This window comes from Pseudochaenichthys georgianus, chromosome 11 (genome assembly GCF_902827115.2).
Source record: "Pseudochaenichthys georgianus chromosome 11, fPseGeo1.2, whole genome shotgun sequence".
NCBI classification, from domain to species: domain Eukaryota; kingdom Metazoa; phylum Chordata; class Actinopteri; order Perciformes; family Channichthyidae; genus Pseudochaenichthys; species Pseudochaenichthys georgianus.
In genome coordinates, this window is record NC_047513.1 from 18302982 (window position 1) to 18374368 (window position 71387).

Consider the following 71387-nt stretch of genomic DNA (forward strand, 5'->3'; position numbering starts at 1 on the left):
ATCACAATCGACTCGAAATGCGGTGCAGCTTTTGCGGGCTTCACGTAACGCCCATATTTGCCTATAAATAGTCAAAGAAACGCCCATTCATTCATTCACTAGAGGCTTCTCAATTCTTAAATTTCCCCTCCTCGACTCCCCTCCTCGAGACTTACCCCCTAAACGCACCAGGAGCGGCTCGGCGCAGCGCTTCTCTAAAATTAGGATGAATCCTATTTTTGCCGCGGCGCAGCCGTAAGGTCAGAGGCTTGTTTGAGACACATTGCGGCTCGCCTCGAAAGTAGACGATCGCAGCCGGGGGAGGTGTCAAAATGCTCGTCTTAAATCGGACAGCTCGGACTCGGAGTCGGCTTGACTGGCTAGGTTTGCAATGGCGGAAATTGCGTTGGCGTTTTTCGTTGCAGATGAAGTGGATGCAATAGAAATCCCACATGTATTGTATGGAGAATTACATGATCTAAAGGGACTGTGATTTAGAGAAAATTAAATATTTGTTTACAATAAACATGAATATGTCATTTGTTTGATTTGCATTAAAAGACAATACCATTTTTGATTTAAATGATAGATTACCTTGTGCATTTGTTGCAGCCCTTGCTTGCTGCATAAGTGCAGCTGCTAAACTGTTATCTGAAAAATAATTTACATAATTTAAAATCATATCCAGATTGTTGGAATGCAATTTAGTTGTTTACTCACCATTGTGTAGTCTTTGGGAAATGTCTTGTGAGACTCTTACAGTGATGTCTCCCTGTCCATCACGCAGTGGAAGCACCACACATTCCATGTTACCCAATGGAGACAGAGGTGATCTCCATTGCTTTATATAGGTGTGTTAATTCAGTCATGATGAGGAACCACACCAGTGACTGGGTTCCATCATTAGAAATGCTCCTCCCTCTTAATGTTTGCAAAACTGATAGGTGGACAGGCTACAAATGATCAGTCCCTTCAGATCCGCACACATGAAGCTTCATTAGCATGAATTGAACAGACCTGCTGCTGTGTTAATTCTTTAGCTGCCACTTTAAGCTTTATGATGTGTACAACATGGATGTAATTTGATTTAATCTTGCCATTTTAAATGATGTATTCAATAAATAAGGTTAAACCAAATCATTACATTACAATAGATTTTATTTTAATGATTTGGTTTAACTTAAAGAGAAACTTTATTGTTATTGCACATATTACAGGTACTGAGACAACGAAATGCAGTTTAGCTTCTAACCAGGTGCAACACGCAGTGAAGTGGAAAGTAATGTACACAATCTACAGAATAACCAACACACTCTCACTCCCTAAGCGTCCAATAGCGACGTTTGGTCAGTGTCCGTGGCGTCCAATTGTGACGCTCCTAGGCTCCTTCAGCGTCATAAAGGGACGCAAATAGCTTTCTACTGATTGCAATGTATTCCCATCTGCGTCGGGATTTGACGCTCATGGAAGCACGGCATTCGTTGCTCATGGAAGCACGGCAGACGGACAACTTCTCACTTCAAAAAAGAAGAAGAAATCTAGACCGCACAAATAATTAAACAAGCTAGTACCTGTTTTTCCTGGCCAAGGACAGGTTCATGAACACAACACGAGCGTAACGTGTCTTCACGTGGTATATGTCTCGTCTGAAAGGAGTGCTGACAGAGCTTTTCTACAACCAGGTGGAAGAGAGCTCTCTCCTGAGAGGCTCAATAACCTCAGCTCAGTGAGGTTAAGGCACACCTTGATATGATCATTATAGTTATTAATGAGACTAAATGAAAAACAGGTATAAAATACTATATGACAGTAACACAAAAGTTGTTAAAAATAACAAGAATAGAGTTTAAAAGGGGAGTGATTTGTAAAATATCCAAAAAGAAAAATATGCTACAGTTGTGTTTCATCTGGGTGTTGAGAGATGCATCCATAGATCTCTTCATGTTGCTCTCAAAGTGCACCAGATTGATGCATTTCACTTCAATATTAAAAAAAAAAAGAGGAGGTTAGGTTCCCCCCCCCACTTAAATCATGTTCACATGGATAGGATATAAATACATTTGCACACATCTTCATCGTCCATATCTTTCTGTGTTGGTGGTCATGCCACACCGTGCACGTGCATGCATGCGTGAGTCATGGTGAGATATCTGGATTGAGAGGTTGCTTGTTCTTTGCACAGCATGAAAGAAAGGCCGAATGAATGGGCTGTGATTTTAGTTTTTTTAAGCAGAGGTTGAGTTCAATCATTTGTACGGCCCTCGGAGGATGTTGTAAAGATTGAAAGGAAAAAGGTTCCCCACCCCTGCTGTAAATAATAATAAAAACCCTTGATTTATAACTTAACATCTGTCTCCTATTGATCTGAGTATAAAGAATAGCAGTTAATTGAAGCATTATAGCGCAGGCCTTTGCCAGATGGTAAATTACGCTGTTTTTTTCTGCTTCGAACAGTTCTCTCTTTTTTCACCATACCTGTGTTTCATCGCTGTAACCAATGAGCACCTGCATGTGTGTGACAAAGGCCCTGACTCCATGTCGGCCCAGATTTAAACTCCTGGCAGGACAAGCTCCAGCTCAATTCTCACTCTGAACAGAACAAAGTGAGAGAGGGACTGCAATGTAAGAGGGACAGAAAGAGAAACTTTGAAACTGTTCAGTCGTTATGATGTGTAAAGACTGATATTGTTCTATAGTCGGCTGAAACTGTTGAGTCATGATGTGAAACGGTTAACAGAGAGAAAGGGAAACTCAAGCTGCTGCTACACTTTATTTGATTTATCTAAAATTAAGCACTTTTAAGATGCTCATATTTTCAAAAGCTATTTTATTTATTTTCTCTATTTTATTTGTAAATGCAGCCCGAGAGGAACATTACACATATCCACAGTATTTAAGTAATGTTAATTGACAATAAATATTGTTGTTTTTGTACTTTCTTTATTTGATTGGCAGTCAGCTGTTGATGACATGCAGACGTTGATAAAGCTGCAGCTACTTCAATATATATCACACTAATTCATGAAGCAAGTTAGACATTTTGATGTTCCGGACCTTTGCATCGGGACATTTTCTCTAACTGGACCTCGTTGAATTTTAGTTGAAGACCCCTGGCCTACACCATGTGCTCTGTTTGACAAACCCCGTTTTTTTCACCATTCATTCCGATGGCTGGCGTCTATGTCAGGTGATCTTCAAATTTCTCCCTGCAGAAAAAGAAAACATGGCCGAAATTCGTTTTATTCTCGGTAGAAAATGCCTATTTTAAAGTTAATTTGGCCATTAAAATGCGTTTTGATGTCATTTGATGCGAGAAATATGAGTTGTTATTTCAGATGATGTGTGCAGTGGATGTACATGATCTTTAGTTTGCTAGTTATTACGAAGATTACTTCAGGAAATCGCGACGCTTTCATTGTTACCAAGGTGGTTGCTAGGGACGCTGCTATCGATATTATTTCTGTTATGTTGTGTAACTGTTTAATGGTGTTATCTTTATTGCTACCCCCTTCCCCGTCAATGTATAGTGTTGGTCCACAGCCTAAACATATTAGTTTAACAAAATCCGCATCTAAAGATAGCCTACGTTATTTCCCCCCTGTGCAATTCCAGTCTCACATCTCAGAGCACATCGTCATTAACAAATACCGGAAACAGACCAAAATAATAATAATACCTTATTCCGAGTGTGCTTGCTTTTCTCTTTGAAAGTCATCACATAACGGCATTGTAATATATCAGCCATTAAACAACATCTTACATTTCTTTTCACACAATACGTCTCCTTGCAGTATCAACACTAATTCAGCTCACTTTTATATTTGATCCAATTGGTAGATAGGCTGTATTTACACCATAAAGGTGCACAGCTGATATAAAGGGACACCTGGTGGTTAAAGCATGTTATTGAATTTAAATATTTTTATTATTAGATATTAATACGATCCCTATAAAGTATATTCATTACTCGTTATTCTCTACTAATTGTTAATTAAAGACTGTATGTAATGACTATTTTGCACATCCTTTTCAAGATTTCAAGATTTTCTAAGGTTTATTGACATATCATATAGGCCTACACAACTGTGGTGTAGTTCTGCACTGAATGAAAAACTTGCAGGTTCCTCAATAGTGCATTACAAGACATCTATCAATATTTGTGCATACCTCCAGCAATGTTAACTATGTTGAAGCACTTATTTTAACTGATATTATACATAATGTATTATACTCTTTTAAGATGTATGTAGATATTTCATCTCCGGCCTTGTCAGGTATTGAACAATCAATAAATAAAGAACACAGAATTGTTGAATATAAAACACAGAATTTATGTGATTATACTAAATGATTTACAAATAAACACAACTGCATATTTAACTGTTACACATGCTGATGTAACGCAAATGTTCCAACTTGGGATCAATAAAGTATATCTTATCTTAAAGGAATGGTCCACTCATTAGATAATTAATCAAAACTTCAGTATTTAGTGAAACATTATGTTTAAACCATACCCTGAAGAAATCAGCGATATTCCCCGGTAAATAATGATTTTATAGCTCTTTTTTATCAAAACCTTTATATTCCGTCTGGCCGCCGCCATTTTTGCCATTTTCAGTAGTCACGTCATCCATGCGTTCACTTTGTCAACACACGGAAACATGGCTGAATATTTGAGTTCGGACTCGTCAGCAGAGGAAGAAGTTTTGATGTTTTATCAGTATGACAATACGACACCCTCTGTCCGTAGACCCTCACATCGTACAAGGAAAAACTTCCGAAAGAAAACCCCCAGTTTAAAGGGAACATGGGAGAAACCTCAGGGAGAGCAACAGAGGAGGGATCCCTCTCCCAGGACGGACAGACGTGCAATAGATGCCGTGTGTAAATTGAAGAGATAATACATTTGCAATATAGGTAGTCCAGATGTTTGGAAATGCATGTGTGTATAATAGGAAGATGATATAAGATACTATATGTATGCATGTAGTACCACCCTTGCTAGCGATTCCCTCTCTAGTTTAGCATACTCAGCTTCGTTGTCCCTGGCCATAGAATCACGATTTTATGGGGCCGGAAAAAAATGGGGGAAAATACACACTAGTCGGTACTACGCTATATGGAAAGGCCACCAAAAACTGTCCTGGCCTGGACGCTAAAGGACGTTAAAACGGGACTAGCCGCTGCAATGGAAATGCGCTATAACATACCTTATTCTTACTCCGAGCACTACTTCTGCTCCTCCGTCGCTTCACACTTGCAGAGGGCGATTTCTCAACTGGCCGAACTGGTGTCCTGGTCGGTGATGACACCAGAAAGACCGATGGTACTGCATCTCCATTAAGTAATGGTTGTTCCATAAATCCCATGTTATGTTTTATCATACTCTCAGAGTAGTCGTCCGGAAATTTGAAATGTTCGCTGCATACATGAGCCTGTGAATCTTTCGGTTCGGGCCGGCCACATTTCGCTAGCCACTGCCTCTGAATGTACTTCTTACGCTTACCGTTTGGCAACAGATGGAACTAAGCATTCCGTGGATTGTTCCTATCAGAATTGTGGCAATATTTCGTGATACAGTGAGGCATATTTGAAGAGAGAAACTACAGTAAATAACATGGAGATCAACGTGTCCTCGAAAACCAAACGCATGGTTTACGTCACGTCCGGAAAATGGCGGCGCCCACAGTGTTGATGTTATTTCGGTATATAATCAGTTTAAAATCACTGATAATGTCATCGGATTAAAAAAAAAAGAAAGACTGGCAGAGACTGGTCTGTTTTATCGGATGATAATTATTTAAAAATGAGTGTCATGAGCATTCCATTCCTTTAAGCTGATCGATGGCTACTGCCATATTTGCAAAATGTGCCTCTGAACCTTGACAAGTGCATGTTTCAGGCTTATCAATTAATGTAATGTAATGTTATCACAGGGGTCACACACATAAGACCAGCTGTTAAATAAAGCTCTTCTGACCTTAGCTGGCATGTGGGTATATATATTAATACTGCCCATTATGGGCACAAGCAATTTTCACCCATTTATTAATTATATGTTTTAAATGTGAGTGTTTCCTGTCCCCTAAACCTCCAGGGATGTACACAGTTTAATACTGGCAACTTCTTATTATGGGAAATACGAAAACGTCTTTTAAAACTACAACTCCCAGTAGAGACGTGCCATAGAGAACATGTTGCGAAACAGAATAGCCAGCATGTGTAGTTCTGGGGACGGGGTGGGGGAGGGGGGACGCGGTGGACCAGTTCAAATCCAGTTTTGGACAGTCTGCCGTGGTTCCATCTCATTTCAAGTGCTGTTCGAGAATCGGCTTAACCCTCCGAGCACACTCTCCAATCACAGAGCTTGAGGACTATCACGGGGTTTGTCAAGAGCACATGGTGTAGTCCAAACGATAGCTGGGGATTCTGGGTAGTGTAGTGTCTTCTGCCATCCTTTACTCCTGGGAATGGACGGCTGCCATAAACGAATGCCGTGCTTCCATGAGCGTCAAATCCCGACGCAGATGGGAATACATTGCAATCAGTTGAAAGCTATTTGCGTCCCTTTATGACGCTGAAGGAGCCTAGGAGCGTCACAATTGGACGCCACGGACACTGACCAAACGTCGCTATTGGACGCTTAGGGAGTGAGAGTGTGTTGGAATAACATATAGAATGAATTGAATGATGAATAAACAGTGGGGTATGAATACACTAGATATCAGCCTGTGAGCAGTATGAACAGTGTGTATGAATATGCTAAGATATATAAAGTATGAAAACGGTAAGCAGTATAGAATAAAATATATAGATATTAATTTCATGATGATAAACATTGTGGAACAATGATGAAAAATGGGAATGGATGTGGCGACGTAAAACTGACACAAAACAACAACACACTTTTGCCAGCCAATTGGAGAGTTTCATCAGCAGCACGTGGTAAACACCACCAATAAGCGCTCAGCTCAAGATACCAGCGAGCCGTTTCCCATCAAGCATTTCGCTTCCGCAGCTCGTGGAGAGCAACTGCGCCAACTCGCCTCGCCTCGCTCTCAAGGCTGCGGGCGTCTTTGTCCCGCGAGATTTCAAAGTCTCATGTGGGCGAGCCTCCAGAGCAGGGGTCTCCAACCTTTCTCCACCTGAGAGCTACTTTGAAAAAATGAAAGTGCCCAAGAGCTACTTGCATCGCATCGCTTACATTTATTCACATAGCACTCATCAGTTGAATTAAGCTACTATTGTGTGAAATTGCAATACCTAAAGCTTATCTAAAATCTTAACTTCACATCAAGGTCCAAGAAAACGACAATTTCTAACATATTAATATGGACAACATAGTAAGTACTTCACTGAAGATTCACATGTCCAAGAGGAAAAATACAATGTTTTCACTTCTTAGTATGGCCCACATAGTAAATACATCGCCTTAATCACCACCTTGCAAGCATCTTATGGCACGTGTGTAAAATAAGTGCATTCACTCTTTTACAGTTAGTGAGATGACTGGCGCTGCATGGAGTCCACCATACAGGTGTATGCTGGACCCACTTAGGTTCACTAATAGAGTCATTTAATGTTCATCAGTCGGTCTTGTTCTGTATTTAGATTTCATTCATGCCAGAAAAAGCTGCTTCACAAAGGGATGTATACAGAACCAAATAAAGCAGACATGTTCAGTGCTGCTTGGTGAATGTTCTTATAGTTTTCTGGGCGTATACAAGGCTCCAGAAATGTTGTGAGTTTTGCTGAGACTTAAGCTGAACATGATTTTGGAGATGTATAACCTCCATCTCCACAGGATTGACACTGAACAGTGCAGCCATCTTTTCTTCTTCTTCGTGTTGACATGAAATTATAAACCATAATTAATCAATTGTATAGGTCTAGCCTCCCTATATCTGTGTGTGACATTTTTCCATCCTCAAAAACAAAAAACTAATACTGCTGCAGTCTAGCTGCAGCTTCTAGCAACGGTCTTCTGTTAAAAAAAGGACACTGAATGTCTTGAATGAGGCATCACACACATGACTTGAGTCTGAACACAGCAGACAACAGGAGTATTTACAACAGCATTATAAAAACAAAAATAGTGCATGTGGGTTAGTGCTGCGTACCTGGACTCACATTCAGGTTCAGGTCCGGACTCAAGTCCAGAGGTTCAGGTTCAGGTCCGGACTTATAAGTCCGGACCTGAACCCATGGCTTGTGTCAAGTTGTGTGAGTAACTAAAGTGAACTTATTGTGAGCTAATTATCAATTGAAAATTAACTCATAATCAACTCAAATTCAAACTCATCAGGTTTATTGTGCTCCCTTCCAACTTGTGTCTACATTTCTCTACAAAGTACAAATGTGCCACTTAGTCTACAAATGACTTATGACAGCAACTACAGTGAACTACTACAAAGTTCAAACATTTATTTCATTTACCAAACTAAAGTAACCAAACAGTCCCTGAGCTGACTGAGCCTAAATCCCTAAAACGTTGCTGAAAGGTAGAGTGTAGAGTAGACTATACGCATCACACTGTTACACACCTAATATACAGTATAGGCTACACTCTAGTGACTGTACAGTCAGAGTGTACTGTACTGTCTGTGCACCATGTATTTTCTACAACTCTACAATACATACTGTTAGAAATTAAAATCAATGTTGATATGGCGTAATTTTGAATTAAAAACACTAATTTAAATCACTTTTATTCTGAAAAAACCGAAAATTCACACTATTAACTTAAAACTTTTATTCTGAAAATTCTTCACTTCCGGTTAGCATTAGCATGTGGCGAAATTCTACGTTTTCAAACCGTAAATCGAAGGTGAAATGACATGTGATGTTGTACACTGAGCACACTGGGATTAGCACTCATTTATTGACGCTGAATAACGTTTATCAGGGAATGTTTAAATAACCACAGACACCAGAATATACGTAAGTGCTAGTTTTTTTGCGAGTCCAAGTACCGGTTCCTGACGTTCCGGTTTTAACCGGACTTGAACCGAAACTTTTTACAAGTCCAGTACCGGTTCGGCGTACCGGTACGCAGCACTAATGTGGGTGCACACTTACATTCTCTGTCTTACTGTTACATGAATCCCATGAATGTATGAGATTAAATTAGCTTCATTATATTTCAGTGATTAAGTGAATAATACATTTTCTATCGGGTCACTGTCAGCCTGTCACTCATTAGGCTTGTTTGAGACAAGCAAGACCTGCGCAGACCTGCGCAGTTGCGATCAACGTCTTGCTCGTGCGTTGCATGATGGTTAGTCATTTTGTCCGACTTGCTCTGGAGGCTCGCCCACATGAGACTTTGAAATCTCGCGGGACAAAGACGCCCGCAGCCTTGAGAGCGAGGCGAGGCGAGTTGGCGCACTTGCTCTCCACGAGCTGCGGAAGCGAAATGCTTGATGGGAAACGGCTCGCTGGTATCTCGAGCTGAGCACTTATTGGTGGTGTTTACCACGTGCTGCTGATGAAACTCTCCAATTGGCTGGCAAAAGTGTGTTGTTGTTTTGTGTCAGTTTTACGTCGCCACATCCATTCCCATTTTTCATCATTGTTCCACAATGTTTATCATCACGAAATTAATATCTATATATTTTATATTATACTGCTTACCGTTTTCATACTTTATATATCTTAGCATATTCATACACACTGTTCATACTGCTCACAGGCTGATATCTAGTGTATTCATACCCCTCACTGTTTATTCATCATTCAATTCATTCTATATTTTATTCTGTAGATTGTGTACATTACTTTTCACTTTACTGCTTGTTGCACCTGGTTAGAAGCTAAACTGCATTTCGTTGTCTCAGTACCTGTAATCTGTGCAATAACAATAAAGTTGAATCTAATCTTGAGCAGGAACAAATGTATTTACTTAGTACATATCTGACATTAACGATTAAACACATGTGTGCATTCTTTATAAATGCAAACCGAGTCAAGCCGACTCCGGAGGTGGCGGTATGCACCTTAAAGTTGTTTGCAATCCGCCAAAAAACCGAGAGAAGAAGAAGAAGAATGCGAAGAAGAAGATGAAGAAGAAGAAGCCGACTCGGAGCTGTCCGACTTCAGGCGAGCTTTTTGACACCTCCCCCGGCTGCGATCGGCTACTCTCGTCTACTTTCGAGGCGAGCCGCAATGTGTCTCAAACAAGCCTACTGCCTGAGGAAGGCAATAGAGGCTTCTCAATACTCAAATGTCCCCTCCTCAACTCCTCGACCCTCCGGTAGTGACCCGGAAATGAATTTCAGCAAGCCATTTTGAAGGACGTCTCATTTCTCTAAATGCACACCGAGGACCGAGGATCGAGCGTCGAGGAGGCTCTCTGGAGGAGCTATAACCGAGGATACACTGATGGTTCCTCCATGGCTCCTCCGCGGATGCATTTCCGGGAATGGTGGAGGCGTGACGCACGGCCGGACTTATCTCAGCCAATGACAGCTCTGCATGCACCCCCTGGATATTAGGCTTGTTTGAGACAAGCAAGACCTGCGCAGACCTGCATAGTTGCGATCAACGTCTTGCTAGTGCGTTGCATGATGGTTAGTCATTTTGTCCGACTTGCTCTGGAGCAGGGGTCTCCAACACGTCGATAGCGAGCTACCGGTAGCTCGCGGGCAGCTTTTCAGTAGCTCGTCGCTCGATTATCGATTATTGCGTAGTAACGTTGCTTCTTGATTTTTCGGCCGCGGCCGGACAATAAAGTTTTTTTATTTTAGAATTCTTTCTGTCACACGAATATAAAATTGGTCGGTGACGCAGAGATCAGGAACAGACGTGACAGCGGCACACCGACACCACACATGGAGCAGTCTGCTTTCTCCAGCAGCACCAGTCAGAACCAACAGCAGAATGACCCGCTCTGAATCAGGCCGCGTCGCTGCGGCTCAGAGACACAGAGGGAGGGATTTGTGTTTTTGAAAAACACTCGTTATCGTAATGTCAGGTTTTTGGTGGATTTAATCAAGTCTTGGATTGCAGAGTATGAATGTCCTCTTGCTATTTTCAGTTGATAAATACGCTTGGACAGTTTGTGAAGGCAGGAGGAAAGCTTCCGCGATCACCGTCTCCTCTCCGTTCCTCCAAGCCCCGCCCCCTCCTGAAAATACTAGGCTTGTTTGAGACACATTGCGGCTCGCCTCGAAAGTAGACGAGAGTAGCCGATCGCAGCCGGGGGAGGTGTCAAAAAGCTCGCCTGAAGTCGGACAGCTCCGAGTCGGCTTCTTCTTCTTCATCTTCTTCTTCGCATTCTTCTTCTTCTTCTCTCGGTTTTTTGGCGGATTGCAAACAACTTTAAGGTGCATATCGCCACCTCCGGAGTCGGCTTGACTCGGTTTGCATTTATAAAGAATGCACACATGTGTTTAATCGTTAATGTCAGATATGTACTAAGTAAATACATTTGTTCCTGCTCAAGATTAGATTCAACTTTATTGTTATTGCACAGATTACAGGTACTGAGACAACGAAATGCAGTTTAGCTTCTAACCAGGTGCAACAAGCAGTAAAGTGAAAAGTAATGTACACAATCTACAGAATAAAATATAGAATGAATTGAATGATGAATAAACAGTGAGGGGTATGAATACACTAGATATCAGCCTGTGAGCAGTATGAACAGTGTGTATGAATATGCTAAGATATATAAAGTATGAAAACGGTAAGCAGTATAATATAAAATATATAGATATTAATTTCGTGATGATAAACATTGTGGAACAATGATGAAAAATGGGAATGGATGTGGCGACGTAAAACTGACACAAAACAACAACACACTTTTGCCAGCCAATTGGAGAGTTTCATCAGCAGCACGTGGTAAACACCACCAATAAGCGCTCAGCTCGAGATACCAGCGAGCCGTTTCCCATCAAGCATTTCGCTTCCGCAGCTCGTGGAGAGCAGGGCCCTTTCTCATTTCATCAAATCCCCCTCCTCGACTCCTCGACTCCTCTGTCCTCCGGTAGTGACCCGGAAATTAATTTTAGCGCACCATGTTGAAGGACATCCCATTTCTCTAAATGCACGTCGAGGACCGAGCATCGAGCGTCGAGGAGTCTCTCTGGAGGAGCTCTAACCGAGGATACACTGATGGGTCCTCCACGGCTCCTTCGCGGATGCATTTCCGGGAACAGAGATGTTTCAAAAGAGGCTTCTCAATACTCAAATGTCCCCTCCTCGACTCCCCTCCTCGACTCCCCTCCTCGAGACTTAGTCCCGCCCACAGGAGATGCGAGCGGAGGACCGAGGAGGGGAACCGGGGAAAGAGGAGGGGAAGCAGCAGACGTTTAAAGAAATGAGAACTCCTCTCCTCTGAGCGGTCATATTAAAGCGACGTCCGTTCATTATTACGTGGCAACAGCTGCATCAGCTGTCGAGTGTTTTGTCATATTTTATAATCTCTGTTAGATCAGCTGAACATTGTTCCCCCACATATTTACCTTGAATTCATTGAGAGTGCGGTATAATGAGACAATAACAGGCTACAGATGCGGACACACACACACAAATATATTTATATAAATATATGCAATTTAAAGTATGAGAGCACTCTCATAATAACGTAACACAATCAGAGACTGGATATATCCCCCCCCCCCCCTCTCTCTCTGGTCGCTGAAATGGGGAATTGAAATTACGGGCCAAAAGTTGTATTTGCAAGTATTAAAAGTAAGCAGAGGACACCAAACCAACTGAGACCTGTCTGTCCGCCGCATCTGCGCACACACTGTACCACACACACACCTACACACTGTACAGGACATACCTACACACTGTACCACACACACACACACACACACACACACACACACACACACACACACACACACACACACACACACACACACACTAACACGCACACACACACACACACACACACACACACACACACACACACACACACACACACACACACACACACACACACACACACACACACACACACACACACACACACACACACACACACACACACACACACACACACACACACCTACACACTGTACCATACACACCTAAGCTCCTAAAGCATAATCAGGCTACAGCCGTTGTGTATTTTAGTATGTGAAGCACTAAATGTTCTTAGAAAAATATCGACTCTTTGTTTGTATATATCTACTAAACTAAAGCAAATAAAGAGAGTAGGTCTGTTATACTGAGTGATATTTATTTTACACACTGCTCTGCTTTCTGCAGGACCTCACAGCTGTTCTCACTGTAAACATCGCGTTGCGATGAGAGCAGTTTCTAAAATAATATCCAGGGGATGCATGCAGAGCTGTCATTGGCTGAGATAAGTCCGGCCGTGTGTCACGCCTCCACCGTTCCCGGAAATGCATCCGCGGAGGAGCCGTGGAGGAACCATCAGTGTATCCTCGGTTATAGCTCCTCCAGAGAGCCTCCTCGACGCTCGATCCTCGGTCCTCGGTGTGCATTTAGAGAAATGAGACGTCCTTCAAAATGGCGAGCTGAAATTCATTTCCGGGTCACTACCGGAGGACCGAGGAGTCGAGGAGTCGAGGAGGGGAAATTTGAGTATTGAGAAGCCTCTAAAGAGTCGTGACGCACGGCCGGACTTATCTCAGCCAATGACAGCTCTGCATGCATCCCCTGGATATTATTTTAGAAACTGCTTTCATCGCGACGCGATGTTTACAGTGAGAACAGCTGTGAGGTGCAGAAAGCAGAGCAGTGTGTACAATATATATCACTCAGTATAACAGGCCTACTCTCTTTATTTGCTTTAGTTTAGTAGATATCTACAAAGAGTCGATATTTTTCTAAAACCATTTAGTGCTTCACAATAAAATACACAACGGCTGTAGCCTGTTTTAGGAGCTGTATGTGCGTGTGTGTGTGTGGTACAGTGTGTAGGTGTGTGTGGTACAGTGTGTGCGTAGATGCAGCGGACAGACAGGTCTCAGTTGGTTTGGTGTCCTCTGCTTACTTGTAATACTTGTAAATACAACTTTTGGCCCGTAATTTATTTTCCTCATTGTAGCGACCAGAGGGGAGAGGGGGGGGGGGGGGATATATCCAGTCTCTGATAGTGTTACGAGTTATGAGAGTGCTCTGTTTGATTCTGAAATTGTATTTATTTATATAAATATATACACATATATGTGTGTGTGCGTGTCCGCATCTGTAGCCTGTTATTGTCTCATGACACCGTACTGTGAATGAATCAAAGTAAATATATAAGTGGTCTTGAACACATGTGTCCATCAGACAGAGGGCTGCTGTGCCTCCTGTCATCATTAATGGGCGTCTCTTTAAAATGACCGCTCAGAGGAGAGGAGTTCTCATTTCTCTAACCACCTGCTGCTTCCCCTCCTCTCTCCTCGGTTCCCCTCCTCGGCTCCTCCGCTCGCATCTCCTGTGGGCGGGACTAAGTATCGAGGATAGGAGTCGAGGAGGGGAGTCGAGGAGGGGAGTTCGAGAAATGAGAAAGGGCCCAAGTGCGCCAACTCGCCTCGCCTCGCTCTCAAGGCTGCGGGCGTCTTTGTCCCGCGAGATTTCAAAGTCTCATGTGGGCGGGCCTCCAGAGCAAGTCGGACAAAATGACTAACCATCATGCAACGCACGAGCAAGACGTTGATCGCAACTGCGCAGGTCTGCGCAGGTCTTGCTTGTCTCAAACAAGCCTACTGTGTTTGTACCGGGGACAGGAGACACCCCCCCTTGATGAGGAACTGTAAGAAATTATCGGGGAATCCCTCCGGAGTGGAGTCATGACGACTGGATCTGAATTATGTTTTTGTATTTGGTGGTTTGTGTTCCAGCTGTCGATCAGCTGTGCGCAGAGTCTCCACTGCAGCCTGTGCGTCTCAACCCCCCGCAGCAACACCAGTTAAAGGAAATACAACCAATGTGTTGTGTTATATTAGCTGTACAATTTAATTACCATATATGGTGTTCTTAGCATCCATACTCCTGTGTTTTACGAGCGAGTAAGTCTTGGCAAACGGCATAACACACGAATAAACATGATAAAACCATGCTCATATCTACAATCTATAGAAATGCAAAACGGCGTCAGTTTAGACGTAATTCTGTCCTCCTACTTACCGCATCATTCATGAGAAAACATTTCAACATTAACACAACATATTCGAGGTGGTTTTAAATAATAACCGTGTTTATTTATTTCTCCAAGTTATGTTTTTGTGTGCACTGAGGAATCGCAAACAGGCGTTTGTTTAATCATTTTAAGATTGGCTTTAATCAATGTTTGAAAATGAATTCTTCATATATGATAAATGAGAGGTAACATTTTGTTTCACTTTATTTCCACATATTTATCTCCATTCTTCCTTCTGCCAACGGTGTCGCAGTTTCTCGTCTCTCCCGTTTTTGTGCTTAGTGCGTACGCATGGGTTAGAGTTTGCGTGGAGGACCGCACATTTTCCCGTCAAATTAGTATTTTATAAATCGCAAACATTGCGTAGAAACTGGCGTAGGCCTACGCCATTTTTTGAGCGTATATCCCTTTATAAATGAGGCCCCTGGTCACCGCGGCTGAGCTGACCGCAGTGCAGAATCGCTGTATAGTTGAAATCTCCTAACAATGTTGTCCGTTTTAGAAATAGGCCTATTAGGCCTATATTTAGCCCTTAATAACATTCATTTTCTGGGCTCAAAGTGTGTCTTGGCCGTTTTCATTGTGATCGCTAAATTCCCCTTGTTTATAATAATCACAGTTCCTTCAACAGGATACTGTCGTGATTCAAAGTGTGATTTTAGCATAGCCTACGTGTGTTTTTGTTTTGAAATCACTTCCGTGAGTTTCGTCTGCGCTCTTATTTTGTAAGGTAACTTCCGGTAGCAGAATATGAAAAAACGGTAGTTTTTTTGTTTCTGTTTTCTAGTGATTTTATTTGTTGTTTTGAGAAGTAGAAAATGAAAATCATCCCGTTTTTTGAATTTAGTAAATCCCTTTTTGACCATGATAAAGAAAAACGCCTTGTATTTCAATTTTGGTTTTTCAATTTTAAAACGAAAATCAAATATCCAGTCGTTTTTTGTTTTTGAATTTCCATTTGTGAAAAGAAAATCCAATGACCAAAACATACACTGACCCCACGGTCAGTGTTTCCCCGTTTTTTCGTTTTAAATAAAAAACGGAAAAAGACTGGTATTTCCGTTTTTTGGCTTTTGGTTTAAACGAAAAATCAAACTGACAAAAAGTACACGGACCATAGAGCCCTGATGAGAAGACTTCTAGACAAACATGAGGAACTGCCGCCAACACTGAAAACGTGACATGGATCATAAATATATCAGCCATTAAACAACATCTTACATTTCTTTTCACACAATACGTCTCCTTGCAGTATCAACACTAATTCGGCTGACTTTTATATTTGATCCAATTGATAGATAGGCTGTATTTACACCATAAAGGTGCACAGCTGATATAAAGGGACACCTAGTGGTTAAAGCATGTTATTGAATTTCATAAAGTATATTCATTACTCGTTATTCTCTACTAATAGTTAAATGTGGGGTAGGTAAGTTTCAGAAACCGGCTCGAGATACACTTTTTGTTGTATTCATGGAATGCTCTTAACATCCCGATAGCAATGAATATCTTAAGTGCCTTGACAAAAAATCCATAAAAAAATTTCATCTGTAGAAGCCGTAATACTGTAAAAAGTACAACCAGGCAGGTTGGCCTACCTGCCTGTCAGCCTTCCATCGGGGCACAAACTTATCTCGTGCCCTCATTGGTCATGTGCGCGTTCGTGTGTGTTGGAGGAGGGGCTCTATAAGGAAGTGGCAGATTTTCTCCGGTTGTCTATTTTCAAATTCGAGCAATCTTGAGCCGGTTTCTCAAACTTACCTACCCCACCTTTAATTAAAGACTGTATATAATCACTATTTTGCACATCCCTTTCAAGATTTTCTAAGGTTTATTGACATATCATATACACAAACGGTGTAGTTATGCAGTGAATGGAAAACGTTGTGTATACCTCCAGCAATGTTAACTGTTGAAGCACTTATTTTAACTGATATTATACATATGTATTGTACTCTTATATAAGATGTATGTAGATAGTATAAGAAATGTGCAGAATACGACAGTTTAATGGTGGAGGTACACACATATTGATAGATGTCTTGTGATGCACTGTTGAGGAACCTGCGAACAAAGTTTTTCATCTCCGGCCTTGTCAGGTATTGAACAATCAATAAATAAAGAACACAGAATTATTAAATATAAAACATAGCATTTGTGTGATTATACTAAATGATTTACAAATAAACACCACTGCATATTTACAACTGTTACACATGCTGATGTAACGCAAATGTTTCCAACTTGGGATCAATAAAGTATATCTTATCTTAAGATGATCGACTGCCATATTTGCAAAATGTGCCCCTGAACCTTGACAAGTGCATGTTTCAGGCTCATCAATTAACAACAGGAGGGGTCACAGACATAAGACCAGCTGTTAAATAAAGCTCTTCTGACCTTAGCTGGCATGTGGGTACAGTGGCGCCTCCAGAAATGTATCATAGGGGTGGCCAAATGGGGCCACTGAAAATCTTGGGGTGGCCCACCAAAACCAAGAATTTAATTGCTGTAAAAGTATAGACTAGATTAAAACAATGGCAAAGAGAATCACCTACTGATATACTTTGGTTTCTTATTTTACATTTTCTGATACTATTCATCTGAAGTGAATATAATACGGATAGTTAACATTTTACTTCAAACAACATTTAAAAGAACCTTGTTTGGTTTATTGTTTTGGTTTTTATAAATGCTAGTTGTTCTTTCCTTTTTAAAAAGACAAATACAGCTTAATTTAAATAAGTTCCTTTATTGTAAGGCACAAAATGTTCAGCATTCTCAACACATACAATACACAACAGCAACACAACATGTTCTTCAGTTATATTCTGTCTCTAGGTTATAAATAGTTTTAGACTGAAAGCTGTTTGTGTCACACTGGGATCAAAGATGATGGACATGACTTTATTAAACCAAGTTTTAAAACATGACTATTTTATTTCAACAGGACCCAAAAACACAAGGGGTATAAAATGGTAAATACATACTGTGATTGAACACAAAAACACCATATATTATTGACCTTTATAGCAAATTCAAAACATTATAAATGATACAAAACACCACCTTTTAGTATTAGACAGAAAATAGGTGAAGAGACATATTTCTATTTTTTAGATTAGGCCACTGTGGTGAGAGTAATACATATAGCTTGTATTCCATTTGTTTTGAAAATGTATATTTATACTTTATAAACAAACTGGTTACCCTTTTTTTAATTAGCATACAGAACATTATGAAAACAAACTTGACTAATGGTCGGCTCATAACCTCAGAACACAGAAGAGGAACAACTGCATAGATTCTCGTTTCATTTTGAAGCAGCTGCAGACCTAAAGTGTGTAGAAGACTTAAATGATTAAAAAGGTCACAATCACATTAATAAAACTGTATTTAGGTTTTAGTTTCACTTTTACAAAACAGAGTTCCACATGTACTTTCTAGCATGTATGGCCATCTCCTCACTAGCCCTATGCTGCTGCTCCCCTGCCAGCTCTGTCTCTCCTTTACTCATCTTCTTCTTAAAATAAGAAGAAATGTCTGTTGACTTTCTCTTAATTTTCTGCAAGTTGACATTACACACAGCAGTGATTAATAGTAGCCTACGCATTACACCAGCCCAGCATACCGACATCAGCTAACGTTAGCTTAGCAAGCTAAACTAACACTAACGCTAACTAGGATAGCCGCCAAAGTGTGTTTACAGATGAATTATACCTGAAGTCAAGCCAGCCTTTACTGAGCCCCGAGCCTGTTTTCCAGGTCTTCCAGCGTTTTTCTCGTTTTAATGCCATTGAACACACATTTTGATCAGAATAGCAGTTAAAGGTTAGCATATCTCTGTTTTTTGCTACCTAAAGCTAACACACTAAAGCCTAAAGTGTTGTGGGGCTTAACAGGAAACGAACGTATTTGACTTACCTTCTAGAAGTCTGGTGGATTTGTGTCAAGTCAGTAGAAAAGTCAGTAGAAAGAAACGTTTTGCTGCAACCTGCTGCTGTCTGTGCGAATCTCAGAGTGATGCGCACGAGTATCAGAGTGGTGCGCACGAGTATCAGAGTGGTGCGCACGAGTATCAGAGTGGTGCGCTGTGTATCAGAGTGTTACCATGGTAGCAGAGGGAGAGGGAGGGGCTGCAGTATGAGCGTTGGAAGCTCAGATCAAGCGACTCGCTGGCTGTGTATTTGTTGTTAAATATCAGATAAACTACTATGCATACGTGACTGGCGAGGCGGTGTGTGTGGTGGGGGGGCCAGTGGGGGTCCAACAAATATATCAGGGTGGCCATGGCCCCCCCTGCCCCCCCCTGCTGGCGCCACTGTGTGGGTAATGCTGCCCATTATGGGCACAAGCAATTTTCATGCATTTATTAATTATATGTTTTACATTTGAGTATTTCCTATCCCCTAAACCTCCAGGGATGTACACAGTTTAATACTGGCCACTTCTTATTATGGGAAATACGAAAACGTCTTTTAAAACTACTACTCCCAGTAGAGGAGTGCCATAGAGCATGTTGCGAAACACAATAGCCAGCATGTGTAGTTCTGGGGACGGGGTGGGGGAGGGGGGGACGGGGTGGACCCATTCAAATCCAGTTTTGGACAGTCTGCCGTGGTTCCATCCCATTTCAAGTGCTGTTCGACGCTCGGCACACTCTTCAATCACAGAGCTTGAGGACTATCACGGGGGTTGCGTTCCAATGGTCCATTTAGCTTAGGAACCTTCCTAACCGAGTGAAATGACCCGGAAGTACGTCAGTGGCAGCCATGATAAGTGCCGTTCCAATTCTCCAAATGAAAGGAAAGGAGGTTTCAAACTTCCTTTATAACCTCCTTTAGCTTAGAAACCACTGGATCTCCCTAACCAAAAGGAGAGGAGAAAATGCTGCCCCACAATGCCTTGCAGCCGCAGCATTTGACGTCACACAACAGTCGGCCGTTCACGGACACAAACGATTATGATGGAGAAATGATATCATGAAAGTTACGGTGCTTATTACGCATTTTAAAATGTATGTGGTAAGTTGCCAAAGTGCTTTGTTTTGAACGTTCATCAGTATTATAATCAAAAAGAGAAATATGAACGTTAATTTTTACTGAAATGATCAAATAAAGTCAACATTTCAGTCTTTACTGAGCTGTGTGGGGTTTGTTCAACTTTTAAAAGATCTTTGAATGGTGATGTACACAGTGATAGGTGTTAAGGACTAACGTTTATAATAAATACATTTGTATTGATTTTAAGATATTTTCATAGTTCATACAATCATACGTATTGGGATCATTTGTATTAATGTGGACCGGAGAGAGAGGGTGATGAGCATAAGTTTCACTTTTTTATTTAAATTCCAACTTTGGTCATGAAGAATATGTTTCTCTGTTGTTCATAAAGCATAAAGCAACAGCATCAGAGCACGGTGCAGTCTCGAGATGAGTCCGTCGTTCTTATTAAACATCCATGTTGTAGTCCGCTGTATAGAAAACTGTAGTTTCCATAGTTTCCCCACATCAGCAGATGCACACAATGACGTCAGCTGGCGCATCATAAACACGTCGGATAGTGAAAGTGCATTTGGATTCTCTAAAGTACCGCAGTCTCTTCTCCTAATTCCTTTTGAATTCTCCTATCCACTATCCCTTAACCCCGTGACGTTTCACTCAGAGGTCAAGGAATAGGAGATAGGGTTAGAATTTAGGAGCTGATTTTTGGATTATCGGAACGCAACCGGGGTTTGTCAAGAGAAGACTTACTTCCGGTTGTAATATTCTGTAAAGGAAATGAGCTGCTCCGAACCTTGGGCTGCAGTCGGATAGTTTAAAAATCAGCTCCTAAATTCTAACCCTATCGTCTATTCCTTGACCTCTGAGTGAAACGTCACGGGGTTAAGGGATAGTGGATAGGAGAATTCAAAAGGACTTAGGAGAAGAGACTGCGGTACTTTAGAGAATCCGAATGCACTTTCACTATCCGACGTGTTTATGATGCGCCAGCGGACGTCATTGTGTGCGTCTGCTGCTGTGGGGAAACTATGGAAACCACAGTTTTCTATACAGCGGACTACAACATGGATGTTTAATAAGAACGAGGGACTGCTGTGAACTCATCTAGAGACTCTGCTCCGTGCTCTGATGCTGCTGCTTTGCTTTATGAACGTGGACAACAGAGAAACAGATTCTTCATGACCAAAGTTGGAATTGAAATAAAAAAGGAAAGTGAAACTTATGCTCGTCACCCTCTCCCTCCGGTCCACATTAATACAAATTATCCCAATACGTATGATTGTATGAACTAAAGATCTTAAAATCAATACAGATGTATTTATTATAAACATTAGTAGTCCTTAACATCTATCACTGTGTATATCACCATTCAAACATCTTTTAAAAGTTGAACAAACCCCACAGAGCTCAGTAAAGACTGAAATGTTGACTTTATTTGATAATTTCAGTGAAAACTAACGTTCATATTTCTCTTTTTGATTATAATACTGATGAACGTTCAAAACAAAGCACTTTGGCAACTTACCACCTATGTTTTAAAATGCTTAATAAGCACCGTAACTTTCATGATATCATTTCTCCGTCATAATCGGTTGTTTCCGTGAACGGCCGACTGTTGAGTGACGGCAAATGCTGCGGCTGCAAGGCATTGTGGGGCAGCATTTTCGCTTCTCCTGTCGGTTAGGGAGGTCCAGTGGTTCCTAAGCTAAAGGAGGTTATAAAGGAAGTTTGAAACCTCCTTTCCTATCATTCTCATCATTCTAGAGAATTCGAACGGCACTTATCATGGCTGCCACTGAGGGACTTCCGGGTCATTTCACTCCTTTAGGAAGGTTCCTAAGCTAAATGGACTATTCGACTTCAGCCCCGGTCCTGACGGACTCCAACGTGTGTTTATTAATCAAACAAATAAATAAACACAAGGATAATTATGTGTTATTGTTGAGTAAATGGAGAATTGCACAGGGGAAAATAACGTATGCCACCATTTTAGATGCGGATTTTGTTAAATGAATACGTTTGCGCTGTGGACCAACACTATACATTGACGGGGAAGGGGGTAGCAATAAAGATAACACCATTAAACAGTTACACAACATAACATAAATAATATCGATAGCAGCATCCCTAGCAACCACCTTGGTGACAATGAAAACGTTGTATAGACACAATTTCCTGAACTAATCTTCGTAATAACTAGCAAACTAAAGATCATGTGCATCCACTGCACACACATAATCTGAAATAACAACTCATATTTCTCGCATCAAATGACATCAAAAGGCATTTTAATGGCCAAACTAACTTTAAAATAGGCATTTTACACTGAGAATAAAACGAAGTTCGGCCATGTTTTTTTTCTGCAGGGAGAAATGTGAAGATCACGTGACATAGACGCCAGCCATTGGAATGAATGGTGAAAAAAAAACGTAGGGATCTTACAATTTCAGAGGCGTTTTTGTAGAAATACTACGTCCTACGTTGTGGACCAACGTAGTTATTACACGTTTTTTTGTGAGACTGGGTTGGTTTTGCCTAATCAGGCCTGTAAACCCCTTCTGATGAAACAGCATGAACTCAGACTCATATCCACATACGGCCCTTATGAGCAGACATTTAAATACTATAATGGGTCACATCACAACTCAAAAAGGTTTGCCTGCTGATTATTTGTCTATGGTCCTATAATTGGGAATAATTTGTGGTAGCTGGGGTCATCAACCCCACTCAAAAGTGCAGGCAACTAATGAATACCTCCGGCATCCATTCAAACACATGTGAAGCCACCATGCTGCCACACAGACACACGTTAATGTGTTACTGCCACCTAGTGGTTAGATGTTCAAATAACATGTATAAGGTAAAACATATTTAAAAGTTTTGACATTAGGTGAGATAATTGTAATCATTGAAATTATCTAGATACCTTATCAGCAGCAGCCCGCACAACCTCCACATATAAGGGATGCTGTAGTTTCTCTATAAAGTATGTCTGTATTTCCATACTGTTAAGAACGTTCGCAACATCCCCACACTGGACGCCTTCAAAAGGGCCCTCAAGTCCTATCTTTTCATCAAGGCTTTCGGCCCTTAAATCGATCTGTTGTTTTGTCTGTCTGACCTTTGTTTTGTTTTGTGTGTGCTCGCCCCAATTCCTGTAAAGCGACCTTGGGTCCCTTGAAAGGCGCTATAGAAATTATTATTATTATTATTATTAACATTGGCACTATACTGGTTTTAAAAGAGCTGCATGCACATATATGATTTCTTATTTGTGGTTGAGCAACTGTTTGCTGCACTGTGCAGTTTAACTGAGTCGCAAAACAGTTCAGAAAAACTGGAGGTGAGAACTCAACTAACATTAAGTACATGTTGATGCCATTTAAAACATTCAAACATCAAATATGTTTGTATAATTTCAAGCATTTCCTTTCTGAGAGCCCATATGTTTATTTGAGATTGTGTAGTTGACCCACAGGTTAATAATTTATTGAAAGCACTTTGACCTGCGCTTTAACTGCAAGCACATCTTTACATACAGGTTTTACATTATATTGAGGATTATTTTATGGATTGCATTGCAGGTCCTCCATCTTTAAAGATAATCATCAATCCTGTGTTTCATAATCTTCAAAGATAATCATCAATCCTGTGTTATATTATCCAGCTCTGTGATTTACTCGCCCTCCAGAATGCAAAGTGTCTGTGTGAGGAGACTGTGGGGATCAGCACGAGTGTCCCGGCTTCTTAAAGTGACAAACATAAACAGATCTGTGCGGCAACTGCAACACAAAAAGGTATTGTCATTTCCAATTTACATTTTTGGTATTAGCAGATGTCATTGTTAAAGTGCTCATAATAGTAGAATGTTATCTTTGATGCAGACTTCTGGGAGTTTTATAGATTTGGGCGTTTGGCAGAAAAGGCCTAAACCTAAATTGAATTGCATTGTAAATAAATGTATGAGTGTTTCTCGAGCTTGATCGTTAATTAATACTGCCTTTCTTCAGTCTATCTATAACCCTGTGTTTTACATTGATGTACAAACAACACATTGATGTAATGCTTCTCTATATATCTACACTATCGGAAAACAATCGGTGCGTTGATATACAAAACTGACTTAAGACTGCCAAAGAATTTGCCCTGTACCCCTTGTATGATCTTTTAGTTACATTATTCAATCATTGATTTGTACATTCAACAAAAGCATTTACTTCAAAATAAATGTATTTGTTTTCTCTCAAAATACATTTAGTTTCTGTTCCTTTCCCCCTGAGCAGCAGGAATCATTGTCTTGTCCATGAACTCGTCTTTGCTTCATAAATGAGTGAACGTTTATCAAACTAAACTGGGTGTTGTGTGAAGATTTGGTGACTCGTTCTCAGATGTGAGGACTTATTACTTTTAATGTTAGACTGAAGCTCTGCACCCAGGACACTGATTAACTAAATGCATGAGTTTGATGAATTATTCTCAGCCTGCCTCATTTTTACTTTGTCAGCTTGTAATTGATTTATTTCACTTTGCGAGTTGTCATACTGTGTAAATTGAATTTCTTCTGTTCTCTTTATGTATCCATGGTTTCATCCTTCCAGGTAATGGAGGACAACAAGCCATGGGCTCTGACCTCAGAGCCTGGCGAAGGTTTCGTTGAAGACTTAACCATCATAAGGAAACACTTCCAGATCCTCTGCTACAAAGACTTCCTTCAAAACCCTCAGCTGCACGGCCCTAAAATCCAGGCCGTGTTGGTCTGGGGCAAAACCCCCCCAACCGATCTTTCGACTCTCCGGTCTCTTCCCTCGCTGAAGGTGGTCGCTAACGGAGGAGTGGGCATCGACCACCTGGACGTGCCGTACATCAACAGTCTGGGGGTGAAGGTGACCAACACGCCCGGGGTGGTGAGCGACGCCACGGCAGACATGGCCATGGGTCTGCTCCTGGCATCGGCACGCAAGATCGTTCAAGGTGAGTCAAGTTTTCATTTAAATAGACCAATATACTGGACGGACGTCATTGTCCTAAGTTTACTGCCGTCAACTGTAGTGTGATGAGGTTGATTTAATTGTATACAATGATACATGTTTTGTATACCTATAATGCGCTGTTATACAAACAAAAATGATTCAGATTCTGAAGAAGAATTCTCAATGTGGCATTGGTTAAAAAAAACAAAATGCAAAACCTTCATCTCATCTAATGTAATGTCCTGTCTTCCTGTAGGTCACCAAATATCTGTTGACCCCAACCCCACCAATCATAAACCACAAAGCCTGATGGGAGTTGAAGTCACAGGGTCGACTATGGGGATTATAGGAATGGGACACATTGGCTGCAGAATCGCTCAAAGAGGCAAAGGATTTGACATGAAGATCCTGTACCACAACAGGAACAGGAGGTCATAATTGTCTAATGTTATTTGTTACTTATTCACCACTATAACCAGATATTTAAAAGCCATGAATGAAGGGAGACAGTGATGGTCTGCTTCATGTTTTCTCTGTTCAGGAGCGTTGAGGAAGAGCAGGCGGTGGGTGCTACTTATTGTGAGAAAATGGACGACCTTCTGAAAGAGTCGGACTTCGTGGTGCTGGCGGTCCACCTGAGCCCTGAGACCACCGGCCTGATCAGCACCAGAGAGCTGAACCTCATGAAACCCACAGCAACACTGGTCAACATCAGCAGAGGTCAGGAGGATGTCCAGACGTCACTAGTCTTTGTTAAAGAGTTACAAATGTTACTGAACTCTGAAACACTAATGGTGGACTCTGTGCCTCAGGTCGGGTTGTGGATCAGGACGCTCTGGTCAAAGCTCTGCAGTCGGAGACAATTCTCGCGGCGGCGTTAGACGTGACTTACCCTGAACCGCTGCCAAGGTCTCATCACACTCCTCTACCAGAATCACAAATTACATTCATTATCTTTGACTTGATATTTGTACAAAACACTCTCTTGTTTAGTTGCCAGTAAACTCCTTTCTGGCCCATAACAACTCCTCCTCTTCATCTTGTTTTCAGGGATCATCCTCTGCTGGGTCTCCCTAACGTTCTGATCACCCCCCACGTTGGCACCGACACTCTCTCCACCAGAAGAAAGATAGTGCAGAGGATGGTAGAAAATGCTGTGGCTGTACTGAAAGGCCAATGTATTCCCAATGAAGTCAAACCTAAATGAAGTCACTATGGTTGACTCATGTGTCCGAGGTCAGGAGGGTTTCACTATTGCAAGAGGAAGTAAATATGTTAGTTTTAACCCGTCGATTGTTCTTTCTAATGACCTGCCATAGTAAATGTCATTGAGACTTTTTAATGGACATTAACATAACTACAGTATCATGCTTAATATCACTTTTCTGTGAACCAATGTTGGAAATGAAATAACATGATGATTTTAACGTTTAAATTGATCCTTACCAGTTTGTTTTAAATGAATTACAGTTAAATTTGTACATGCTGCAATACTTTAAAAAAAGATTAAAAAGCTACCTCTAATGTTGCACCTTGCACTTGAACCCTTAACTTCCATCTTCTTCTGCCTTGAGGAACCCAAAGAACTAAGAAACAGGTTGAAAAGGTGATTGTTCACTCTAAAACTAATGTATAGTGAAATAAACTTACTGTCATAAAAGAAAGATAAGTGTATGCATATTGCTGGCATTAGACCAGTTCTTACTTGTGCTTGTAATACAATTAAACCAACATTTAATTTAATTGATCATAATTGATTATAATCTTTAATAGATAAAATAACCACAACAAGTAGTGATAATCAGTAGTATTTTAATCTAATGAAGTAGAAAATATAAGACAGTAGGACAAGGAGTAACCAAGGATTAGTGGTTGTGTTGTAAAATAAAAGAAGCTCTTATTTTGAAATCCTTCGCATGTCCTAAGAAGTACTTCCTGGTTCAAGATCAGAAAACCAGGAAATAGAACCACGTATGTTTTTATAGTGCTAACTTTCTTTCTTATGAATTATATGTGACGTTTGGATGTGTCCCTTTATATCTGATAACAGTTTAATAATCTGTATAATAACTAGAGGCCTTCCTCTTATGAAACGGATGTGGAGTAATCAGTCAATATTATAAATGCAATAGCCTACTGTGATTTCATTGCTTCACTTTCATTTACCTTACAAACATGTGAACAGTTCTGAAAGAAATACTAATGTATATGTATGTAAAAGCATTTAAACGTTTTAATTTGTTAATGTAATTGTGTCATTAGTTATTCAGTTAAGCTTAATAGTAGTGCACTGCATCATATCATATGTTATCTATGTAAAATATAACTGTCAAACAATATTATAGTGAAATACAAAGTACTATAATTTCATAAAGTAGTATAATATGTATGTCAAAATGTAACTTTTTAGTACTTGAGTACATTTATTTTGTTACTTTCCAATCAAAAGTAAACTATATATATTTCCCCAAATGTGTTTAATGTGTTTTAGTGTAAACAGTGCTACAGTTATACACAGGGGGCAGGGGACCACGGGCCGTGTATCCCACCTTTGTCCACCTTTTTTGTGTTTTTTTAATACTTCTTATTTGTTTATTAAATGCCAGCAATAGAAAAGCAACAATATTTGATGGCTGCTTTTATTTGTATTTTTTAATCAATGGTTTCCTGAACAAACATTAGAATCAAATTATTTCCATAGATGACTTGTGCCTTTGCGGCTACTCGTACAGATATCCTCCCTGTCCTCAATATTTATAATCATCTCCAACTCCCATTTGTCTTTCACATGGAGGGTATATTTTACTAAGCTGTTAACAATCTGTAGATAGTAGGTTATTTTTTCTTTGTGAGTTGTCAACATGTGTATCTTTATTTATCCATGGTTTCATCCTTCCAGGTAATGGAGGACGACAAGCCATGGGCTCTGGTCTCAGGGGCGGTAGAACATGGTGTATATGAAGACTTAACGCCCATAATAAAACAACACTTCCAGATCCTCTGCTACAAAGACTTCCTTCAAAACCCTCAGCTGCACGGCCCTAAAATCCAGGCCGTGTTGGTCTGGGGCAACATCCCTCCCACCGATCCTTCGACTCTCCGGTCTCTTCCCTCGCTGAAGGTGGTCGCTAACGGAGGAGTGGGCATCGACCACCTGGACGTGCCGTACATCAACAGTCTGGGGGTGAAGGTGACCAACACGCCCGGGGTGGTGAGCGACGCCACGGCAGACATGGCCATGGGTCTGCTCCTGGCATCGGCACGCAAGATTGTTCAAGGTGAGTCAAGTTTTCATTTATATAGACCAAAGTGATAAATGGTTACTTTAAAAAAAAGGGCTGTACAATAATCACTTGTTCAAAGGTTAACTGAGTCCATATAATGAAATAACTAAGACTTACATAGTTCTCAGACCATGTTTGACTAAAACTTTAAAATGCTAGGAGAAGCAGAAGGTCTTTAATTAGGCCTGCCACAAAACAACATATGGATGAGGTGATAGATTTTGTGCATCATGGACTACAACGTAGTTGTAGGACAGAATCCCCATTGTTCCATGTTTACTGTCAGCAACTGTGGTGTGATGGGTTTATCCAATCTTATGAAATGAAGCAATATGGTTCCTTGACAAAAAATAACAAACACTATTAAGTGATTTCTTCTAGTATATTGTCACTTTCATCCCAGAGAATAGCCACCTTTTTTGTCGTAAATTTACAACTTTTATCTTTGAAATTTGAATGTTTTCCTCCAAGCATTACCCTGTGTCTGTAAAGTTTATTATACCTACAATGGCCCTAATGAGCTGTCGGACAGACAAGAAGAATTCAAGTTTGGGAAACGTCTCAGAAATGTGGAAAGGGTGATATTATTACAAAACAAACTGAGGATTTTCTAATGTAATGTTCGGTTTTCCGGTAGGTCACCAAATATCTGTTGACCCCAACACCACCAATCATAAACCACAAAGCCTGATGGGAGTTGAAGTCACAGGGTCGACTATGGGGATTATAGGAATGGGACACATCGGCTGCAGAATCGCTCAAAGAGGCAAAGGATTTGACATGAAGATCCTGTACCACAACAGGAACAGGAGGTCATAATTGTCCAATGCCCTTAATAAAAATGCTGCAATTTGCTTTTTTCTGTACAGCACTTCTGTATTCACCACTATAACCAGATATTTAAAATCCATGAATGAAAGGAGACAGTGTTAATGGTGTGCTTCATGTTTTCTCTGTTCAGGAGTGTTGAGGAAGAGCAGGCGGTGGGTGCTACTTATTGTGAGAAAATGGACGACCTGCTGAAAGAGTCGGACTTTGTGGTGCTGGCGGTCCACCTGAACCCTGAGACCACCGGCCTGATCAGCACCAGAGAGCTGAACCTCATGAAACCAAGAGCAACACTGGTCAACATCAGCAGAGGTCAGGAGGATGTCCAGACATCACTAGTCTTTGTTAAAGAGTTACAAATGTTACTGAACTCTGAAACACTAATGGTGGACTCTCTTCGCCTCAGGTCGGGTTGTGGATCAGGATGCTCTGGTCAAAGCTCTGCAGTCGGAGACAATTCTTGCGGCGGCGTTAGACGTGACTTACCCTGAACCGCTGCCAAGGTCTCATCACACTCCTCTACCAGAGTCACAATTTACTTTCATTATCTTTGAGTTGTATTTGTACAAAATACTCCTGCTTGGTTCACAGTACACAAAGGAGTTTCGAAACTACAGTCCTTCTTTGTATCAATATGACTGTGGATTTGACTTTACTGAGTCAATTCCCAGTTAAAGTTACAAAGCATCGTTCTAAACAAATAGAAATGAACCTTGTCAAAAGATCACAGTATGTACTGTCACAAAATTCACTCAGGGCCCTCAGCATCATACAAACAGTAAAAAGTTCATTTAGGTTTGCAAAATAAAAAAATGTGGGTCATCACAATTTTAACTAACTAAATATGGAATAAACACATCAAGAAAGACCACAATAGAGTTTTGAGCTGATTGAAAGATGTTACCAGTAGAAAATTGCACTTTAAAAAGTAACTACCATGTTTTTTTATTGGTGTCTTTTGTGCTCAATGTTCAATATGTTCAATAACAGAATGTTTAAAATAATTTTCTTTTTTTAAAAACATGTTTAATTCAGAGTATTTTATTTATCAAAATCTTGATATTTAACAGTGTTATCCCATATTGCATATTTTCTTTATACTGTGTAGCCTTAACGATAGATAGTATTTTTATGGATCATATACCGAGAAGTATCACCCTGCAGCCCAGTGTTTCTAAGCGTGATTAAGGTAATTGGTTTTTTGCCCTATTTAGTAACAGTAAAAAGATGCAGAATTTCACATTTACCAACACTCCTCAAACTCCTTGCTGGCTCCTAACAACTCCTCGTCTTCATCTTGTTTTCAGGGATCATCCTCTGCTGGGTCTCCCTAACGTTCTGATCACCCCCCACGTTGGCACCGACACTCTCTCCACCAGCAGAAAGATAGTGCAGAGAATGGTAGAAAATGCTGTGGCTGTACTGAAAGGCCAATCTATTCCCAATGAAGTCAAACCAAAATGAAGTGCCTCATCTTCATGTGGTTAGATGTGTTTTACTATGTAGTTAGTTCATTGTTACTTGTTGATCTTTCTATGTAATTATCTGCCATAGTTACTGTTATTAAGACTTGAAGAAAAGAATAACATCTCCTAACATTACTCCTACTGTTACAATTACCATAGAATAAATAACTTATCATGATAACTGATCTTTTGTTTATTATTTGCAGCGATAATTATTGTCTCATTATTTGAAAACCATGGGTGGTTACATAATAGTTTATTTCATTTAATTCATTACATTATTTTATGGTTAAAATGGAATGTTTTGACTAAATTATTTTGGTGTATATATTTGGACTTTTTCACATTTAAAATAGAAACTGCTTAAAATATAATTTATTCTAATAAGCAAAGAAGTTGTATATAAATGTTTATGTTTAAGGTGTTAACAACGGGAGTTGCAGATCTCTACTACGGACCAAATCTTTGCAGCAGTTAACCGTAAATATGCCTTTTTACATTAGAAACAATATGTCAAATATAAGTCCTAAAGGGGCGTGCTACGTGAACAAAAAAGATAGAGACAGTCGGAAAGGACCTTTAATAAATATTTATCTCAAAATAAACTTCAAAAACACATTTTAATCAGGCACTTACGGTGGTACTAAAAACGTTCAATCATCAGCAAGCGACGGCGAGCGAGAAGGTCCTCACAGGCAGGAATGAAAATAGAAGTGAAAGCTGCTGCGAAAAAGTAGTTTTTAGATAATATAATAACATTTAAATCTAGTTCCTCAGTATCGGTTGAGCTCTGATAAACGGCATCATGTTTATCTCTTCAGAAAACTCTCCGCCCTGCTTCAAAGATTTCACCCTCGTCATGGTGAGCGACACAACAATGTGCTAATGTTGGATAAAGTGTGTTTTATTACTAATGTACCAGCACGGTCTCATTTAGTTTGCTGTATGGGAGCTAATGGGAACAGAGTATAAATACATGTCATTATTGTTTAAATAAATAGTCTGAAATCACAGGTGAGCATCATTGCAGGAAGTAGTCCCATCCTTTATAAAAGTAAAAGTGCCTTTCCGCAAAGGTGATTACAAATATAATGTAACGATAATTAATATTAGGAAAACCTTCCTCAAAATAAGTTTGCGATTGTTTATGTTCATTATGTTGCAATACTTAGTCATTATTTCGTGAAACGTTTTGAATTGTAATGAATTGCAGCATATTTGTAATCACTAGGCTAAGTTTTTATCCTAATGTAACTATTTTACTGGAGCTAAAGAAGCTTCATACACGCCACATTGTTATTCACTTACAAATAAAAGTCCTGCATAGTAAAAGTGATATTATCAAAAGTAAAAGTATTCAATGCTTTTGTGACTGTTATACTGTATTAGAGTGTAAAGACACGTTTTATGATTGCTTTGACTCTTGAACTTTCATTTACTTGTTATTACCCTTTACATGATAAATGTAGGGCTGCAATTGATTATACATTAACAGTTGATTGACCTGATTATTGTTGTTAATTATTTGATTCATTCCTTGGTTTGAATAATGTGAGAAAATAGCACCAAATGCCCATCATCCAGAGTCCAGGTTTTTTATTTCAGGCATTAAAACAAGTCAAGTTCACTTTTATTTAAGAACAGGATAAGCTGCACATCCTCACAGATGAGAGTCTGGAACCATGAAGGCAGCAGCATTGTAGCAGAGACTGACACAATTCATATATTAAAATTGTTTGTAATTGTTATTTGTTGCTTATCCCCCCCCCCCCCCCAGCCAGCAGTGGCTGTTGGTAATGTGGGCCAGCTGTCTGTGGACCTCATCGTGTCAACGCTCAACATGAGCAGAGTGGGCTACATGCACACGGACTGCCTCATCCCCATGACGGGAAACAACCCGTACGCCACCTCCAACGAGAACGCTGAGGAGCTGCACACTCCTGCAGAAGGTACCATCTAAGTAAATGTGCAAATGTCACCTTAATAATTTTTGACCACACAAATAATCTGTCAACCTGCTTCTCATCAACAGTTTACACGGCAGCAGAACTGAAGCTGGCCGTTCTTCAAATCCGGGCACCAATCATCCAGGTAAAACCAGTCTGTTGCATCAGCATGAGTTTATTCTCATTTTTTAAGGTGGAGAACTAGTTGTTTAACTAACATACGTTTTAAGAGAGCATAAATTACATCTTTATCTTTCCTTATGATGTAGTTTGTGTTCCCACAGACTGATCGTTTAATTTGCTCTATTGTTTTTGTTACTTTAACTCCTGTTTTTAATTGCAGTCAAAATCCAAAAAGTTCCGTCAGCTGCTCGTCTCTTGGATCAAATCCAGCGGGTTCTCCAGGGCCGTCGTCCTGTCCAGCAGTCAGGCCTACCAGAGGGACGACCAGCAGATGAAAGGGTACCTAAACACACACTGCACATCATCGCTGCATCACTGTGCTGTTAACATCTAGACTAACAGATCTGTGTCCATGCAGCATTCCTCTGAGGTACCTGGTCACTCCGTCCCTGCTGAAGGACAGCGAGGACGCCTTGAAGGAGCTCAGCTGGAGGGAGATGGAGCGAGTGTCGGCCTACCCAGGTCTGACGGACGCCAACACGGAGCCTCGCCTCTACGTCCCCGGAGGAGGCATAACTAAAGGACTCTACACAGACAGGTACACACAGAGAGAGAGAGAGAGAGAGAGAGAGAGAGAGAGCGCTGTGTACCTGCTGGCTACGTCATGCACACCTAAAAACATGATTCATCTTGAGTGACACAAGGAAAACATTTAACTGGATTATTTTTGTGAATTTCTTAAGTGAAATGTAATTTTATTTATCCAAGTTTAGGAAGTAAAAACAGTGTTGTGAATTCCTTTTGTTACAGCAACAAACTAAACCTTGAGTAGTATTAAATTCCTTTCTGATTTCTTTATTTCATCTGGTGTCCTTCTGGGCATTTTTAGACTCATCTAAGTCAATAACAATATTACAGTAACTATTGTAGTACACTAGTTGTAGTCGATGAAAACTGCCTTTCATCAGATTATTTTGAGCATTTCAGTCGATCCAATCTAGCCAAAATATCTCCTTGTTTCTGTCTCCTCCTGACCCCTGTTGTTATTGTTAACTTTAACTTAAGACCTCCTGACCTTTTGAGATGGTTATGAAGCATTTATAATGTACTCATTAAATGCAGTCCTTATTGTACGTCTGCACATGTTTAGCATGTGATGTAACATGTGATGACCTTTTAAAACAAGTCTCTAGTCTTTTGCTCAATTATGACTTTAAAGAAGTTTACCTTCAGCAAAATTGCAACATATAAGAACTCAAGCTCTTATCTTGATCATGATAATATCAAAACACTCTTTCTCTACCTCTATATATTGTTGAAATTCAGCACACTGAAACAGCCCAGTAACAGGTTTTGATCGAGGGTGTTTTAAATGTTTCTTCCTCTGGGGGTTCAGCTGTGCAGAGGACGTCCCGCTGGCTGTGCTGATTCTCTTCTGCTCGGAGGGAGACAACATCCCAGACGCCTTCACGCTCGTCAACCACCTCAACGACTGGCTTCACCTGCTGGACGACCCTGTGAGTCACAAACCTGCCACCAATACTATTTAGTTTGTAAAAAATAAATAGACTTGCAGAGAAATGAAACTAGCCTAAGAAGTACTAACATGCTTAGTGTAATTTAAACTATATTCTGTAATGTGTGATTTAAGATAACAACTTTCTAATTATGGTTTCACATTTCAGAGCCAGAAGCCCAACAAATGGAAGATCCCAACATCCTGGAATCTTCTTTTTGGCAGCGGCATCCCTCCAGCACTCTTTTAAACTTATATTTAGCTTCTGGGAAAAGCAGCAAAATCTCATATCCGTGTTTTATAATGAGTTTACCTGGTCTGTACTTCAAACATCACGAAAGCCCTCGCAACTTGCCAACAGCTTCCTTTTTTATGTTGATGATAATCTTTTAGGTGCATAAACAATACGTCATTTACAACAACTGACCTAAATGAGCACTTCTGGTATATTAATTCATTGTTTTGCAGCATTTGAATGTGATTTTCAGATAAAATATTATGACACGAACACTGTGTGATTTCTGTGAAACGATGAAGACTCTGATTGTGTTTCTCTCACCGGACCCCGCCTCCGCCCGTGTTTCTGAAAGTGGTTGGCCACATGCCACGCTGTATTCCTGGTAGTCCCGCCTCTCTGTAACCTGATCCCTTCCTACAAACAATTACGACTACTTGTGGTGAAAAGAAACGCACTTAATCATGTCGAGCTGTTTAGTCCAATATGTGGTTTTGCTCTCAGTCGACATCATTGTTTTTGGTGGGACTGCCCGTGGGAAAGGAATGTCCCGATAGCATTTTTTGAGAGGAAACCATAAACTGAATGTTTGCATCTGAGAAAGAGACTCGAAAATGCAGCTTCCTGTGAAATTACATTTGAAAGATAACTAAATAAATAAACAATTAACAACTTTTTAGCATCAAAAATGTTCTTAAGGGTGATGAGGTTTATATTTTCTGTCCTACAATTATTTCTAAAGCAATAGTTTGACAGGAATAATGAGTTATTCCCTCTCTGGGAGACAATTACAGTAAATGGGAATATTTATACCACTTTCTTAATTAGTTACCATGGCAAGAAATGCATTTTCTAATCAAATCCAAAATAAAATGTGTTCATTTACTTATCTGAATAATTTGACCTCGCTTTTCTGGCTTTAGCCTCATTGAACAGACACATTTTAGCATTTCATACATTTTCTATTAGATTATTCTCAAAATATTGCTGTTATGTAATAAAAGGGGATCATTTAAAGGTAACAAGAAAAGAGCAAAAGGGTGGTTGTTATGTAAACTAGATAATACCAGTTTTATTTGTGGATTACACTCTAAGAGAAAGAGAAACTTAAGACATTTTCATTTCAAAAGGAGAACAAGTCATCAAATCATGTTTCTATACTGGATTCAAATCAGTAACATTGTCGTTCATCTTTTTACAAGCAAAAATATGTCTTAAAGAACACTATGTACATCATGGAAATCTCACATGCCACTGAATTTATCATGTGGGAGGAGGCAGTGCTTTTTAAATGTAGCCAACCTCCATCACTGTGAAAAACTTCAAGTAATCTCTTATAAAAAATAGAACATTTTTGCCTCTGAAAAAAGTTTTTTTCTTCTAAAAATACACATATGAACAGCATTCCAAATTGGCAATGCATAGCCCCTAGTATCAGTCTTAATTTCATGAATGCAAAGAGGAATAGTAGAAGGAGAAGCTGCAAATAATAATAATATTAAAGCAAAAAAAAACAAGGGTTTCTGACTCCAAAAGCAGGCGGTGGTTGAGGTGTGACTGGGGGACAAAGCGCTGGTGTGTTCGTCGTCTTTTTTTGTTTTAAATGTGCCGTCTTCAAAGAATGTCGAAGTGTCTGCTGTAAACAGTTTAGAGAGGATGAAAGAGTGAGGTGGGGTGACATGCTGCTAACAGGAGGAGGAAGGGGGAGGTGTGCAGAGGCTGATTTATGTTTCAGGGCTGGACAGAGAGCTGTGGCAGTGGGGGGGGGGCGCAGAGGTTTGAGAGAGCTGGAGATCCCTGCCGGAGGTGGCTGTGCTGCCGGAGCTGCAGGTGCACGGCCGCAGGTGGAGGTGGTTAGCAGTCGCTGGTTTTCGCCCTGTCACAAGACACAAAGTATTTAAAGAGGTTGAACTCGGAACAGTTTATTCTACCAGTGTCAGTGAAGCTCAAGAGTGATCAAAGGAACCTGTGCCACAAAATGAAGTTACGATTCAAACAGAGATGTGTTTAGTGTGTTGTTATATAGATGCCTTGCAACTGTTTCCTTCATGGAAAGTAAAACATTTAAGATAAGGTGGGATGTACTGCAATTCATTTTCAGTTGGAATTCAAATCTTCCTGTAACTTGGATAACTTTTTATCTAGAAAATCTATGAGAGAGACATGGAGAAGGTCCTGTTACTTGGTGCATTTTTGGGGTGGGAAATAGCCAGTTTTATTATGAACATTACATGTTAATCCGTAACAAAAAGTGTTATTCTATGCTGACTTCTAATATTGGATTAGGGATCGAACATTTCAAAGATGGTTCCAGCTACTTGTTGCAGCCGTGGCACAATGCGGCGTCTTGGATCACTTTGATCATACCAACATTAGGTTGAGTGTAAATGCAGCGAAAGCAGCCATCTTGTTTAATAAGCAACATGTCACACCATGTCCAGATAATCTCCAACATTTTAAAGACAATGTTCATTGAGTTTTTGCAGAGCGTTAGAACACATAGATTTAATTATCTGTGTATCATCCCAGTATGATGGGGGAGGGTTTTGAAGATGAGAGTATTAGTCAATCTATTGATTAGTTGATAAACAGACAATTCAATCGGAAAAACTTAAAGGTCAATTATCCAGCAAATATGTCAAATATTTGATATCATTAAATTAATATCTTTGGTTTTGTTAATCATACAAGAAAATATTTCCAAAGAGGAAACTTTGGGCTTTCAGATCTTGAAAAGATTGAAAGAAAATATTAATTGTTAAAGGTATTTTTTGTATATCCAATATTTCTATACCTTAAATTGATTCATCAACAGATAATAATTCATGATAAATAATCATTAGTTGCTCTAAGGTTTTAAAATCTACATCAAAGATAACTAAATGTTTAGATAGTTCACTAGTCCTTAAGTTTTACCTCAACAATGGCTCTTTAAGACCCATCGTAAATCTCCTGATGAATTTCAGACATCCAAACCATTCAATCTTTAGGCCAAACCAAAACTAATACAGTATAAAACCAACAAACCATTACAAACTGCCATGCTAAAGTGAGGAAACATAAAGAAGACCTTATGAAACATCTCTGAAAACAGCTCATGCAATAAACTCTCAAGCTCCAGCCCCGACACACTTGTGATGGGCTGCCCCAACCAGGGGATGTACCATACATCAGTCTTCTCTGTCCTAACCAAATCACATGCTAACAAAACAGCAGCAAAGCAGTGGTTTAGTGAGGGGGAACTTTACCAGTTGCTGACTTAAACCGTGTTTGACGCATTTGACAAAAAAAGGGTCCCAGCCAATTTGACGCAAAGCAAAAATTAGCAGCTTTTTCAAACTCATCCTGACATTTCAGAGCTTCAACACCTAAACCACAATTATACACACCACACATGCCACACACACACACACACACACACACACACACACACACACACACACACACACACACACACACACACACACACACACACACACACACACACACACACACACACACACACACACACACACACACACACACACACACACACACACACACACACACTAAAGTGCAGAACACAACTCCAAACCACAGCGGCAAAGCAGGTCATGAAAAGGAGAACAAAACCTCAACAGAATCAAAAACACAGCAGACACCACACACACACACACACACACACACACACACACACACACACACACACACACACACACACACACACACACACACACACACACACACACACACACACACACACACACACACACACACACACACACACACACACACACACACACACACACACACACACACACACACACACACACACACACACACACCTCCATATACAAGAGAGGGCGTTCGTTTTAAAAGCAGCGGGTAAACCTCGTCCTCTAAATGTGCTCCTCGTGGTTGTTGTTGCTGTCTCAGCGGGGGGTAAAGATACACTGCCCCCCACTGGACAGGCCAGCCCTTGTCATGTGCAGCAAATGCAGCCCAAACTGTCCGAGAAGAACCACAACAGCAGAGTGAGAGCGTGTCAGTTTGGGCCGAATTACTGGAACAACACTGACATGTCACACAACAAAGGAAGGCTTCTGAGAAACGGCTAAGTGAGCCATTCCTGGAGGTGCACAGTCATCAGAAATAAGTGCTTCATCAGGGCTAACTGCCCTGCCATCAAGAGAACATGACGTAGACGTCAGACTGAGAATGTTGAGAGAGAGAGAAAAGGAGAAAGCCTCAGCTATGTCTGAAGTGTGATTTTGTTGAGTCATGCATTGGGAAAGCCTGCCTGAATTTCCTCTGTAGGGTTTGAAGAAATGAAGCTGAAAACTGACTCATGTCTTTTCTTCTTTGGCATCACAAGAGTTGTAAGTGCTAAAGTAAAAGTGCTAAAGTAAAAGTGCTAAAGTAAAAGTAAAAGTGAAAGAGGTTAAACTAAAGCACTTTCTTTCCTTTTTGTGTAAAGGAAACTAAAAAAGAGCTGTACCGGATGTCCATAGGCGCGTTCACACCGGAGTACTTTTCCCCGCACTTTTCCCATTTAGTTCCGTTAGTACACCTTATTTTGCGTTCACACCAAAAAGAGTACTTAGTGCCGGGAACTTTTACCCCCATTTTTAGTGCCTGCTGAAGAGCAGGTACTATCCTGGGGAGAAAAAAGTACCAATTTCTGATTGGCTGGGCGAATTGCAAACCACGGCCCGTAAAACTCTGAAAAGTCTTGTGAAGGCGCCATTGTATTTGCTGGCATTAGCATTATTAGCATTAGCCCCGCGCACCAACGGAGAGAGAATAACTTATGGCAACAACAAAAAAACCATGGGAGCGGTGGAGTGATGAGGAGGCCGGCGTTCTGGCGATTTACTCGGAAGGCTTCAGCAGCTTCTACTGAAGCCTTCCGAGTAAATCAGTCTCCAACTCTGGGGACTTCCGGCCGGGGCCTTCGGGTGGCAGTATACGCCGTGAAGTTGTTTGCGGCCTGCCAGTAAACCCAAAGCAGAAGAAGACGAAGTGACGTCAGCGGCTCATTTGCGTAATCTTCCCTCAGGGAACTTATTCCGGTGTGAACGCGATCTGTACTTAGTTCCATGGGGGCACTAGGTGCCGGCACTAAGCACGGCAAAGTACTTGGTGTGAAAGCGGCTCATGGTATACATTCGAAAAAGCAAATGTCTGACGTAATAAGTCTGATTCCTTTTTTATTAAATCAATTTTCTGAATATAATTTGTAAGTTCCTTTCATGTCAGAATAAATACATGTAAAGGGCAAAGGGCTATTCAAGTAAAAGAATAATATTAATTATATACTAATAAAGGACTGGCTTATCTATAGCCAGTTGAGTAGCACTTGAAATACTTGGCTCTATGAAACCTGATGTACTTATATGATTCTGTTTTCTTCAAGGTTGTGTCTTCCTGGTCGAATGTACTTATTGTAAGTCGCTTTGGATAAAAGCGTCAGCTAAATGCAATGTAATAATGTAAAAAATAAAATAAAATGCTGCTTATTTCCGATCTTCTTTACTAATAGTGTTAGAGCTAAAATAGATTTCTTTACTGTGGTTATATAAATGTAATTGTTGGTGATGTTAAATTGCAGCTGGTAATACAAGTTGGTGCCTCTCTTTGTTGCCGCAAGGAAGAGAAAACTGTTTTTAGACCACAGTAAAAATGTTGGGAAGACATATTCTGGATTTCATTAGGTAAACACGAATATTTAAATATTATAACACCAAACTTTTACCAACAAATGTTGACTTTTGGAAATTACAGCAGTCTGGAGTTATGTTTAAATAAAATGAGTTGGAAACAACAGGGATATAATTCTAGAAATAAAACAATGATATTATTAGAGTAGCCTTCTCTTAAAGTGCAATAGTGCAGGAATGTTTAAACAGAATGATTAGACATGCAAACAGAAAGTAAAAGTGGCACGGCACTCTGATTTTAACTCTAAGACACTTAGACTTTGAATACAAACGTTATGGATAAAGCTTTAAAGCGTAAAGTATTTGGTACCATTAGGAAACATGCAAAATGTCTCATTATGAAATAATATTATTAGGGATTGACTTTTTATTAACAAATGGATGAAGCATGATGGGTTAGATCTGGTTCTTATAATCTGTGTTGAAAAAGACATACATTTTTGAATATCACACTTAATATAAGTTTAAATAAAAGTTTTGATGAATACAGAAGTGACATTGTGACGGTGCTCGACAAATCATCGTGGAGGGTAACAACAACTTGACGCTTGGTGCATGAATAATAACATATGGTCTCAGCCAAAATATATAATAATCACCTTTTCCTCTTCTTCTCTGAGTCGTTTGTCCTGGGCTTGCTTTGGGTTGTCTTGGCTGTGCCTGATTTGGAGATGCTGTCTTCTCTGCGTCGCTTGCTGCGAGAAAAGGATGATGGGTAAACAGCTGTCTGTCCAGCAAAAGCTAAAATAATCACTCTTCTCTTGAGAGCATTTTTTAATTCATAGAGTACTGACTGTGTGGTGCCGCCGTCCTGCTCCTGCTCCTTGCATGGAGATGGTGCTGGTGCTCTGTCGTCCTGTCTGTAGTCCCCTCCCTCCTCCTGCTGACCCCCCCGCTGGTTGCCGTTGCATCGCTCCGTCGGACACCGGGCCTGCGGCTGAGTCGAGGGCGGAGACTCTAATATCGGCTCCTGATCTTCCCTGGACAACTCCCGCCAGCGGTTCTACAAAACGAGCAGACACAAGTGAAAAGCGTTAATGTTTTGGCAAAGCACGCCACCATGGATGAAAAACAGCCTATATTTGGACATTTTGTTTGAAAAAGAATCTTGTCAAAAATGTATAAAGCGAGACAAAAAATGTTTGCTGCAAAAGAGAACATTAAGCCAAAGATCAAGATGGCTTCAAACAAACTGCGACTGCAAACAAATCACGACTCTGTCAGACATTCAGGTCATTGGCCTGAACTAAATAACTAAAAGGTGTTTCTTGTCCAAGATGATGTCTTTAAATTCCTTGTTTTGTCAGTAAAAAAACAAAGATATTCAGTTTAATATGAAATAAAAACAACAAACAGGCCATAGTCCCACACACTTCTAATGGTTTACAAGTGATGACTTAGAGAGACTATTTCTGTATGAGTCAATATTTGTTAGGAAAACCCTACTCCTCTAACATACCCACACACGGAATAACTGTGGGGTATTTAATAAACAAATATCCATCGCCAGGCCAACTGTCATTATTTGTGTTTTTCTCTACAGCCAAATATAGCAGTGTCCTGGAAACTGAACCATATTACTCATTAAGTACCGAGTGAACTGAGTGAGCTGAGAGAACTGGTCACATGGTGCAGGTACCTGTACAGAGGAATCTCCCTTGATGCACTTGGATCCTTCGAGCACCGCCATGAAGGAGAAGCGCAGCTGGTCCGGGGTCTGGATCAGGCCCATGCGGTGCTTCCTCATGTCCAACAAGGTGCTTTTGATGTCCACTGACGAGGGGTCTTTCCTCTTGTCCATCTGGTCAGGACAGAATGACAGGTTGAACCCCCTGTTCTCTTTCATGCGTGTGTTTAGAGGAAAATGTAAACCTGACACACTGTTAAACATGGCCAGTCTGTGTTAGTGAGTGACGTGTAACCGTTTCGGAATAAAATGCTATAAATTACATGTTTTAGTTCCCTGTTTTTCTTTGATCTGGTTTATCTACTTCTACATTACGGCTGTTCAATACATATAGGTTTTTCTATGCTATTGCTATGTAAACGTAATTGCAAGAGAACAACATAGAATTTCATTTGGTGTTATAGTCACTAAAAAGTAAATTTATATTAACGTTTCCATCTATCAGAAGCTCTCTCTGTACAGATTATTTGAAATGTTACTTCAACAATTTTAACCAGCCCTCAATTCATGTTTTTATTTCAGTCAAAGGCTTTACATTATCTAAATCGACTGTCTGGACACTGATATATTTATCCACAGTATAGGTGCTAATCAGACTTAGCATAATGGATTTAATTGGGTCAATGTTGGCTCTCAATGTCTAAATGTAAACTCAAATCATTGTAGCAAAAAACAAACGTTTTGTTTTCTTTAATCAGAATACAGACATAATGATACAACAAAAATGGAGAACTTACGAGGACCACACACGTGTCAACCAATGAAAATGTCCCGGAGCGTCCGATTCCAGCGCTGCAGTGCACCACCGCCGGTCCGTGGTCCCGCCCCAACGCTCCCGACTCCCGCACTTTGAAGAGGAAGTTTAAGAAAGACGCCGGGGAGTCGGGAACACCAAAATCTGGCCATGTGGTGTAGTGAAAGTGGTAGATCTCTCTCTTCTCCCCTGTCTGAGAGAGGAGACAAACAGAGGCTTCATTAGCAGGTAGAAAAGCATATTTGTATGTGCAGTCTGTGAGTGCTGATGTGTAGGCGGTGTGTTTGAGGTGACTTGAGGCCATCCCAGGGTTTGAGAGATAAACTAAGCAAACAAGTCCAACAGTTTCAGTTTCAATTCATGCGAGGAACCGTGTTCTGAAAACTCCCCACAACATTTGCATCTACTTCTTGCTCATGCTTTTTTTCCTTACGATCACATTGGCAGTTAACTCTTAGTTGCTGATATTTAAAAAAACGGTGTTCAGTTTTTAATATAAAACAGGTAAAAAATGTATTGGAAAAAAATCATAACATTGGGTTTAATTGAAAATCGTATTTTTCAAATGCAATTTGCAGGTTAACTATTGTTGCTTAAGCAAAGGCTGATTACTTTACATACTGGAATTGCTCTGCTGCATTATCTACAGCTCGTTTGCACTTTCTCTACAACCTACAAACTGCAAATAGTTTGGTGCGTGGGAACATACAACTCAGTTGAATCTTTCTGTAAAATCAGATAACAATGAGTGTCAAAGATTACAATTAATGTCACTTGTTAGATGCTTTTATCCAAAGCATCAACGCCCACAGGAGCGAGGTGATGTGTCTTGCCCAGGGACACAGCGGCATGCTGACTGCATTGGGGATTGAACCATTTGGAAAGAATTGGATATATCCTAAAAGATAGACTGGGGGAATTTGAAAGGATGTGGGGTCCAATGGTTTCATTTATAAGGGGGACGGTTGGCTGAGATGCACAAACAATCATTTTTTAATGGCTTGGGTGGTACTGCTCGGGGAGGGAAGGGTGGGGGGGTAGTCTTGGCTCATCTGCACCCTTTAAAGTGCACCTATCATGCTATTGTTAGGCATATATTATGGGTCTCAGATATATACAAATATATAAAAACATGTCTTTGATGTGTTTTGCTAAAAATACAAACAGATCATGCATTTTAGACATCCCTCATATCCCTCTATTCCAGCCCTGTTTAGAAACGCGGATTTTGGGTCCTTAGCTTGAAAAAAAAAGGAGGAGGTGGAGCTAATGCCTGATCAGAATTCTACCGGAGATAAAGTTACATTCTGCTGTGATAAAACGCCATCCTGTTCTAAACCACATCAAGGATTATTTCTGCAACAGTATGGATCTCAAATGCTTCTTCTTTTGCAGGTTTACCACAGGGTGAGTTCCTTTTTTTATTTCCTGCTTTTTTACACATACTCTCTCCAGTACAGGCTAGGGTGTTAGCGATGCTTGCTAATGTAAACAAAGACCATATTACGTAAAAATGTCAGGCATTGTTTCTGATAGCAACTCTCTGTGGGTCCACCATCCGAAATTAAGTAATATCGGCAGCAAATCTGTATCCGCTCGTTGTACCCCCGTTTTTAAAAGATGTGGGTACGGAGGAAAAGAGAAAGGGTTTTATTTTCTGACGCTGCGTGAGTTCCCCGACACACCGGGGACACAAAAAGTGCATTTTGCATGATAGGTCCCCTTTAAGTTTATTTATTTATTTGTATTATATATACTATGTTGTATGTTCTTCCCCACTATGTAAGTCATTAAGTATGGTATTCCTGTCATGCTATGTTTTTTCTTTATTATTTCTTGTTGGCTGTTATGTTTGTCTTCTATGTTGAAAAAGCGAAGCGTGATTTCCACCCCAAAGGAGTCTGTACTATTGCTTACACTTGTATGCTTCTTCTCAATACAAATATTTGAAACAAAATAAATTATTCTGATAAAAAAAAATGATACCCCAAAAATGATCAGCCGTTAATACAAAGCCACATTGCTGTCATTGACTTAACAAGTACAGCATCTACACACTACGATACATAGAGGAAGATAACAGGATTACAACTTGTTTTTTTGTACTCTCTGAAAAATAAGTGAACATTTGAACGGATCTTGTTTGTGATTTTTAACTACAGTGTTGTGTCAGCCTTGGTAAATCAGAGCTTTTGAAAATTAAATCATCCATCTTTGCTCACTACATCTTAGCCTCTCTTACTCTTAGGTATGCATTAAGTACAGGTTATACTTTTTAAAATACAAAAATGGAAATAGTATCTTCTCATGGTATCAGTCTTGAGTAGCAGGTAATGGTCGGTTAAAAGGAATCCAGATAGTGTTCAATTTGAAGAAGCCTGGGACAGCAGGTCCTTGTAAAGCGTCTTGGTGTGACACCCTCAAACCATTTCACTTCTCCTTCACAGCTATAAAGTGAAATGCCTCCTGATAATAAAGTAAAAACTTTAACATACACTGATATTCTGCAGCTCCAACACTCGGGTGGTGTAGTAGGACTTGATGTCTTCCGACAGCAGCGTGACCAGGAAGCGTGTGTCTCTGAAGGCCATCTCCCTCTCCTCCGCTGTGGGCCAGTACTGAGCGCACTTCTCCTGTCGGGGGAGAAAGGAGACATGTGGTCAGAGAGACTAAATAAAGTCACATCTGACAATGAAGTATGCCATGAAGCAGATACTGAGGGGCCTTGAGGCAAAGCAGCTGATGACTAACAGGAGGACAGTTTAATCCTAGCTTTGGAAGGAGAAATATCCCTTAGAAAAACATCCGCTTCCTCTTCTCCCTCTCCACAGATACCTGGAAACACTCATACATGTGACACCTACATAAAACATTTCACACCTGCAAAGAATCATACACAACTACACAGCCTTAATATGTTGCATACAGTGTTGTTTCACAGCCTTGTTATCTTGAGTTTTGCAACACCTGTCTAATTTGTGTCCCATTTTGTGTTTTACCACACTGCACTAATTCAAAAATAATGAAGCCAGTTAAAATACGCTTCAGTCAAGATTATATCTCCTTGCATTCTGCATGTATTTGAACTGTGACTTTTTCTCATGTTTGATTTTAAGATATTTATTTCTTAAGTATATTAATAACTAAAGAAAGGATCAGGAATGTATTTTAAAAAGGGACAGGTTCTATCCTTTAATATGAATATATACACAACTATTAGAAAGTTATTATTTGACATCTCTTCTCTTTTTGGAGAATGTTTAACAGTTGTTTTTAGAGTTGTTGTGGTGCATTCAATGTTTTCCAGGGAACAGCAAAGCCGTCAGTTAAGTTGTAAAATACTGGTCATGCATTCTCATGCTATATTATCGACAGCAAAGATCTCATTATACAGCATGTTCTTAGTAAGCAGACAATGTGCAGAAGTGTTGAGGACAACCCCCCCCCCCTCTGCGGGCCTGTGAGTGAGGTTAATAATATCTTTGGACTAGGTACTCTATCTGCTATTTCCAAGAAAACAGTCGGGGAGTGAATCTCATGACCGAGCGAGATCCGCTCCAGCTGCTCTACTGAGAAAGGGACAGATCAAAGCTGCTCGCGGTGAGTGTGTGTGTGTGTGTGTGTGTGTGTGTGTGTGTGTGTGTGTGTGTGTGTGTGTGTTTAATCGGCACATCACAGGATCACAGGATTTAGTTGAGAGGTTGGGCTGCATCCCAGTTCCTCACATACATCTGTGAGAACACACTGTCAAAACACTGAATTCCTCTTATCTTATGAGAGAGAAGCTTCACAGTGGACCTTTAACTGAAATCAAGGCAAAGTCCACACATACAGGTTTTCTTAAGCCTTTGCCCGTGCAAAAACATCCTTTTAAGTCTCTGAAACCTTTAGTAAAACTCCCTTTGGGGATGACGAGTGCCCTGTTATCTAGCTTCGTAAATGAAGCAACGTTCTGTGCAATGTCAGACCGAAACATAACTCCTGCTAACCTCGCTAACATGAGACGTTTACATTTTTTCACATAAATGCACAGTTGATCTTCTACTTCAACCCTGTTTTCAAACAGGGTTTTACCCCTGTGTACATGTGGAATACGCCCCTGATTAATCAAAGAAGTTGTGAAAATGATTTTATGTGAGAAGGCTGCTCTTAACAAAATGTGTGATGCTGTGTGTGTGTGTGTGTGTGTGTGTGTGTGTGTGTGTGTGTGTGTGTGTGTGTGTGTGTGTGTGTGTGTGTGTGTGTGTGTGTGTGTGTGTGTGTTGCACCAGACCAAGAACAGATGTCAACTGACCTGACAATAGGATGTTCTTTTATTATTATTAGTGCTGTCAAAATTATTGCGTTAACGGCGGTAATTAATTTTTTGAATTAATTGCGTTAAAATATTTAACGCATTTAACGCATGTGCAGAATGGCCCGCCCCATACGTACCACCAGTGGCAGCGCCAGGGTATGGCTGGGGTAGGCTACACCCATACCAAGAAATGGCTTAGCCCCACCATGAAAAATGATGTTAAAGTTAGAAAAATAAAGTCTGCCAACTCGCGCGGAGTAAATTGCACAGACAGCAGTTAGTAAGATTGATTTCAGTAGCCACGGTTTTGAAAACTTTTGTCACGAAGTGATCGTCTTCTCAATAGAACATCTTTGATAACGGCGTGGTGTTGTTGCAGGAAGTCCCGACGGAGAATACTTTTGCTGTAGTTCAGGGCAGAGCCATATAATAGTAATAATAAGGCTCTGGTACAGGGGTGCACATAACTGGTACGCAGGTTATGTGCGTAATCTGAAATGCGTACCGTCACTTGTGTCACAAAGCGCATTTGCGTACCGACGTACTTGTGAAGCTTTTCCAGAAGGCGGTTAGATCACCGGACGACAGAGTCGGTCTCCGTGTGCACAGACAGGGCTGCTGTTAACGTCGGTCTGTACAACGGACTTGTGCCAAAACTACGCCACCCGGCTGCGGAGGGAGACTCCCCCCTTCACTGGAGAACTGCGCTAAAACAGCGGATCACAACGTTCACACTCTGTGGTCACGAAGTACTCCACTAGCCCCCCCCCCCCCCCCCTCTTTCGACTTTCCTGAAGTTCTCCTCCGTTGATAGAAATCAACACGTAATGAATTAAGACCCCACGGTTTGATGATTGATAGGTGTGTGGGTTGTCTTTCATTTTGACACGCAGCAAAATGTTATAATAAACATATATACTGTATGTTAAATGGATATATCCACCATCTTTCATTTATCTTTCCATTCCCACAACAATATGCATAAATAAATGGCATATTTTGGACATAGTTCGAATGGTGATTAATCATGATTAATTAATTTTTAAGCTGTGATTAATCTGATTAAAAATTGTAATCGTTTGACAGCCCTAATTATTATATGATATACTTACTGAGCCTTTCTCAATGACCCGGTTCAGCATGACGATGGCTTTGGTCTTCTGCTCCCAGATCATGAGCCAAAAGTGGCCACAGGTGTTCCTCAGGGGGCCCTGTGGATAGAAATAACACACAAACACACTTTCATCAGTCACATGGCAGGAGGAAATTAGTTCACTTGGATTCTAGGAAATCATTTCAATTGATTTTCTTCATAAATATTCAAACATCAATTTGAGGAATGTCTTTATAATGTGATATCTGTGCAACTAACATGGACAGTGTAAAGTTACTGTCAAAGACAATAATAGGATTCAAATAAAATCCATCATGTAGAGTTACACATTGTTGGATGTCATACATAATATACTGCTGCGAATGTGTTTAAGGTTCCCTATTGCATGATAGTGAATCTTAACTGTATTGGACATGACCTCAAATGTTTTTCATCTCATATTTTCAATGATGCAAAAGAAACCCGATAGGTAATGGTCAAGTTGGATTTCGCAAACTGTTGAATTGCACAAGGTCTTGTTGTTTATAAATGACTGAATCATAGTGAGCCATATTACTTGGCGAGGAAGGATATGTTTTATCAGCTGCAGTTTTCTGTGGTCCAAAATCAACACTTGATAAAGGTTAAGCCGCTGCGGTTATTTGTCCGTTCATACCCTGATCCCTTTGGCTTTAAGAATTACTTGACATCATGCACTGGTTGTTAATTATCATAGTATTGCAAAAATACACATGTACCCTCAAATTGTAATTAATTGGAGAGTATATTTCACACAGCAACACTAATGAAACACTTTCTATAAATAAAACACTTCAGAAAGCACAAAAGCAGAATTACACTGCTTTAGACCAAAAGGTCAAATGTATATTTTCTAACCCTCTGTGACGTTATTTAATTGTGACCAGTTTCTATGTCAAAATCTTTGAACCCAACTGCATAGTGCATGGTGGTGTTATGCACACAACTCCCTTAAAGAAAGCATTTCTCTTTACAATAACAGGCTTTCATTTACGATTGGACAACCAAATGTCAGTTAAGCAGCTGACTCGGATCATTCTGGTTCAGGAAAAAAGCATCCAACAAGGGTCGTCCTTACACAGATTCTGCCCTGGAGGTTTCTGTTTTGCCATCAGACGTCTGATTAATGAAGTTTGACGTAGTACAATAGCTTTATTCTCTGCTATATAATAAATCTCATCTCTACGGGCCGGTGAATAAGGCCACTGTTTGTTCCTGTTCAAAGGACAGAGAATAAACTAGACATTAATGTTGATTTATCTCCGCTTTCAAATCAGGAATTATCATTAATCAATTTGCTTAGTTGTTGTCTGGTATATTACACCAACTTCACATAGAAACAATCTAACTCTTTGCTGTTATGTGTACTCTGGATATCCTTTCAAACACGAATGTATAACTGCAATGATAGCTGTTTTGAATAACTCTAAAAAAGAGAAACCTTATGTACCAAACACTGTACAGTATGACCTCAACATAAAAACAATTATTAAATAAAGAAATAACCTTCATTTAATTATTTTCTGGGCTTGCATGTTTATAAAAATATTCAATATCCATTCTTTATATAATAATAGATCTTGGTTTAATGTTTTGAAATTCTCACTGATTCATAGATCATTTAAATACATATTAAGACATCAAATCCGTAAGAGCACACCTTCTTAAAATCTTCTTTACTTTCTATTCGCATAACACCTCACTTGCTCATGCATTTAACATCATACAGTGATCCGGACACTTAATAAAGGATTTAGCTAAACCAAACAAGCGCTCCTATCAGGATCAGAATAATTTCAAAACAAAGCCACAAATGATCTGATAACACAAAGCAACTGACTATGAATGCACTCAATTGCATGGACAATCCAACCTTCTGAAGACATAATTTTAGTGTTGTTGCTTGGAGTTTTTTTTATAATAGATCTGCTTGCATGGTTGTTTGTACTTGAATAAAGAGCCTTGGACTTGCCTGAGTCAATATGTAACTTCTCTGGGCTTCCTCCATGACCACCAGACTTGCATTGATGTAGTCGTTGTCTGTGCTCTCCAGCTTCACCCGACTGTGATCAACTGCAGGCAGCGTGAGAGAGAAGACTGTTTGGTGATCGGTTATAAATTGACAGACATTGTTATAGGGTAAAAGAAACGTTTCCACGATGTTTACATACATGGACTGACATCTCTGTATCTGTTTCGGTTGCGATTCTCTGGATACTTTGCCACTTTGTACGAGCACTCGTGGGACTGATTCCTTATTTCCTGAAGACAAAAGAAAGATTGTTTAGAATAGAAACAAGAATTTATATTTTATGTTATCCTGAAAAGGGCTTAAGTATATTTGTTTAATGAAACGTTATACTTTTACTCCACAACAGCTCTAGTTTCTTTCCAGATGTTGCATTAAGAAACATTTGCTAAACCTTTTTAAATAATGCATCTTTAAAAATGTAAGTAGTGGAATCATTTTCATTTATTTGTTATTATTAGACATATATAATATATATATATATATCACATTTTCTGCATTGGTGTACTTTTTATACTATACTATACAATACATAGTATATGTACACTTTGCTGATAATACTTATATACTTTTACTTAATAATGTAGGACTTTTACTTGAAATAGAGTATTTTGTCATTAATGTATTGCACATTTTGGTCCAGTAATTTAATATATAGCATTCTAAAAAGGGGCTTTAGGCATAACGAGTACTTTTACTTTTGGTTCTTAAAGTGTACTTTGATGCCAATTATGTTGTACTTTTACTTAGGTAAGGTTTTGGATGCAGGACTTTTACTTGTAGTAGAGTACTTCTACAAGTAATTAGTGCTACCTTTACTTATATCTGAATACTTGTTCCACCCCTATGGCTATTATTACCACATGCAGCAGCTTATAACACTAAACCTATGCTTACGGTAACATTTATCTTATTAGAGCGTTGCCTTGTCTGAACTGAAACTAAACAAACAATAACATAAGACTTTTTTTTCTCCGAATTTGGCAATAAATTACTGTTAGTTAACAGATACTGGATTAGCTAGCCAAACCGTTATCTTGCTACCGTTAATGCGCGTCTGATCTGCGTTAGCTTCATGCTAAATGCTAACAGACTCACCAGGTACAGTTTCTGCCACCGGCCCTCTGAATCTATGTCTTCACACTCCTGGTCCATTTTCACCGTGGCGATGCCAGTCTATTGTAATCACGGTAAGTCTAATTATCTGTCCGACTTCTCTACCTCATTACGCTGTTTGAGCTAGAGGAGCTTTAGGTGAAATAATGTTTTACTTCCCTCCGATACGAGCTCAAACGCTAACTGTTTGTCCGTTGTCTCGGTTGACATCTGAAGTTGCATGTGCGCATGCGTCAGCAGAGGTCCTCCTGGAGCTGTCAAAAAACAAACAAAGATATTCAGTGAGCGAAGAGATGACAAACACCAGATGGGAGGAAATACTCAGATATTGTACTTAACCCTTGTGTTGTCTTCCTATGATGCTTCCTATCGACTTTTGTCCTCCCGGTTTGACTTTTTATAAAACATACAGAGTAATTAATCCCCCAAATCGTGTGTTTTTCGCTGTCAACTGAGTTTTTACCCCATCACTTCGTCGCTCGTTTGCTGGTGTATCATTCACAGATTATTCAGTGACGGACAGTTTATATCCAGAGCTGTTCTATTAACAACAGAGACACAGAGTTAGATGATTACAGCAGGATTCTCTTGATGTAAATGTGTTTTATCAAAATGAATGAGAGGATATATAAGTAATATTAATAATTAATAGTAATAGTAATAGTTGCACACAGTTAGGTCGAATACATTCCTGCTGCCATTAAAAGTCATCAAGATCTTAAAATGAGTCATTGGTCATAAACCACTTGCGTTGCTGTAATCAGTGCAAACCATCTGCTTGTGTTGGTTGCAAATTATTCCATCGTTAATGTTCACTTGTACATATCATCAGGGGAGAGCGCGAACGCAGTCCCCCACTACCACAAATTATGCAGTCGAGATTCCTACATTTGAGGGATTCGTACAGGTCAGCGCAGCCGTCAGTGCAATGGCCGCGCCTCGCCGTAGGGGATCCACCTTGGTGATCATGGAGACCCCCCTGCCAGGTAAGTATGAATTGTATCGGGGTGACATGGGAGACAGTTTCACAGACAAGCCATCCTAACTGATGGTGCCAAAAACGTAAATGTCTTCTATCAAGGCGAAATACATCGTTTATTTGATCATAATTCCATTGTTGAGGTCTACTAGAATAGATTTATATTGTGCAATTTTCCAAACTCACATTGGTTTCTCATACAGCATCTCTGTAAACTACGTGTATTCACTGAATTGCACTCTGCCTTTAACGGCTCGTTGTATCTCCAATAGCTCCAGCCCCCACCCTCCCTGTGAGCACAGTGTGCTCTGATTGGTCGGGACGTTGTGAATCGCAATCACACTGAGTGTGTGCGTGTGTGTGTGTGTGTGTGTGTGTGTGTGTGTGTGTGTGTGTGTGTGTGTGTGTGTGTGTGTGTGTGTGTGTGTGTGTGTGTGTGTGTGTGTGTGTGTGTGTGTGTGTGTGTGTGTGAGGAAGTCCGTGGATTGGTCAATTTGGACCAATCAGCGGGGGCTTAACGTAACGGCTCCGCGGACGTAACGTAACGGCTCCACGGATTGGTCCATTTCGTTCCGGGTACGGTTGACATCATGCGTACCCCAGGGTGTACTTTGAGGGTTTTGACCTCTATGGTTTTGACTCTGCACACCGTTCACATGCATACAAACCTTCATAACACACAAGGGGACGGGTACTAACCAGAAAAGCATGACATGGGACCTTTAAAAAAAAAAAACCTGGCTTTAATATAAAGGACACACTTGTGTATTAGGACTGACCATTATTATTTGAGTTTTGCCTGATGTTTTCGATAATATCTTGTCTAAATGTCCAAGTTCTCTGACGGGAAACTTAAGGAGAGTCAGCTATATCATTAATGATACTTATGTTTCCAACCAGAGTTATCCACGTCCAACGGGAGGAACATACTTCTTTAATCAAATGGTTACCAACCTGTTCCTTTCTATTATTGAGTAAACGGACTCTGACTAATGTAAAGACCATTTTCAACTTCAACTCTTGTATGCCTTTGGTGACAAACTAAAACAGCTCCTTTGAGCCAAAATGGGGTTACCCAGTGCATTTGTATGTATTACTTTTCTGTCTCTGGAAAATGGCAAAGGACAGTAAATTATTCTCAGATTATTCAGTGATCGATAGTTTATTTCCATATTACAGTTTAGACAGTTTAGTTAGTTACAGCAGGATTATCTTAATGTTTATTTGTTTTATCAAAATGAATGTGAGGATATATCAGGAATATTGTCACAGGTTTTCCTCTGCTTGTTATGAAATAGTTGCACAGAAGTTAGATCGAATAAATTCCTACTGCCACTAAAAGTAATCAACTTCTGAGAACTGGTCATTGATGAACCAATTGAGATTTAGAGGCATACAACATGTTTGCATTAGATGCATCTTCCATTGTTAATGTTCAATATATCAGGGGGATACCGACTGATGTCACATGTTGCCTGCCCATCTCTTTTCTTTTTTGCTGCATCTCATGACGGATTTGGTGAAAACAATAAAACACTAACATTTACACAACAAAAGCCGGTGTCATCAGAGGATCTGTTCCTTTCATCTTCTCGCTGCGCTCGAGTACCGTGGCTACATTCTTGTAGCCTACAGCGTTTCAGTTGGAACGTTTGATCTAAGGATTTCTCTGCAAACAGCTGTCTGCGTGCAGCTTCGCGACTGATCCAGTCGGACCCGCGGGTTTACTCATCCTCCAGGAGCTGTGGCCGTCTGCGCAGAAACTTCGATCGGTCAGGTTGGTGTCGGCTTGGGCGGTGATGGCAGTATTTCCGCTCCCTCTCCCAGCTAAGTTGTCCTGATTACTGTCTTGTTTGCTATTTGGCTTGAACTTTTTGGTGACGGCAGCGTTCCCGCTCCCTCTCCCAGGAGTTGCCCTTGCCGTGCTCTTTTGTAGACTCTTTCTGACTGTGGCATTGTGCCAAGCTATCATTAGCATTTTGAGTTTCCGGCTTTAGCGGCATTTTCTCGTTCAGCTAGTTAGCAATAGCGGCTCAGCCTAACTGTGTCCTGCCTGTGCAGCCACTTGGCTGACGCTGGGATAAGCACCGGAGTTACCCGTGCTGTTTTTTCTTTAGAAGCCAGTTTTCTGGTCTTAGCTTTGTGTTTTCGTTATTAACTCAACCAGTGAAGGCAGTGTTCTCGCCCCCGCTCCTGGTGGACCGTCTTGAAGCTTCTTTATTTAATCCAGCTAGGTGAAGGCAGTGCTCTCGCTCCCGCTCCCGCTCCCTCTGCTGGTAACGCATTTACATCCCTGTTTGTGTTTGGCGAGTAGGAGCATTGCTCTACTCTTTCCGTTCAGTAGGTAGCTGGTGAAGGCTGTGTTCTCTCCTGGTAGACGTCTTGCTTGATTCTAGCAGCAGCCGCCTGGCTAAGCTGTCCTGTTAAACGTCTTTATTTAACCCAGCTAGGTGAAGGCAGTGCTCCCGCTCCCTCCGCTGGTAACGTGGGTGTAGTTACATCCCTCTTTGTGTTCGGCGAGTATAGGAGCATTGCTCAACTCCGTTCAGCAGGTAGCGGGTGAAGGCTGTGTTCTCGCACCCGCTCCCGGCTACGCTGCATCTGGCTACCTACAGAATGGCTCATTCATGTAGCGCATGTAGCATGGCTCCCCTTGAGCCCGAGGACGGCCATGGCCGTTGCCCCTCTTGCCTTGGCCTCGAGCATTTGAGGGAGGGTCTCACGAAAAGCGCCTGCATTAACTGTGGCTGCATGCCTCGGGCGCTCAGAGTGGCTAGAGTCACAGAGGTGGAGCGTCTGACAGCAGCCAACGGACACCTCTCCTTGTCACATCTTCCTCCAGATCAGTTCGGCTGTTCCCGGCAACTCGAGGGAGCGATGGCTTTGGGTTCACCCCCCAATAGGAGGACTAGAAACAGGCTGTCCTCTAAGGTGGATCGGTTAGCTGCCGACATGGGCATGATGAAGTCGCTCCTCTTGGCTCTTCAGCCAGGGGCCGGTATAGGGGCTGCTAGCGTGCCGCCTGCCCCCCCTTCAGTGGCCGCACCTCGGCATGAGGATGCCATGTCGCTAGCGGCTTCAGTTAACCTCTTCAATGAAGAGATGGTGGACGAGGCCCCGCTCACCCGCTTCCCTCTCCTCTGCTCAGGGTTCCCTGCAGGGCGTGGAGGACACCTCCATGGCGGCCATTATTCGTACGGCCCTGGCACACTTGCAGCTTCCGGTTCCGCAGGCCGACTCGGCTCAGACTAGCGCCTTCTTCAGGCATAGCCCTGCCCCTGTCCCCCTTACTGTTCCTCCTTCAGAGGAGTACCTGAGGGAGCTCCATGCATGTTGGAGGGACACCAGGGCCCTTATTGGTACAGACTCGTCGCCAGGTTTGGCTGGCCCAGTCACCACTAACGGAGACATGTAGGAGAGTCCTCCGTGGCGTGCCAGTCGAGCCAGGGGAGCTGTTTGGAGGCACTGGAGCGTGCTGCCCAAGCTAGGCAGACCAGGCAGCAGCTCTCAGGTCTTCACAGGCCTGTGCCCACTCCCAGCAGGCCCAGGGGCCGCTCTAGCAGCCGCACTCAGCCACCGGCTTCCGGGTGGTCTGCGGGGGTCCCAGCGGCCCACTCAACCGCCTCTCGTGTCCCCAGTCACCGGCCTTCTAAGTAGCCTCGTGCCTCGGAGCCTTTCCAGCACCCCACAAGGGGCTCCGGAGGCCGAGGGGCGAGGCCCTGAAGTCCCGGGGCCGGTCGTCGGTTGCTTTTCCCAGCAGCAGCTCAGTTACTGGGCTGCCTGTACTTCCGACCCTTGGGTGGTTTCCACCCTAACCTAGGGATACGAATTGCAGTTCCGACGCCGGCCCCTAGCCTTCGGCCGGATCAGAATGACAGTCGTCAGTGATCCGGCGAAGGCCTTAGCTCTGGCCTTAGCTCTGGCCCAAGAGCTGTCCGTCCTCTTGGCCAAGGGCGCAATCGAGCCAGTAGACCCTCTGCTTCAGCCTGGGGGGTTCTGCTCGGCGTACTTTCTTGTGAGCAAGAAAGTCAGTGGATTCCGTCCAGTCTTGGACCTCAGGGGAATCAACAGATTCCTGAAGGTGCTGCCCTTCCATATGCTAACCACAGCAGACACCCTTTGTGTTGTCACACATGAAGAGTGGTTCGCGACCGCGGACTTGAGGGACGCCTACTTCCACGTGCCAATTGCACGACTGGCTGGTCTGCGCGCCTCAAGTGGCCCAGGATACGGTGCGCCTCTTAACTCATGTAGCCCGGTTGGGCCTAACAGTGAACACCGGGAAGAGTTGCCTGGTCCCTTCCCAACAGGTCACTTACCTGGGGATGGTCCTAGATTCGTTCGCCATGAGGGCCTACCTGACACCTCGTCGTGTAGACGACATTTCCCACCTTCTTCCCATCTTCAGGCTGGGCAAGATGGTGCCTTACATCCACTTCCTCCGGCACTTGGGCAGACTGACGGCTGCCTCAGCTGTTGTGCCCTTAGGCCTGCTGTCACTGCGCCCCATGCAAATGTGGCTGAACGGCCTTCACTTGGAGTGACACAGGCACAGGAGAGTCAGGGTGTCTCAGCGGTACCTCCACTCTCTGTCCCGCTGGAGGGACAGGGCCTATCTTCTGATCAATAAGTCCTCCAACTCATACGACCAAATGGGTCGATTGTTTAAGCCCATATTACGACCAAATATGTTGTTTGTTCAAGCGCTTAATACGACCTATAATTACGTTTGAAAAGTGTCGGCCTCGAGTGCTCCCGTTGAATGCAAACGTTACAGATGGTTGTTTATTCACAAATAACCCTCTCTGTAAAATCCTAAATTGTAGGATAGTTTGGCCATTAAAACGCGTTATGATTAGATTTCTAGCGAGAAGTATATATTGTACTTTTAGAATCCACGTCCAGTCGATATGTAGGATCTATAGTTTGATAGATATTACGAAGATGATTTGAGATTTCGTCAGGAGAACGTGTATATGCGGCAAGCTTCCATGTAAAGTTACGGGTTGAAAACAGTATTTCCGGTCTCGCCGTTTTCATAATAAAACCAATGATCAAATGATTTAACAGTGATATCTGCACTACTCGTCCACTAAAAAAACATCAGTTTATCCTAGTTAATTATACGACATTAATTGGTTTAAATTGTGTACAATGCTTTTGTGTTTTTCCCATAGGTTTTTCTCTTTCGATTCTGAGAGACACGTTTCTTTTTTCAGAGGTTTTGATAGGCTAAAATCACGCCGCAATGCACGTCGGGATATGGTGTTTATGTGATATGAAATCGGAAAACATTAAAAAAAAAAATAATAATACTTTATTCCGAGTAGTGATGGGAATTCCGATTCCCTTCGGGGACACGAATCTTTTGATTCAGTTCACTTGAAAGATTCGTTCACTGATTCGTTCACCGGTTCGCGAACGACTTCTGGTGATTTGCACGTTCGCGAACGATTCGTCTTTGTACTTAATTCGTTCAGTGAGTCTTCACTACTGCCAAAGTCCGTACAAGAAGTTTGCTGGCGTAACATTTATGATATTAAAACACATTTTACACCTCACCTTGTTGCCCCATGAATTATGCTCTGGGAATAGGCTACATATTATTTAAGAAATATAATTGGCCATTGTTAAATCTCTCATAAATGTGTGCCTGACTATACGATGTATTACAGCAGGCTAGCACGTTATACTTTCAAACCCATGCATGGACTATGTGCTTAAATCCAAAAGCATTAAACTCCATTTGGGCGAGTTCAAAGTGAATACAAAGATATATCCTCTACATCGGTGACGATTTATTCATATTCTATAGTATGTACCCATCTATGTTTACCTTTAGCTAGCGGCTAAGCTAGTGGGACGCTACGGAGCCCAGATATCCGCCCTCTGAAGCTTTTAGGGCCGACAGGGAGAGGAGAATGTCCCGCTAACGCGGTGTGTGTGTTTCACATGAGCGGGACGCTATGGAGCTCAGGTATCCGCCATCTGAAGCTTTTAGGGCCGACAGGGGGAGGAGAATACAACGCTGTGTGTATTTATTGCTAAGCTAGCGGCTAAGCTAGCTGGACGCTACGGAGCCCAGCTATCCGCCCTCTGAAGCTTTTAGTGCCGACAGGGGGAGGAGAATGTCCCGCTAACGCTGTGTGTGTTTTTCACATTAGCGGGACGCTATGGAGCTCAGGTATCCACCATCTGAAGCTTTTAGGGCCGAAAGGGGGAGGAGAATACAAAGATGTGTGTATTTATCGCTAAGCTAGCTGGACGCTACGGTTCAGGTATCCGTCCTCTTTATTGCGGACAGGTTGAGGAGGGTGTGTGTGTGTGTGTGTGTGTGTGTGTGTGTGTGTGTGTGTGTGTGTGTGTGTGTGTGTGTGTGTGTGTGTGTGTGTGTGTGTGTGTGTGTCGGAGCTCAGGCTCTGATTACAGTAGCTACACTGTAGGAAACAGTTCTGAACTGTTTCCGCCAGTTCTTTAAGTTCGTCGTTCGCGAACAGCGAACGAATCGTTTTGTGGGAGGAATCAGTTCATCTCGTTCACTTCAAAGATTCGTTCAAAAAGAACGAATCGTTCGCGAACGACCCGTCACTAATTCCGAGTGTTCTTGCTTTTCTCTTTGAAAGTCATTACATAACGGCATTGTAATACACGGTTCGGCTGCATTAAATATTACATACCTGCCCTAGATATGTATTTATAGAGCCCTGATCAGAAGACCTTTTGACAAACTGGAAGAGATGCCGCCAAAACTGAATACGTGACGTGGACCATAAATATATCAACAATTAAACAACATCTTCCATTTCTTTTCACACAATACGTCTCCTTGCAGTATCAACACTAATTCGGCTGACTTTTATATTTGATCCAATTAGTAGATAGTCTGTATTTACACCATAACGGTGCACAGCTGAGAGAAAGGGACTTTTTTGTAGTTTTTAAATTACTGATTTTCTGAACTACCTTTCCAACTCCTCATGCAGTTGACTGTTACAGGTCTATACAGGTTCATGGCATAAGCTTCACATCGAGAGACTGAAACTGTATTTTCCTTTACCGTTCTGTTTTAAACTCACAATAAAGTAAATAGTCATATTATGTACGATATTATTATGTTTTATTAACTAGACCACTGGTCTAAACCGCACCTCCTAGTGGTTAAAGCACGTTATTGAATGTAGTTGTTGAATAAGTTATATTTATTTAGTTATTGATGAAAACATTTAAATATTAAGAGTAGCCTACATACAAAATAGGGGTCAATGATAGAAATATAGAATGGAAAATATCTAGAAGATACTGTAGTGATCTCTACAATAAAACAGTTTAGTGCAGGACGTCCAAAGATATTAACAGGAGGATGTGCAAAACAGACAAACTGATAAGGCTGAATTTTACTCAGGTGTAACTAAAGTCTGATTTAAGGGTTGTTTATATTTCACATCATTAATCAGAATCTGCAAAGTAACACAAATAAATGTAGTAGAGTAAAAATACCAGGTTAACCTCTGAATTGTAGTGGAGTAGTAGTAGTAGTACATGCTGCTGTAACAAAAACATTTCCCAACTTGGGATCAATAAAGTATCTTAATTTAAGATGATCGATGGCTACTGCCGTATTTGCTAAATGTGCATCTGAACCTTGACAAGTGCATGTTTCAGGCTTATCAATTAACAACAGACATAAGACCATAAGACACAGACATAAGACCAGCTGTCATGTGGTATTAATGCTGCCCACTATGGACACAAGCAATTTTCACCCATGTATTAATTATATGTTTTAAATTTGATAACACCAATGTGTTTCGTGTCCCCTAAACCTCCAGGGATGTATACAGTTTAATACTGGCAACTTCTAATTGTGGGAAATACGAAAACGTCTTTTAAAACTACATTTCCCAGTAGAGACGTGCCATAGAACATGTTGCGAAACACACAATAGCCAGCAAGTGTAATTCTGGGGGGGAGGGCCGGGCTGGACCCGTCCAAGTCCAGTTTTGGATAGTCTGGCGTGGTTCCATTCCATTTCAAAGAGCTTTGACGCTCAGCGTAACCTTGTCGCACTGCCACTCCAATATCCAATCACAGAGCTTGAGGGCTAATCACGGGGTTTGTAAAGCAAGGCGGATGTTGTAGTCCCAAACGATAGCTGGGGATTCTGGGTAGTGTAGTGTCTTCGGAAACTCTATAGTGTCTAAACTCCGAAAAAACCATTTGTTTCTCCGAATCGAAGGTTAAAAACACAAAAGCATTGTACACAATTTAAACCAATCAATATTGTGTAATTAACAAGGATAAACTGATGTTTTTTAGTGGATGAGTAATGGAGATATCACTGCGTAATCATTTGACAGTGTGGGGAATACTTCCGGTTTTATTATGAAAACTTCGAGACCGGAAATACTGTTTTCACCCACGTTAACTTTACATGGAAGTTGCCCCATATACAGTACACGTTCTCCTGGCGAGACCTCAAATCATGTTCGTATATCTATCAAACTGTAGTTCCTACACATCCACTGGACGTGGATTATAAAAGTACAATATACACTTCTCGCTAGAAATCTAATAAAAAAGCATTTTAATGGCCAAACTATTCCACAATTTAGGATTTTCCAGAGAGGGTTATTTGTGAATAAACGACCCTCCGGAGCGTTTGCAATCGACAGGAGCATGTTGTTTCTTACACGACCACTAGAGGCACTACACTTTAAAACGTGTCTCTGGGTCGTATTTAGCTGCTGAACAATCGACCTATATGGTCGTTTTTTGTAGGAGGACAGGCTGCTTCTGATGGGTGTGCCCATGGGCGCCATCCCATCCCGCCAGGAGACTGTCACTGTGGATGCATGTCTCTCAGGGTGGGGTGCAGTGTGGCAGGGCGGGAATTTTCAGGGTCAGTTGTCTGCCCAGGAAGGTGCACGCCATATCAATGTGCTATAGCTTTTTCGTTGCGTCAATGTTCTCTCTCCCTTTCCCGAAGTCGGTTGTCGATCCGGATGGACACGGCGATGAGAGACTCCAGGTCCTGTGGCACCTCCAGAGGAGCCAGCTGGTCCTTTATTGGGTCTGAAAGTCCAGTCAGAAAAGCGCCGCGAAGAGCCGGAACATTCCACCCGCTGTCCGCTGCCGCCGTGTGAAACTCGATGGCATAATCAACCACCTGGCATTTGTGCTGGCGCATCTGAAGAAGCCTTCGGCTAGCTTCTGTTGCAGGTGACGAGTGGTCAAAAATAAGCCTTGGGCTGACAGAGCGGCGTGAAGTGTCTTTGGGTCGGCTGAGTCCATTGTGGTCAGTTAGTTTTGTTACGAACTTGGATACACAAGGATAAGGACTCAAATGCACGACCCGGGATCCAGAGGTAAAGTATAATTAATATACTTTATTTGCACAAAAGGTAACAAAAGAAAATCACTCTTACGAGATGACAAAAAAGGCTTAAACAAGGTACAACAGAAAATCGCTCACAACATGAGGAAATAAACTTATAATAAGTTTCAGGAGCAAAAAATAGGCTTGAATCAAAAGAGAAAACGCTGATGAGCAGAGTTCTGGCATGAGGACAGGACAAGACGAACTGACAACAAACAAAGGGAAACTGGGGAATATAAACAGGAGATAACTGGGCACAGGTGAAAACAATCAGGGGCTGGTGCTGATGAACGCGGGAGAAACACACTAGAGAAGGGAGTCAAGGAACCTGGAATGAGACGTAACAAGTTAGTGTCTAAACAAAACAGGAAGTGAAAGACAATACAAGAATGACCAACAACAACATGAAACATGACTGACTTAGCACTTTTGACGGTACACAACAGATTGGAAGTATACATGCACTGATAATTTCCCCAAGTATTCTCATTAGTAATAATATGAAAACATAAGTGATATCACAACTGACGACAGCAGCTTCTGAGTCTGGGTGTACGGTTCCCCTCTGCGTTACAACAAGGAACACATTTTTCTTCCAGTTAAAAGAAGAAAAAAAAAAACATGATGGCGAAGATGTCTGCTGCAAGGCATGTAGAATGTATGAAGGTAGATATGGTGCCAAATGCGAGAGCGTGTAAAACCTGATGTGAGCACTTGCAGAAAAGAAATCTGAGTTTGTGTGCATACATTTACACTTGTATAAAATATCCACGTAACTGTGAACCAAATTTACACTTGTATAAAATATCCACGTAACTGTGAACCAAATTTGAAGTCACAGAAGAAAAAAAAAAGTTTTGTAGCTTGTAGAAAAATAATGAACTTAGAGATGAAATGTTCACTTGCAGAAAAATACATATTTTTTTAATATATTTTCCATTACAATTGCAACTTTATTTATTACAACCTCTCAAATCAGTCATTACAACTTGACGAATCTGCTCTGTGGCAGTATAAATTGACGAATCTGCGGTCTTAACTTTTGCTACACTTCTTGTGATAAATGTGTTGCAAAAGTAATTTTCACCTGTAGATGTGGGGGAGGGAGGGGGGTTGGAGCGAAGGGGCGGAGCTATCAGAACGACAAGGCTCGGGTCAGGCTACGGTCCGTGTCACTACCAGTCCGCTGACATGGTTCGTCAATCAACGGTAAATGTTGCCCATTACTTGCCCAGTATTACTTTGAATATTATTATTGTGATTGAGGATTAAATCCGCTTTGAAGACCACCATTTTATATCGTGGCAAAATAACGTCAGTTAGCCAGCTAACGCTAGCTTTGTTGAGTTTATGCTAGCTAAACAAGTAGTGGTTGTAGTCTACAGCAGTAATTAATATATTATAGCCTACTGCTTTGGCACTAACGGTTGATAACCGTTTATGAAAATAAAACCAATTGAACTGTACTGAAATAATGACACGTTTTATAATTGTCTTGGGCTCCTGCTGTGTTTTTAAAGCCTTTGTAAATTATCCATGCTATTTTCTATTTAGAACGAAGACTTCAGAATCTTAAAATCCCTTGACGTTTGTATGCAATTGTGCTAAATTCAACACTGGAATCAAGCAAATATTAATATGTTTGCATGACATTAGTTATTTATATTTTGCCATCACTTAATTATACGTTTAATACATTTAAGTCAAGCTAAGGTACATGTGATGGTAGCTAGTTAGTACTCTTACCTGTGAGGCCTCCTCCAAACAGCATAATAACCAGACTGTATCATTAAAACTAAGTACCAGTTCTAGATTATTGACTTTAGACAAACAATTCAAGAGACAAAATGTATTTAAAGACCAATCTTTATTTGAAGGTGCCTCTTAACCTGATGTATTAGTTATACAGTAATAGTATTGACAATCTAAAAAAACTGAGCAACTCAACTGTCAACTTTATATTTCTTATTGTCTAAAGCATTTATTATTTTCATTTTCCCCCTCATAGTCTGTGTGGACGGATTGAGACAGCGTGGTGTCCAGAGAGCAGCAGAGACTTCAGGGAGAAACCTCCGTGTGATGGACGTCTGTTGGTTTGGAGAGGACTGAGGGTCTTTCCTCAGCGAGGAGGACCAGGCCTGATGGAGGAGCTGATACCATAGCTGATACCAACTGCACAGGCCTAGTCACGTTATTTGACTAAATGTGTTTACTTATACATTTAATAGGTTTACACCTTCTGTCCATATGTGCTTTTTATATAAAACATTTGATTAACTTTTGGTTCACATTTCAATAAATTGTATTTGTATTTGCACTCCTTTTGTCCATTATTCTTACTGAACATTTATTGCCCCATTTACTTGTGACGTTGCAAACTCTGCGGTACAAGGCACAAGTGATGTGAAGCTCATAAAGTGAGGCAAATAGAAATAATCAGCTGATTGAGTGTAGATGTGGAAATAGATGCATCCCATCAGCTGACTGTTTTTCGCCACACTTTATAAGCCTGACTATAACCACCCCTTCTCTGAGGTGCAGGCAGCGTCACAAACAAATGATGGTCCTGATAGACAATATTCGGTGTGCAGATCTTTGTTTTCACAATAAAAGTAGTTTCTTAGTGAATGTCCTGTACTGGTCTTAAAATCTCATAACATCAGCTTTTAATGTTCCTCTTGGATGTTCTTCTTGACCCTCAGACAAAGAGGAGATGCTGAGTCGTGTCTTTCAGGCATGTCCTTTCCTAACAAAAATTACAGGAAACATAAAACCTATTATTGTAGAACAAGTGTGTTATTTATGAAAGAGGTGTGTTTAGGGGCTGTTGATATAATTATTTTTTAATTGTAATCAGATTATAAATGAACAGTATGAAATTCATCAACATTGAAATATATTTTATTATTAAAATAATATTTAACTGTTACAAAATGTAGTGCAACTTTAGAAGCTTGCTCTGTTGTCTCATTGAAAGAATAACTTTTACCACGTTTTTACAGACAATATTGAGAGATAAATAGTAGCAGTTCTCACTATGTGTTAAATATCTTTGCCTTCAATACATTAAATTAGAAAGCTGACAAAGTCATATTGCTTGTTAACATCTAAATGTAACCTTTTGCATGGAAAAAACCCTCAACTTCACTGATGTGTAGGTGATCTAGTATTTAGTATTGTTTAATGGAATGTATATCAGTGTATTAAAGTCAATACTTAATTCATTTAAACCAATATCTTTCTTGATTCTTTGAACAGTATGAAAAAAGAGTATTTGTACCTGTGCTGAAGTTCACTGCTGTGAGGAGTCCAGTTCTGTCTCTCACTCTCTGGTCCAGCCTGTCTGCATCACCTGGACCTATCATGCAAAATGCACCTTTGTACGTCTTTTATACATGAATATGTGTCCCCGGTGTTCCAGGGAACTCACCAAGTGTCAGAAAACACAACCCTCTCTATTTTCCTCCTTCGCCAAATCTCTAAAAAAAGGGGCTGCAACGGATCTGAAAAAAACGGATCCAGATTTCAACACTTTTCTACGTCACAGAGAAGTCCTCGGCTTATTGGTCAACTCTCCACCTATCAGGGGAATGAGCCACGGCCACGTGCATTGCCAAACCTCTCATTCGCATATAGGCTATCGACAGGCTAAATCAACCCACATCTGTGTTTTTGCCTGCTCTTGCCAGGATGTCTAAGATAGTTAAACGTTGTGCTGTTGTTGGCTGCAAGACTCGGGACAGGGGACTGCATGCAATGCCATCAGTGGAAAAAGAAATGAATCTGTGGCTAGACTTCATTTACAAGGGACATGTGCCAGAAGACCACGGCAGATTTCTGTTTGTGTGTTCCAAACATTTTACGACGGATGTTTATGAACTTGTTTCAAGTCCAACACGGATATGCCTCCAAAGTAATGCTAAACCCGGGATCAATACCAACCATCCGGGACCAGGCCAGTGAGGACACATCCAATTTTGAAGCTGTAAGTTTTTATTTAGCGGTGTTTTTCCTGATAAAGCTATCTCTAGCTTGTAGCATGTAGCATGTAGCTTCGCCGTATCAATGTCGCCTCAAACCCAAATAGTAATCGGTTAGGTGTTTATATATTTTTGTAGCATTTTATTTTGTATGCTTTGTCTTTTATTTGAATTATCAGGCATTTGCTAACATGTTCAGACATACTGCCGTAATGGCGATCTGTGTGAAGGCTGTAAAGCCACGCCCTAGGCGATAACACAAGTATTTATTCTCCTATTTATTAGTATTTTGTATCCTCTAAAATCATATTGAGTAAGTTATAATAACAAACGTAATCTTCTGTAGGCAAGTGCCGTTTTTTCCAGCGTTATATGTAAAAGCTTTTGTGATTGTAGTCTGTAAGAACGATCAGATATCATCGATCTGTAAGCTAAGCTACGCTACGCTAATGAGACATGCCGTTTTTTGCAGCGTTATATGTAAAAGCTTTTGTGTGTTTACTTGTTTGCGCACATGAATATAAATGGGGGTGTGTTAGGAAGGATACAACACTGTGTATGTATGCGAGGGGGACACACACCACGAGTAAAACTGAGCTAAAGCCCCGTTGGTCTGTTGTTGTTGACAAGGCCTTACCTCTAGCAACAGGCTAATTAGTGGCTAGCACTCATTACAGTCAGTCTATTGAGCTCAGCCCCTCTCCAACACATCATCTGTATTGAGTCAGAAACACAGCATGCACGTTACGGTTCAAAACTAACTCGGATTGGAAAAGGCTACTGTAAGCAAAGAGCTTTGCTAAATAGAGAGTTTTAGCCCCATCTTTTGGGATTTCAGACTATATTTATCCAAATAGTATTTTCTCATCCTGAATACTAAATTGAGATGATTTTGTTCTAACTATGTGTTCTTCTTTACAGGCCAGCACCTCACATACTTACTAATTAGTGACAATTTGTACATCCTTTGCTATTATTTACATTTTTTTTATCATGGCGGAAATGAAAGACTGTACCTGGCAGCCCTGCACTACAATGAAAACGCTAAGCGTGCACAAGCCACTACATCCACTGGAAACCCTCTGTATAAACTGCAGTTCCCAAAGGCCAGGAAGGGAGAATGCAGAGCAAAACCAGTAAAGACTGACCCCACATTCCGTAAGTGTTTAAAATATTTATTATACAACTATTTACAAATATAAAATAAAAAAATTAGAAAGAAGTTTCAGTTTTTTACATACATATACTAATCTAAACCACATTTTTTGTTGTGCTTTTTTTACCATTGCACAGCCCTACGTGGCCAACTTGATGGACCTTATCTTCGACCAAGTCTTTGTGGACCCTGCACCATTATTAGCGACCTGACAGGGAGGAGGTCATCGCCGGGTATGCTACACGGTTCAATTTGGCTGCTGTCTGAACTGTTTAGAGTTCTAGGTGAGGCCCCGATTAATTTATTCCGGTAAATTACTCTGACCTCACTAATTGACCTGACCGAAGTTACTGAGTCTATGTAAGTTTACTGCTTGGCTCAGATCCACTAAACGTCAGCAAGATCTCACCTCTATTAACTCCCCGAAGAACCAGGTTCAATTAACTGCTGTTTCTATTCAGACAACTCTTTTTTAATCTGTTTAAGCGATCCCGAAGGATTTTGGTATCAGTAAATGGGGTGTGTTCCTACCTAAACATGTGTTTGGCAGGGTGCAGTCTTACCTTTGAAGCAGGAGAGGAGAGCACAGATTTTCCCTTTTATTGTCCCAATCCAAAAGGTGAGATCAGTTTATTTGAAGAAAAAGTCGGTCCAAACCAATACAGAGTCTTTACCTTTTAACACATTATAATCATACAAAACATATCAAAATGGGGTTATATATTTTTTATCTAAAACCTTAATTCATATTCATTCAACAGCCCAAATCATCTATTCCGGTCGTTCTATTAACTTTCCAGCATAAAACCCAAATCATGTATTCCGAATCGTTATAGCAACTTTCCAGCATAAAATCATGTATTCCAGATCGTTCTATTAACTTTCCAGCATAAAACCCAAATCATGTATTCCAGATCGTTATAGCAACTTTCCAGCATAAAATCATGTATTCCAGATCGTTCTATTAACTTTCCAGCATAAAACCCAAATCATGTATTCCAGATCGTTATAGCAACTTTCCAGCATAAAATCATGTATTCCAGATCGTTATAGCAACTTTCCAGCATAAAATCCATGTATGGATTCCGGTTACAAAGAAATTCACTCAGCATTTCAACCAAGACATTCACTCAGCTTTCAATGAAGAAAATCAAGAGATATTTACCAAGTTTGAGAGAACCTTACCGAGAGCTATTAACCCAGCTCTGAAAGACAGAGCCTACCGGGAGAGAGTATACCAGGGGTTTCCCCCTCTCTCCCCGACAAAATCCAAAAAAGCCAGTCTTTTTATGCTCAAAAAACCGGATAGAAAACCCACAAACACCTCCTCTATACCCAACCAACATATTCTATTGGCTCTGGCATAAGACACACCTTCCCAAGTTTGTGTAAAACAAAACATGACTAGACATATTCTATGACTATGACATAACCACCTTTTTGAGGCCTCAATGTGTTTCTGCTTAAGTCCGGAGCCCCCCTCCCTGCTGTGAGAGGAGAGGAAAGAAACTGCCTACTCCCTTATCAGTGACACCCATAAATCATTATAAGTCTTACACTCAATTTAACAAACCACTTTGTTTTGTTTATGCTGTAAATATAGAAAAACCTAAAATATGAAGCATTTTCATTGTGGGTTATACAAGAATATAATTGATTATATTTGATTATAACTAACTTTCGTTTTAAGTATTCAACATACTATGAAGCTGTCAACACCCTCTTTTTAAAACGCAAAGTTATCAAACAGCACCAACTAAAATTGTAAGCATACATACATATTCAAAAACCATCAAGAAGCATTCTCATTATGGGTTCATACAAGAATATGATTGATCATATATGATTTATAATTAACTGTCGTTTTAAGTATTTACTTCATACTATGAAGTTCTCAACACCCTCTTTTTAAAACGCAAAGTTATCAAACAGCAACAACTAAAATTGTAAGCATACATACATATTCAAAAACCATCAAGAAGCATTCTCATTATGGGTTCATACAAGAATATGATTGATCATATATGATTTATAACTAACTTTCGTTTAAAGTATTTACTTCATACTATGAAGATCTCAACACCCTCTTTTTTAAAACGCAAAGTTATCAAACAGCAACAGATAAAATCGTAAAAATACATACATATTACATCCGTAAAACTTCATGCATCAATATCATGAAAAGTTCTTCAGTATGTGTAATCAGGACGACCTTTTGATGAACCTGGTGTGGAGAACGCCGAAAACATAGTACCTCACTGGAATGTTCTCGTCATCACAGGTCAGGCACCCGAGTAAAAAAAGTCACGATGATCATAGATTTGTGCGCACCCCCACTCGGCCTGACACTTGCAGGAGCGGGGGGCCTACAGTATCTGTTGTTCCAGTGTAGACTCCTAAATCCATGTTGCTATCTGATGTAAATCCTTGACCCTGACCATGGAGGGGTTGAGGTTCCTCCCTGGATGACACCTCCAAACAAAAGCCAGATAACTCGGCCGACAGTTGTTATGGATTTTTTAGACCTCGTCAATAATCGCTCATGACTTTGTGACAAGGTCAATGAGGCCCCACACAATGATAGCACAAACGAGGAACCAGAGGCATATGAAACAGCTTAGCTGGCACTCGCTCATGGCATCCTGTGTGTGCAGTGTGAGTGTGGTGCTGGTGGTGACTTGGCACGTCACTTGTTGTCGTCTGTTTCTACCGTCTCTCCTGGCCTGTGACTACGACCTTGCAGTGGCTGACGTGGACCCACGTAGTGAAGTGGACCAGTGTCAGGGGTAGGTAGGGCTGCTGCTACCTGGCATCTGATGTCTGACCATGCAGTTATCAGGTAGTCGTCCCTTTTTGGGAAATCCACTGCGATCGGAGTGGCTCAGCGGGTAGAGATGCAGCCTGTCCCTCAGAGCTGGAAGAAACATCATCCTCCACTGGCAGGGGTACAGGTGACTCAGCCGCTGGCTTCATGCTGCACAGGTTTCCTGGGTCCAGGACTTGGCTTCACTTGAGGCACTGTGACTGAAGTTGTCCCGCTAGGCAGGTTCAAATCCTCTTGGTAGATTGCTGAGGTATTAATATCAACAATATAGCTAAGATCAAGTATAAATCATTTCTCTGATTCATAAAAAGTTGTTTTCAGTTTAAAAACTTCCCCAAGGGTTTTCTCAAGCACTGGGCCATAACTTACTCTTATCAGTTTAACGACCTGACAGCCCTGCACCTCCATGCTGTGTGAAAACCAGCAAAAAAGAAGGAGGAAGATGTGCTCAAAAAAAAAAATCTAATTTAAATGAATACTGTTGTAGGGTGTAGGCATATAACGATTAAAATAACTGAAAAGAAAACTAATGGTGTAAAATTAAAAAACAATGAGAAAAATAATACAAAGGTTATTTCCCATTTCCTCTTTGATACTGAGGTATTCTCCATTCAAGCTCCAATGATCCATATGCTAATAGACAGAGTTTCCTCTTGCCATCTTTCTTTGCATAATACTAAAGATTCTAACAGTTCTACTGCTAAATCCTTTGCATTTTGAGCTATTACTTGTTACTCAGACTTAAATTCCCTCTTTTGCTCTATAAAATATGCCTTGGCACAGAATTTACCAAGACAAATTCTAGATTATTGCGGGAAGATCCCACAAAAAGCCATCCTCTCCTGTGGAAGAAAGCACATTAACTGCCACGGGTGTGTGCAAAACATGTCATGTGATGTGAGACTGATAGCATCAACAGTGGATTTGGTTAGGCCGCAGTCATATTCCTATCTGGATTCTAAACTCAGTTGGCTCGGGTGAACCGGTCCTCTCTTCTGGAGTGAAACTACGTTCCCAGAGACTGACTTCACTGTATCCAAACCTTCTGATTTAGTTTTAAGCTAACCCTTCTCTGGACTTCGCCCCTTTCTGGTCACCCATACACGATTTCTGAACTTAAACAGAAAAGGTGTGATAGTTCGATATAACCTGACCTTTGCCCTAGGTAGCTTTTCCATACATATAGGAATATATTCAGCCTTGTCAAATTGATTGGAATGTCCCAATTTGTTTTACAGTTTGTATACTCCACTCTGTGGCTGCTCTAACGCCTGATATGGTAACGACCAGATAGGTGTGAATCCCTTTATCCTGCAAGGGTGACAAAACTTTCTTATTTTTAAAGTGAGTTACATTATCCATTCTTATTCTCTCAGTTTTTAGGAAAAACATACTTATATGTTCCGCCATTTCAGCAGACACTGTGTTCCAGTTGCTCTGGTCAGAGGATAGACATGTTTATGACTCCCTCCATTATCTCAGATCACAAGGAAATACTTGTTCCCACTGGGAGTGCGGGTTGGAAAATGACCTGCTATGTCAGCACTAAAACTGATTAGTGGTTCTTCCTTTATAATTTTAAGGTGTTCCGGATGAATTTTCTTGAACCCATCCACCTCTGCACATTGAAGACATGTTGATCGTGTGTGTTGTAAGTGCATTCGCAGTTTTGGTATGAGTATTTTATTGTTGAGGCAATATTTTCTCATTCGAACTAAGCCCACATGGCCTAAACTGCTGTGTAATTCAAGTACAAACTGAGGAGCTTCTTCAGGTGGTACATGAATACTTCCATCCCTTTTCCATATACTAGGGAATATTGTAGTTAGATGGTTAACTCTTCCCGGCTTTAAGCAAGGTAAAACTTCTCTATTACCCTGATAGTCTAATTTG

At 40.8% G+C, this 71387-nt stretch overlaps 4 protein-coding genes, 1 long non-coding RNA gene and 1 other non-coding gene across 7 annotated transcripts; 3 read left to right on the forward strand and 3 right to left on the reverse strand.

Annotated features, from left to right (window-relative positions):
• The first annotated feature begins 23762 nt into the window (after positions 1–23762).
• On the forward strand, positions 23763–26595 carry LOC117455406 (probable 2-ketogluconate reductase). Its single transcript, XM_034094920.2, has 6 exons — positions 23763–23894; positions 24696–25068; positions 25324–25498; positions 25609–25787; positions 25880–25976; positions 26118–26595. The coding sequence occupies exons 1-6, from the start codon at positions 23790–23792 to the stop codon at positions 26272–26274; spliced, it is 1086 nt and encodes a 361-aa protein (XP_033950811.1). The 5' UTR covers positions 23763–23789; the 3' UTR covers positions 26275–26595.
• Positions 26596–26696: 101 nt separating this feature from the next.
• LOC117455407 (probable 2-ketogluconate reductase) lies at positions 26697–30834 on the forward strand. 2 transcript variants are annotated; one of them, XR_004553088.2, is made up of 6 exons: positions 26697–27038; positions 27967–28345; positions 28989–29163; positions 29313–29491; positions 29586–30368; positions 30487–30576. XR_004553088.2 is itself a non-coding variant. In XM_034094921.2 (6 exons), the coding sequence occupies exons 2-6, from the start codon at positions 27970–27972 to the stop codon at positions 30641–30643; spliced, it is 984 nt and encodes a 327-aa protein (XP_033950812.1). In that variant the 5' UTR covers positions 26697–27038; positions 27967–27969; the 3' UTR covers positions 30644–30834. The 2 variants fall into 2 exon arrangements, 1 of the variants encoding a protein (XP_033950812.1); XM_034094921.2 differs by having other exon boundaries at positions 29586–29682; positions 30487–30834.
• A 403-nt stretch (positions 30835–31237) lies between these two features.
• Positions 31238–34738, forward strand: psmg2 (proteasome (prosome, macropain) assembly chaperone 2). The gene is made up of 7 exons (XM_034094477.2): positions 31238–31507; positions 32423–32594; positions 32678–32736; positions 32935–33053; positions 33133–33312; positions 34111–34231; positions 34400–34738. Exons 1-7 carry the CDS (start codon positions 31451–31453, stop codon positions 34478–34480), a joined length of 789 nt encoding a protein of 262 aa, XP_033950368.1. The 5' UTR covers positions 31238–31450; the 3' UTR covers positions 34481–34738.
• A 771-nt stretch (positions 34739–35509) lies between these two features.
• On the reverse strand, positions 35510–51405 carry ptpn2b (protein tyrosine phosphatase non-receptor type 2b). Its single transcript, XM_034094568.2, has 10 exons — positions 51162–51405; positions 50206–50296; positions 50007–50107; positions 48015–48113; positions 45101–45238; positions 42589–42798; positions 41804–41965; positions 40959–41167; positions 40764–40859; positions 35510–36341 (listed from the first exon to the last, which is right to left on the reverse strand). Exons 1-10 carry the CDS (start codon positions 51216–51218, stop codon positions 36320–36322), a joined length of 1185 nt encoding a protein of 394 aa, XP_033950459.1. The 5' UTR covers positions 51219–51405; the 3' UTR covers positions 35510–36319.
• Positions 51406–52008: 603 nt separating this feature from the next.
• LOC117455691 (U1 spliceosomal RNA) lies at positions 52009–52173 on the reverse strand. The gene has a single exon (XR_004553135.1). It is a non-coding gene; the product is annotated as a U1 spliceosomal RNA (small nuclear RNA).
• Positions 52174–63388: 11215 nt separating this feature from the next.
• LOC139434833 (uncharacterized) lies at positions 63389–69705 on the reverse strand. Its single transcript, XR_011644140.1, has 4 exons — positions 67836–69705; positions 67234–67266; positions 64815–64892; positions 63389–64280 (listed from the first exon to the last, which is right to left on the reverse strand). It is a non-coding gene; the product is annotated as an uncharacterized lncRNA (long non-coding RNA).
• Between the last annotated feature and the right edge of the window lie 1682 nt (positions 69706–71387).

What these genes read in the sequence shown, in the direction of transcription:
- LOC117455406 (XM_034094920.2), top strand. Translation starts at nt 23,790, where the DNA reads ATGCAAAGTGTCTGTGTGAGGAGACTGTGGGGATCAGCACGAGTGTCC. An exon ending in GGCACGCAAGATCGTTCAAG is followed by an intron (nt 25,069 to 25,323) that starts GTGAGTCAAGTT and finishes GTCTTCCTGTAG; the next exon opens with GTCACCAAATATCTGTTGAC. An exon ending in ACTGGTCAACATCAGCAGAG is followed by an intron (nt 25,788 to 25,879) that starts GTCAGGAGGATG and finishes TCTGTGCCTCAG; the next exon opens with GTCGGGTTGTGGATCAGGAC.
- LOC117455407 (XM_034094921.2), top strand. Translation starts at nt 27,970, where the DNA reads ATGGAGGACGACAAGCCATGGGCTCTGGTCTCAGGGGCGGTAGAACAT. An exon ending in ACTGGTCAACATCAGCAGAG is followed by an intron (nt 29,492 to 29,585) that starts GTCAGGAGGATG and finishes TCTTCGCCTCAG; the next exon opens with GTCGGGTTGTGGATCAGGAT. An exon ending in TACCCTGAACCGCTGCCAAG is followed by an intron (nt 29,683 to 30,486) that starts GTCTCATCACAC and finishes TCTTGTTTTCAG; the next exon opens with GGATCATCCTCTGCTGGGTC.
- psmg2 (XM_034094477.2), top strand. Translation starts at nt 31,451, where the DNA reads ATGTTTATCTCTTCAGAAAACTCTCCGCCCTGCTTCAAAGATTTCACC. An exon ending in GACGACCAGCAGATGAAAGG is followed by an intron (nt 33,054 to 33,132) that starts GTACCTAAACAC and finishes GTGTCCATGCAG; the next exon opens with CATTCCTCTGAGGTACCTGG. An exon ending in AAAGGACTCTACACAGACAG is followed by an intron (nt 33,313 to 34,110) that starts GTACACACAGAG and finishes CTGGGGGTTCAG; the next exon opens with CTGTGCAGAGGACGTCCCGC.
- ptpn2b (XM_034094568.2), bottom strand. Translation starts at nt 51,218, where the DNA reads ATGGACCAGGAGTGTGAAGACATAGATTCAGAGGGCCGGTGGCAGAAA. An exon ending in GGGTCATTGAGAAAGGCTCA is followed by an intron (nt 45,239 to 48,014) that starts GTAAGTATATCA and finishes CTCCCCCGACAG; the next exon opens with GAGAAGTGCGCTCAGTACTG. An exon ending in TCAGAGAAGAAGAGGAAAAG is followed by an intron (nt 36,342 to 40,763) that starts GTGATTATTATA and finishes GTCTTGTGACAG; the next exon opens with GGCGAAAACCAGCGACTGCT.